Here is a 72,089-nt window from a genome sequence, read left to right as displayed (position 1 = left end):
CCATTGCAAACCGGAAACGGCCGCTTACCTATGTGAGTTTACTAGATGTGTAATCATGCCTCGTTGGAGTCCCGTGCCGGCATCTGAAACAAGAGGCGCAGAATGTCGCCATTAGTTATACTCGGCTTGCAATACCCACGGAGTTTGCGGAGATCTTGCAAGAGTGTATTGACCGCTTACCGAGAGTTCTCCACTTATACAGCGTTCCGCGGCTCCGTTAGTCTGTCAGTGATGCTTCAACAATGCACTGGTTCGTATTCCGGCTGATTTCTCCCGGGTCATGAAATCCTATTGACTCATGGGAATTGTAGTTTAGTGTGCCGATGGTTCAGAGCGAGATGGGATATGGAGTTCCGTGATGAAAAGCTGATTAGCTAACTTTCCTTGTCAGTTTCTCTATGATAGGCCACCATCATTGGTTCGGCAAAAGGCACGCATGGTGGAGAAAAGCCTTTTAAACTTCTGTGGTCTAGTCGGACGGGTGTTAACGTGACATAAGAGGAGGGCCTCAAATAGGGGCAACATCATGCTATAATTTACACGGTCTATATCAATGGTCTAAAGATCTCTGCTATCTCATTAAGACCATTGGTTGTCGTATTGAATTTCATAATGAGTAATGCTTCACGCTGACTCAAGTGAACCTCCAAATCCCCCCCACGGGGGTCTCTCTCAATTTTAGACAGCACTGTCCACTTGAAATCTCCCTCGCTGTGTGTTTTTGTCACCCAATGGCTGACTAGTGGAGCATTTTCCACTCGTCGTCGAATCCTCGACTTGTGCTGGGTGATGCGCTGCCGCACTTCCTGGGTAGTCTTTCCGATGTAAAGCTTTGGACATGGGCAGGTTACTGCATAGACAACATTCCTATTTTTACAGTTTGTGAACGCATTATGCTTCCAATGGGTGTTGTTAAACATAAAGACATCTCCTTCAATAGTTTGCTCACAACATGTACATGTCCCGCATTTGTGATGCCCTACAATTGCTGGTAGGTCTAGCATACTTCTCAGAGTCGGGATCTGCTGTTTCGGTAAAGCCGCTCTAACGATATAGTTGGCTACACTCTTCTCTTTTTTATTCGCAAAAAGAGGAGGAATGGAAAATTCCTCATGGAGATCTTTGATCAAATGCCAATTGGTGAGGATCAGTTTTCGAAGTTGGTGTGTGTTAGGGCAAAACGTGGTAACACAAACTGGTCTATTGGCCATTTTCTTTGTTTTTTGCTGCAACAATGTTTCCCTTGGTGTCCACCATGCTCTCTTGAGGGAATGTTTAAGTAACTTTTTTGGATATCCCCTCTCCATTAAGCGATCTTTCAGTTTGTTCGTGTGTGCAAAGTATTCCTCTTTGTTTGAACAGTTCCTGCGAATTCGCAGGAACTGGCCATACGGCAGATTCTGTCTCAGACTTCGAGGATGGTTGCTGGTATAATGGAGCGCCTTGTTCCTATCAGTTGGTTTCCTGAAAAGTGTGGTCTCTAAATGCCCATCCGATGCCTCCACTTTCACATCCAAAATTGTGTTTGATTCATTTGATGCCGAACAACTAAACTTAATATCATTAGACCGTCCATTAAGCCATCCTACAAACTCATCCAGTAGTTGTTGTGTGCCCGACCAAATTAGAAAGATGTCATCAATGTATCGCATGTAGCTAGAAATGTTTGCCGAGTACGGGTTGTTATTATATATGAAATTATTTTCATATAGGCCCATGAATAACACCGCTAATTCTGGGGCGAAGGGACACCCCATCGCCACTCCTTTAGTTTGGAAGAAGAACTGTGAGTCAAATGTGAAATAGTTCTTAGATAATGAAAATTTGGCAAGCGCCAGGATAAATTCCATGGGGACTTGGGCCGGTTGTTCTCTTTTACCCAAGAACCACGCTAAGGTCTCTAATGCTTGTTCCTGGGGTATTTGAGTATAAAGCGATACCACGTCCAGTGTGACCATCAGTTTTCTTGTGTTGTCAAACCGGACGGGTGCTATTCTGTTTAAGAAGGCAGTGGTGTCTTTGAGGTGGGCCGGAATTTCTCCAATGAAAGGTTTCAGGAAGAAGTCAATATATTGAGCCACTGGCTCAATAAGTGAATCACAACCCGACACTATTGGTCGGCCAGGGGGGTCCAGTTCGCTTTTATGTAATTTAGGCAGGACGTAGAAAACCGGTGTTCTAGGGTTCTTATTCTGTAGAAAAACTCGTTCTTTTGGTCCAACGAAACCTTGTGTGAACCCTTCTTCGATGATTTGGAATAGTTGGTTTTGTAATTCCTTTGTCGGATCCTTGGAAATTTTTCTATAACAATCTACGTCCTCCAACTGGCGTAACACCTCTTTCTTGTATTTGTTCACGTCCCAAATCACAACTGCACCCCCTTTGTCCGCCTGTTTGACTACCACCGATCTGTCATTTTTAAGGTCCATTAAAGCGTCTTTCTCTTGTTTGGCTAAGTTGTACTTAACGTAGCCTCTTTTACCTTCCATTGCCTGTATCCCAGATAGAATGGTTCTTTCAAAGGTACTTATTTCCTTAAGGATTTTGGGGCCCGTTGGACAGAAAGAGGATTTCCTCCTCAGTCCTGTTATCTCTGTTGTGGCAATTCCAGTGGAGTCTGCAAAGAACGTTTTAAGACGAATTTTGCGGCAGAACTCCATTGTTTCCAACTTCATTTTCACAAAGTCTGTTGGTCTAGATGGAACAAAACTTAGTCCTTTCTCTAGTATTGACATTTCGGCTTCTGTTAGAATTTTTTCAGACAGGTTGAATACCGGCGAGGGAACTAGCTCCTGTAGTACTGTCGGCGCGTCCTCATTTCCCATGGTTGGGAGTATCGTAACCGTCCTCTGTTTCGCCGTTGGCCTCGGGCTAAAAAATGTACCCCTTGGTTTGATATTTGCTGATCCTGATTTTGTTGATTTAACCTTGGATTTTGGTTTGCCCTGGTGTTGGCGTCCGTTTCCTCACCCGAGGACGATGATGTTTCCGAAAAGGTGATGAATTTATTTCGCGACCGGCCTCGGTAATTCTGAAGATAATTTCTCAAGTCGTTTTTGGTATAGAAATCTTTGTTTAAATAAGGATAAGTAGATTCCAATGAAAAATTCTTTTTGTCCACCTCAAACTTATTGCTTTTTTGAATGACTGTATAGTCTTTAAACTCCGATATCTCCTTTTCAACCTTTTCCAATAAAGCTTTTGCGTCAGTTAGAAGTGGATTATTTTTGATTTCTGCCTCCAAGTCCGCAATCTCTTGTAATTGTATAAGTGACAGCCTATGTGCTGTCTCAATAGTTAGCACCATTAAATCCCTGCTGCACTTCGTCTCAATGCAGCTGTATCCCTTCTTATATACCGGGTCATCAATGAACACGGCCGGGATGTTACGTATCTGTAGTCCCGATGGAATTGTCCCTTCCCTTAAATGTTGTAGCAAGAAGTGCCCATGAAGGTCCGTCCTGATTTGTTTTTTACGTAGTCTAGTCAGCTTGTCCAATTCATTCTGAGTTTTCGCAGTGACACTTAAGGTGGCTGATGCAAAGACTGGTGGTTCTCGCATTAAATTCTGAATATGTTCCTCACTATATGCGAAGGCATCTTTTTCTGCCATCTCACACTTACACTGGGGATAACAATGACTAAAACATACAATGACGTGTTAGACAAATAACAACAGGACAAACAATTTCACGCAATAGTCCAACACATGCACAACCCATGTATTTAACAACGGAAGTTGCTCAAAACTCTTGGTCCCTTTTCAACCACTCGAACAACCTCGCGGGCCTCTGCCCGCTCCCAAAGCTATAAAACAAAGCTGGGTCCTGGCTCAAAAAAAATCAGCTGGACTGAGCCCAATTAACAGAAAACAGCAAAACAAACTGTCCAAGCTGAGGATCACTGAAAACAATCCCTTTTATATCTCCTATCATGAGAGATAAAACGTGAAAGGAGGGCTTTATGAATTGCCTTTTATTCAGAAGAACATTTATTGTTTATTTCTCATTTGTGCGCTCAACAATTATTCATTGCGCATTTACATTTTACAAAATACATCATACTATATACACAAATACATTAAACAACAGAAAACAATAATCTTGATCCCCTATATGGAGGTTTCAAACTACATTCATTCATCAAACATTCTTTGCCAATTCATTCATACACACAATCAACAAACACTGGACAAAGCGGTCCTAATGACACCTCTCCTTTTTAGTGAAATGACTTCCAACTCTATATATGTCATAACATTTTCTCTTTTGTTACACAATGAAAGTCCATAAGAACGTTTTTACTTAGAGCCTATCAAATGGGTGCAAAAAAGGACCGGTCTGGTCGACGCGTTTCGAACCTCTATCTTTTTGAGGTTCTCTTCAGGACCAACCCATTTCTGTAACAAAAAAACAAACCCTCTTTAGATGATTGGAACCTACTCAGGACCTCTAGAAAGCCACCAACGACTGAGCATACCCACCTTAGAGAAGTACGTCAATGTGGAACCTTAACTATCCGTAAATCATCCAGCTTAACCTGGGGCTGTAAAACAAATAATTCCCAATCACATCATCCTCCTTTCTGCCAAAAACATTTAAATGACATACATAAAAACTACATAAAGTGTCCATTTGGCTCACCCTTCGAAGTGAATCTGTTGCCTTAATGGGACAGCCTGAGTCCTATAAAAGATTGTAGAATTGCGTCAGCCGGAGTATAAATGGGTCCCCAAAATCTAACTCTTTTAATGAATATAATGTAATATTGGCTTACCCATTTAAGAGACGGCTGTCTCCTAAGCCGGCTCCCTCGGTGGACAAACCTCTTTTCTTCCTAAGGACGAAAGGAACACTTTTAGGTTTCCTCTTATGGCCGGACGGGACTAAGGGTAAATGAAGCCATTGCAAACCGGAAACGGCCGCTTACCTATGTGAGTTTACTAGATGTGTAATCATGCCTCGTTGGAGTCCCGTGCCGGCATTCTTCTCCCGGAAGAAATCAGCCGGAATACGAACCAATGCATTGTTGAAGCATCACTGACAGACCAACGGAGCCGCGGAACGCTGTATAAGTGGAGAACTCTCGGTAAGCGGTCAATACACTCTTGCAACATCTCCGCAAACTCCGTGGGTATTGCAAGCCGAGTATAACTAATGGCGACATTCTGCGCCTCTTGTTTCAGATGCCGGCACGGGACTCCAACGAGGCATGATTACACATCTAGTAAAAGTGTTCCTTTCGTCCTTAGGAAGAAAAGAGGTTTGTCCACCGAGGGAGCCAGCTTAGGAGACAGCCGTCTCTTAAATGGGTAAGCCAATATTACATTATATTCATTAAAAGAGTTAGATTTTGGGGACCCATTTATACTCCGGCTGACGCAATTCTACAATCTTTTATAGGACTCAGGCTGTCCCATTAAGGCAACAGATTCACTTCGAAGGGTGAGCCAAATGGACACATTATGTAGTTTTTATGTATGTCATTTAAATGTTTTTGGCAGAAAGGAGGATGATGTGATTGGGAATTATTTGTTTTACAGCCCCAGGTTAAGCTGGATGATTTACGGATAGTTAAGGTTCCACATTGACGTACTTCTCTAAGGTGGGTATGCTCAGTCGTTGGTGGCTTTCTAGAGGTCCTGAGTAGGTTCCAATCATCTAAAGAGGGTTTGTTTTTTTGTTACAGAAATGGGTTGGTCCTGAAGAGAACCTCAAAAAGATAGAGGTTCGAAACGCGTCGACCAGACCGGTCCTTTTTTGCACCCATTTGATAGGCTCTAAGTAAAAACGTTCTTATGGACTTTCATTGTGTAACAAAAGAGAAAATGTTATGACATATATAGAGTTTGGAAGTCATTTCACTAAAAAGGAGAGGTGTCATTAGGACCGCTTTGTCCAGTGTTTGTTGATTGTGTGTATGAATGAATTGGCCAAGAATGTTTGATGAATGAATGTAGTTTGAAACCTCCATATAGGGGATCAAGATTATTGTTTTCTGTTGTTTAATGTATTTGTGTATATATTATGATGTATTTTGTAAAATGTAAATGCGCAATGAATAATTGTTGAGCGCACAAATGAGAAATAAACAATAAATGTTCTTCTGAATAAAAGGCAATTCATAAAGCCCTCCTTTCACGTTTTATCTCTCATGATAGGAGATATAAAAGGGATTGTTTTCAGTGATCCTCAGCTTGGACAGTTTGTTTTGCTGTTTTCTGTTAATTGGGCTCAGTCCAGCTGATTTTTTTTGAGCCAGGACCTAGTTTTGTTTTATAGCTTTGGGAGCGGGCAGAGGCCCGCGAGGTTGTTCGAGTGGTTGAAAAGGGACCACGAGTTTTGAGCGACTTCCGTTGTTAAATACATGGGTTGTGCATGTGTTGGACTATTGCGTGAAATTGTTTGTCCTGTTGTTATTTGTCTAACACGTCATTGTATGTTTTAGTCATTGTTATCCCCAGTGTAAGTGTGCGATGGCAGAAAAAGATGCCTTCGCATATAGTGAGGAACATATTCAGAATTTAATGCGAGAACCACCAGTCTTTGCATCAGCCACCTTAAGTGTCACTGCGAAAACTCAGAATGAATCGGACAAGCTGACTAGACTACGTAAAAAACAAATCAGGACGGACCTTCATGGGCACTTCTTGCTACAACATTTAAGGGAAGGGACAATTCCATCGGGACTACAGATACGTAACATCCCGGCCGTGTTCATTTATGACCCGGTATATAAGAAGGGATACAGCTGCATTGAGACGAAGTGCAGCAGGGATTTAATGGTGCTAACTATTGAGACAGCACATAGGCTGTCACTTATACAATTACAAGAGATTGCGGACTTGGAGGCAGAAATCAAAAATAATCCACTTCTAACTGACGCAAAAGCTTTATTGGAAAAGGTTGAAAAGGAGATATCGGAGTTTAAAGACTATACAGTCATTCAAAAAAGCAATAAGTTTGAGGTGGACAAAAATAATTTTTCATTGGAATCTACTTATCCTTATATAAACAAAGATTTCTATACCAAAAACGACTTGAGAAATTATCTTCAGAATTACCGAGGCCGGTCGCGAAATAAATTCATCACCTTTTCGGAAACATCATCGTCCTCGGGTGAGGAAACGGACGCCAACACCAGGGCAAACCAAAATCCAAGGTTAAATCAACAAAATCAGGATCAGCAAATATCAAACCAAGGGGTACATTTTTTAGCCCGAGGCCAACGGCGAAACAGAGGACGGTTACGATACTCCCAACCATGGGAAATGAGGACGCGCCGACAGTACTACAGGAGCTAGTTCCCTCGCCGGTATTCAACCTGTCTGAAAAAATTCTAACAGAAGCCGAAATGTCAATACTAGAGAAAGGACTAAGTTTTGTTCCATCTAGACCAACAGACTTTGTGAAAATGAAGTTGGAAACAATGGAGTTCTGCCGCAAAATTCGTCTTAAAACGTTCTTTGCGGACTCCACTGGAATTGCCACAACAGAGATAACAGGACTGAGGAGGAAATCCTCTTTCTGTCCAACGGGCCCCAAAATCCCTAAGGAAATAAGTACCTTTGAAAGAACCATTCTATCTGGGATACAGGCAATGGAAGGTAAAAGAGGCTACGTTAAGTACAACTTAGCCAAACAAGAGAAAGACGCTTTAATGGACCTTAAAAATGACAGATCGGTGGTAGTCAAACAGGCGGACAAAGGGGGTGCAGTTGTGATTTGGGACGTGAACAAATACAAGAAAGAGGTGTTACGCCAGTTGGAGGACGTAGATTGTTATAGAAAAATTTCCAAGGATCCGACAAAGGAATTACAAAACCAACTATTCCAAATCATCGAAGAAGGGTTCACACAAGGTGTCGTTGGACCAAAAGAACGAGTTTTTCTACAGAATAAGAACCCTAGAACACCGGTTTTCTACGTCCTGCCTAAATTACATAAAAGCGAACTGGACCCCCCTGGCCGACCAATAGTGTCGGGTTGTGAGTCACTTATTGAGCCAGTGGCTCAATATATTGACTTCTTCCTGAAACCTTTCATTGGAGAAATTCCGGCCCACCTCAAAGACACCACTGCCTTCTTAAACAGAATAGCACCCGTCCGGTTTGACAACACAAGACAACTGATGGTCACACTGGACGTGGTATCGCTTTATACTCAAATACCCCAGGAACAAGCATTAGAGACCTTAGCGTGGTTCTTGGGTAAAAGAGAACAACCGGCCCAAGTCCCCATGGAATTTATCCTGGCGCTTGCCAAATTTTCATTATCTAAGAACTATTTCACATTTGACTCACAGTTCTTCTTCCAAACTAAAGGAGTGGCGATGGGGTGTCCCTTCGCCCCAGAATTAGCGGTATTATTCATGGGCCTATATGAAAATAATTTCATATATAATAACAACCCGTACTCTGCAAACATTTCTAGCTACATGCGATACATTGATGACATCTTTCTAATTTGGTCGGGCACACAACAACTACTGGATGAGTTTGTAGGATGGCTTAATGGACGGTCTAATGATATTAAGTTTAGTTGTTCGGCATCAAATGAATCAATCACATTTTTGGATGTGAAAGTGGAGGCATCGGATGGGCATTTAGAGACCACACTTTTCAGGAAACCAACTGATAGGAACATGGCGCTCCATTATACCAGCAACCATCCTCGAAGTCTGAGACAGAATCTGCCGTATGGCCAGTTCCTGCGAATTCGCAGGAACTGTTCAAACAAAGAGGAATACTTTGCACACGCGAACAAACTGAAAGATCGCTTAAGGGAGAGGGGATATCCAAAAAAGTTACTTAAACATTCCCTCAAGAGAGCATGGTGGACACCAAGGGAAACATTGTTGGAGCAAAAAACAAAGAAAATGGCCAATAGACCAGTTTGTGTTACCACGTTTTGCCCTAACACACACCAACTTCGAAAACTGATCCTCACCAATTGGCATTTGATCAAAGATCTCCATGAGGAATTTTCCATTCCTCCTCTTTTTGCGTATAAAAAAGAGAAGAGTGTAGCCAACTATATCGTTAGAGCGGCTTTACCGAAACAGCAGATCCCGACTCTGAGAAGTATGCTAGACCTACCACCAATTGTAGGGCATCACAAATGCGGGACATGTACATGTTGTGAGCAAACTATTGAAGGAGATGTCTTTATGTTTAACAACACCCATTGGAAGCATAATGCGTTCACAAACTGTAAAACTAGGAATGTTGTCTATGCAGTAACCTGCCCATGTCCAAAGCTTTACATCGGAAAGACTACCCAGGAAGTGCGGCAGCGCATCACCCAGCACAAGTCGAGGATTCGACGACGAGTGGAAAATGCTCCACTAGTCAGCCATTGGGTGACAAAAACACACAGCGAGGGAGATTTCAAGTGGACAGTGCTGTCTAAAATTGAGAGAGACCCCCGTGGGGGGGATTTGGAGGTTCACTTGAGTCAGCGTGAAGCATTACTCATTATGAAATTCAATAGAACAACCAATGGTCTTAATGAGATAGCAGAGATCTTTAGACCATTGATATAGACCGTGTAAATTATAGCATGATGTTGCCCCTATTTGAGGCCCTCCTCTTATGTCACGTTAACACCCGTCCGACTAGACCACAGAAGTTTAAAAGGCTTTTCTCCACCATGCGTGCCTTTTGCCGAACCAATGATGGTGGCCTATCATAGAGAAACTGACAAGGAAAGTTAGCTAATCAGCTTTTCATCACGGAACTCCATATCCCATCTCGCTCTGAACCATCGGCACACTAAACTACAATTCCCATGAGTCAATAGGATTTCATGACCCGGGAGAAATCAGCCGGAATACGAACCAGTGCATTGTTGAAGCATCACTGACAGACTAACGGAGCCGCGGAACGCTGTATAAGTGGAGAACTCTCGGTAAGCGGTCAATACACTCTTGCAACATCTCCACAAACTCCGTGGGTATTGCAAGCCGAGTATAACTAATGGCGACATTCTGCGCCTCTTGTTTCAGATGCCAGCACGGGACTCCAACGAGGCATGATTACACATCTAGTAAACTCACATAGGTAAGCGGCCGTTTCCGGTTTGCAATGGCTTCATTTACCCTTAGTCCGGTCCGGCCATAAGAGGAAACCTAAAAGTGTTCCTTTCGTCCTTAGGAAGAAAAGAGGTTTGTCCACCGAGGGAGCCGGCTTAGGAGACAGCCGTCTCTTAAATGGGTAAGCCAATATTACATTATATTCATTAAAAGAGTTAGATTTTGGGGACCCATTTATACTCCGGCTGACGCAATTCTACCATCTTTTATAGGATGCAGGCTGTCCCATTAAGGCAACAGATTCACTTCGAAGGGTGAGCCAAATGGACACTTTATGTAGTTTTTATGTATGTCATTTAAATGTTTTTGGCAGAAAGGAGGATGATGTGATTGGGAATTATTTGTTTTACAGCCCCAGGTTAAGCTGGATGATTTACGGATAGTTAAGGTTCCACATTGACGTACTTCTCTAAAGTGGGTATGCTCAGTCGTTGGTGGCTTTCTAGAGGTCCTGAGTAGGTTCCAATCATCTAAAGAGGGTTTGTTTTTTTGTTACAGAAATGGGTTGGTCCTGAAGAGAACCTCAAAAAGATAGAGGTTCGAAACGCGTCGACCAGACCGGTCCTTTTTTGCACCCATTTGATAGGCTCTAAGTAAAAACGTTCTTATGGACTTTCATTGTGTAACAAAAGAGAAAATGTTATGACATATATAGAGTTTGGAAGTCATTTCACTAAAAAGGAGAGGTGTCATTAGGACCGCTTTGTCCAGTGTTTGTTGATTGTGTGTATGAATGAATTGGCCAAGAATGTTTGATGAATGAATGTAGTTTGAAACCTCCATATAGGGGATCAAGATTATTGTTTTCTGTTGTTTAATGTATTTGTGTATATATTATGATGTATTTTGTAAAATGTAAATGCGCAATGAATAATTGTTGAGCGCACAAATGAGAAATAAACAATAAATGTTCTTCTGAATAAAAGGCAATTCATAAAGCCCTCCTTTCACGTTTTAACTCTCATGATAGGAGATATAAAAGGGATTGTTTTCAGTGATCCTCAGCTTGGACAGTTTGTTTTGCTGTTTTCTGTTAATTGGGCTCAGTCCAGCTGATTTTTTTTGAGCCAGGACCCAGTTTTGTTTTATAACCTGCTTGCGTACACATCATCACACTTTTTTTCTTTTCACGCTGATGCTGCTCCACATTGGCAAATAAGCATTACCTTTTTTTAATTGCTGGTGCGGGACAGCATGGCAAAAAATATTAGGAAATCCAGTAGATTTGTAATGATTATAAAAGATGAGCTGGATTAACTTTGTTAAGGCTTGAAGTAATGTACAATGCAGCAAACATGCTTTATTTGCTTGTTGCAGTGGGCTTGAGTGTGAGAGTCAAACCTATTGACTTCTCAATGCCCTTTTCTATTACACCCTCCTGTAAACCAGGAATTTAGAAGGTCATGGAACGGTCAAACGTGTTGAAAAGTGAAGGCTTATGTTATAGACCATAGGCGTCTAGGGCGTCTTAAAATGTGAAGAGATTAAACATGAACTCACAAAATGCAAAGGGGCAGATTTATGTTAGACTTGCACCACTCTTACGCCGCCGTTGCGTCACTTTTGTGATGCAGCGGCGGTGTAAACCCTGCGCCACGTTGCGCCCTATTTACATCGTGACGCATCTATGGAGATGCGTCACGGTGTAAAGCCCTGCGCCACATTAAACCTGCGTCAGGTTTGATGTATGCAGGGTGGGCGTTCCAGCGGAAAAAGCCTCAGAAAAGTGACGCAGTGAAATCTACAAGATTTCACTCAGTCACTTTTCCGACGCTGCTGCGTCAAAACCTTGCGCCTGCTTGAAGCAGGCGTAAGGCATGACGCAGTATGTTAGGTATGGGCAGCCCCTAAACATTGCTGGAGTTGCGTCGTGCTTGCGACACGACTCCAGCAATGCGCTGCCCTTACGCCATCAGATGCGTCACGCATCTGTTTATCCTTGCGCCACGATGCGCTGCATTGTAAATTCGGCGCATCTGTGGTGGCGCAACGGTAAACTTGCGTGACGCATCTTTCCTGGCGCATCCCTGCTGATTTGCAGGGATGCGCCAGGAAACATAAATCTGCCCCTAAGTTTTTATCAAACCACTTTAAAAAGCTATGCAAGGAGGCAATACATTGCTTTGCATTCCCTGTTTTCCTGCCATTATCACGGAACTGTTTAAAGTCCCGAGCTAAATGTTAATGCATGCACCCCTTTGAGGACACGCGTTTTTGTGTTTCGCTTAACTTAACATTTAGTGGTCTCAAATTAGTAGAAAAGATAAAATAAATCGAGAATTTCATCCTCTCGAGTTCAGAGGGGAGTTACTAACTTTAGACCCGCGCCCCCTCAGCTCTGCATTTGAAATGTCGGCCGGGTTGCCAAGGACTTGTTCTTTTGTGTGGCGAAGACAAGTTTCAGCTGCGCGAGGAAAGCAGCATGCTAGAAAGAAACTCTTAGAGGACAGAGGAAGAGCTTTGTTCCCAGCAGAAGGTCATCCTTCTGAACAGCACATCCACTTACCAGTTTCTACGTATTTGCATCACAATGAAAGGTGCCATTCTCTTACGGGAAAAAACAGCCGCTGTTAGAATCCATACAAAGAAAACATAAACGTGTTGGGTGTTCAAAAGATTTTAGCCTACACTTTCCACGCAGAGTGTGGAAACCGGTTCCAGTACGGCTCTGAATGTGCATTGGAATGGCTGGCGACGTTGAAGGTAATTTTCTTTTGAGCGTTGTGTCCCTGAGAAGGACAATTGTCTCGCGCTTGTTTCCCTCAAAGTTACTTAAGATTTTAGGCCCTATTCACAAAGGTTATTTCAGTTGTAAGTCTACATCCAGAATAATATTTATTTACTCCTGTCCTGAATCGACGAAGAGTTTTGTGGTGGATGTTAAGGCATCAACCATCTCGAGCTTCTACAGCACGAGTGATGAGAAATGTGCAGAAGTAAATCCCACTCAAGGGTGGAAAGTGAGATTTCAAAGGCTTGGTTTGCCGTGCCATGGTTTGCCTTCATTTGGGATCTCCCACAAAGATGGTTGGAGATTTACTGGAGTGACCCCCTTCCAAGATGGAAAGGGATGCGATCATCCATAAACTTGCTGGTGATGTTGGGGTGGGGCTGTCCTGATAAGAGGAAAAAAGTTTTCCCCTTCAACAAAAAAAATGTCCATTCCAACAGGAGAAGCAACGTTCTCCACAATGGAGAGAGAATACGGCCTTTTTTGGAAATGTCACTTGGCATACCTAGAAGGACACCTGAAAATCTGCAGCTGGACCTTTGAGCCCTCATAAATCACAAAGACGTATTTGGGTACGTAAGTAACGTAGGGGCATATTAGCAAGCCTCAGTGATAATCATCGTTGAACGCGCTTAGCGCGTTTTGTACTAACGCCAGCTGTCGCAGGAAATTATCGCCAGGCTAGCGCTGTTTCAACAACGCTTAGCGCTTTGGCGATAATATTTCCAGCGACAGCCGGCGATATGGGGCGACATCGCTGGAAAACCAGCAATAATCCAGCAGAATTGGAGATGAGCTTGCTGATAGGGCCCTGTGGCCTCAACCCTAGAATCCACCTCCAATAGTACACATAGTGTAGTCAAGAAAATACCAGACGTTAGGATCTAGCGTTAAGGGGCATTAGCGCAACTATTATCGGCGCTTTGCAGCTCTGGGGCATCCTTGTAAATATCGCGATGCTGTGTCAGCGATGTTTTACATGGATTCTATGTGAGGAATGCTTACTTTGCATCTGATTAGCGATGCAAGGCGAGGTGTTCGGAAAACGGCAGCTAACATGCGCTAATGCATGTTAGCGCCGCCTTGATGATTGTGCGATATTAGAATCGACGCTTTTTCGGCGCTATGTGCAGAGAAAGCGGCGATATGTGTCTTGATGATATGCCCTGTAGTGCTCTTGTACTGCTTTTTCATGTGTTTTTACATGCCTTTGTGAATTAACCCTCAAATTGTTTAAATAGGTATACAATGGGAATGTGAAGGGAATATTGGTATACACCCAATACACACAGAAAGAGGTGTGTCCTGTCTAAACTTTTACTATTAGGGAGTTCGACGTTTTGGTGCCAAACCACAAAGTCATGTAAGAGTATTCCTGTAGTTTTAATTCCAGTATTCATTAATGCTTCTGTATATTGGTTCCTTTCTATTTAGAAAAAAAAGTGTTCACACTCAGGGGCAGATGCAAATCTCGGCCCATACTTTTACGAGATTTTCTAGAATAGGACCGGAAGTGGTCTAATTATGTAACGTTCTGCGGTTCCTTTATAAATCCATCGGGCAAGTTGCAAAAGACGTTCTTAAAGTCTGAGCCCGTAAATGGTGCCCCAAACACACACCCAGGCTCAAAATTCAAAATTAATTTAGGGGCATATTAACAAGCCAGGCGATAAAATTATGGGCTTGATAATATGCTCTATGGAATTCCAATTGAAGCCCATGTTAGAAGTCCTTCACATTTAACATGGGCTTCAATTGGAATTCCATAGAGCATATTATCAAGCTCATTATCGCTGTTTTAGTGGCAGTTTTCTGCCGCTAAAGCGGTGATAATTTTATCGCCTGGCTTGATAATATGCCCCAATTAAGGGGTATAGCAACAAGCAGGCGATAAAAAATTATCGCCCTGCTTTTGTGGCCGTTTTCGGACGAAAAGCGGCGATAATTTTATCTCCTAATCAGCAAGGTCACGCTAACAGGTGAAACCTTGTTTTAGTGTCAGGATTCCTAACGCCCAGCTTTACATCTCTAATGAGATGCAAAGTGGGCGTTCCTGACCTGGCATGACAGGAGAAATGTCGCTAAGCGACATTTCTCCTATCAGCAAGCCTAACGCTATGAAGCATAGCGTCAGGAAAAGTAGCGATAACCCCTGTTATCGCTACTTTCCTTACACCTGCTTCAGGACTGACTTAGCCATGATATCCTATGGAAGGTGGATATCATAGCTAAGTTTGTGAGTCCCTATCAACTAGCTAACGTGAGATTATCGCTGAGTTTCCAGCGATAATCTCACGTTAGCCAGTTAGCGCTAGGATTTTTATCGCTGATGAGATAAGCGTTGCTAATAGCACGCTATCTCAGCGATAAAAATCGGCGCTAGCCGGCGATAATTATCCGAGCACTAAGTGCGCTCAGCGATAATTATCACCGGTTGTTGTTGATATGCCCCTTAGTTTCCCCGCTACCAGATATTCATCTGACATTTTGTACCCAGACTTTTCTTGTGTCACCACAAATGAATTTTGTTTAGCAAGGTTCGGGGAATGCTTTCAGCTCACGTGTCTCCAAAACCCAATAATACCCCTTTTGCGAGCGCACAACGCAGTATACTCACTAATGTGAAATTATCGCTTGCCTTTATTACTCTAATGCAAGTCTGCAATGGTTTCCAAATGACTTCTCGAAATCGGCGGAGTCGGCGTCCTGATGAGGCTGCCTGGCATTCTGTACTGGAAAAGCATTCATTAGTCACAAATGACAGAAATTGTACCGCGCAGTAGAATGATATGTTCAGTGTTTATCCGAATCTGCGTTTCCTTGGCATCCTTACATGTGGCAGGCAGCGGAGGAGGGAGGTAGTGAAATATTTGTCTGAGGTCTAGACACAGCTTCCTCATTAAAAAGAGATGTATAGAACAATCTCATCCTATTTTTAACTTCGACGGATGGGCGCTTTAAGCCAGAGCAAAATCATTTGAGAACAAAAAAGAACCCGAGAAAGGCCACTTCATAGATAAAAGTGAGTAACATGAGGCCAATAGTAGTACCTCACATTTCATCGGTGGTTCGGTAGAATGTGCTGCTTCATTGGTCGTGTACACAATATGATGGTGTGAGTCAGGGCTTTAAGTGGGATGAAAAAACTGGGGGGCTCTCAAAGGGGCGTGGCCAATGCAATTAAGGGTGTGGCCTAAAACACAGAAGCTAACAATTTGTGCTTAGCATAGTGTGCTGCCCGACAGGCATTTTGCTGTTTCTGTCATTGCATCCAGATATATGATACAACAAGTAACATTACACCTACAAGAAATCAGGGCTATTGGCTTTGTCAATGGTTGTTAGTTGCATATGATAAATAAGCAGCAACTATGGTTGGAATATAATATTGAAAAAGCTTCCATTTAAAGCCCTGGTGACAACACGACAATGTTGCTGCTCCTGAGTTTCAAAAAGAGAAGGGAAATCCAGAGAGAGAATGACTCTCTTTAAAGGATTCCCCTTCCCCTACAACGCTCGACTGGCTTGACGTCATGCCGCAACTTATCCACTAGCGAGAAGTGAGCAGTGTGAACACGCTCACATCGATGCGCCTGCTGTCACTGCAAGCCGGACACAGGGCACAAAACAGAACCCGATAGAGACCCATTTCGAGGCCTCCTTCAAACAACTGCCGGTGCTCAGCACTGGTGAGACCCGTCCCGCTTAAAGCCCTGGTGTGAGTGATGGTGTGTAAGTTATTCCTACTGCCTGTCCTTTCTCAATCCTCTCAGTAGCTTGCAGATGCCTGTCAAGGGGTGAATTTCAGAAGCAATAGCAGTGGCGGCTGGTAGGAAAGGGAGGTGGAGGAGGGGGGTAGGTGGATAGGTTGGTGGGGAAGAAAATACAAAATAAAGAGAACTCTTACCTGCTGGTCGCGTTGACAGCCTCTGCCTCTCTGTTGCAGGAAGTACCTGGGCCAATCACAACACTGCAATGCAGCGTTGTGATTGGTCTAAGCACCGTGGTTCAGCGCTCAGACGGTGGCAGGGAGCCTGTGCATGTTCCCCACCCAGGCTGTAATGCAGCCTGGGTGGAAAACATGCAAAGTACACATGCCTGTTTGCCGGGCCAAGCCGGCCAGCTAAACAGTCATGCACACATAGAGTGTGCTTAACACTCCGACCCCTCGCCTCTGCTCTGGCCAGCCCCGCCCCTCCCTGCACCTAGCAGATGAAAAATAAATTGATAATAATGTTCCATTATTATCATTTTATTTTTCCTCTTCACTGCTCTTAAAGCGGTGGGGTGACTCTTCTCTGCCTTAGCAGAGGAGATGCCCCTGAGCAATAGTGTGAATTGCACAAGTTACATGGCAGGTAAAAGCAGGAGGACGTTTTAGTTTTGGGCAGGTTCCTTTTTCCCAGGACCCTAACACTGAGTTTGAGGCAGGACAGTAAGGCATTGGGGAGAGGAGCTTTCTAGTCAAGCTCTTTCTTCTTACTATCAAACCTTCAACCAGAAAAATAGAACAGGGCACATAGGAGGCACGGTCTGCACAGGGGTAGAAAAAGAATAAGAACTACTTGTGCAGCCCACTGTCTGCATGCTGACATCTGCCCCAAGAGGAAGCAGTGCTGCAGCAACAAATGATGGACGGATGCTGAGCGAATCAGACATACACCCTCAGTCAAGAGATCGTGGGTCCTTTACTCGCTGTGCCACTGACTTCAAGTTAGCCTGGCTGATGAGGGGTGATACCCCAAAAATGGTCCCAGGATGCTTGTTTTCAGTTCAGGAAGAACCCGGCTTAGCAGTTCAGGCTAGGCTGTTCCCATGAGGAGCAGGGTCAAGCAGGGGTAGCTGGTGACATTTGAAGGTAGTGAGGCGTGGATGTCTAAGTTGAGTGCCCGGTGATGGGAGGGGGCGGACTGCAAGGAGGGTGCGGGGAAACTGCAAGCCCCGCACAGCCGAGGTGTGTGACCGAGAAAGGCAGAAAGCGGCATTACAGTAAATAGCCATCCGAGGCAGCAGAGCTGGCTACACAAGTAACCCGAACCCGGGGAACACACAGAAATAAGCAGCGCTGACAAGAATGGCAATGAATACAGCTACACCTAAATCCTACGGGAGCCATCTCAATGGTGCCAGACGTGTGCCACCCACAGACCGACCACCCACAGCCGGGAGCTTCATCAACAGTTCATTCATTCATGACAAAACCGAGTAGGACTCGAGGATGAATGAACAGAACTACCGCGTGTACCTGAGTCGGTGCACTGAACAGCACCGAGGCGTCCTCGCTTTATGTGCGGAAGGCGACTGGGGTAAGGGTCACACCGGTCTCATGTTACCCATTATGCACTTTAACCGTGGCCCCTAGGTCATCCCCCTCCCCCGACACAGAAGAAGCGCACATCCGGGTGAAGTCATGAATTAGAGAGTTACACAAGTCCAAAGGGAGCGAACAAATTAAGATTCCGAGTTAGAAGAAATTATGAGAAGTGAAACACAGCCAGGCCCGGGGTATGGTAGCTGGACACAAAGTGGATGGGCTCCACCTGAGCATGTCGGAGACACCAAAATGGAATTTATTGCACTTGCCTGTTATCGCACGGTCGCACCCCAGCCTGTGAGTAGTCTGCAGTGCTGTTCTGTGACTGCAACCGGTGCCGGTGTCTGTCCCGAGCAATGCACAGACAGCAGCACATGGAGTGCAGGCAGCGCACCTGCTGCGTGTCGATCAGTTCTGGTGGTGCCGGAGTCAGAACTGCGCTGCGGCCGGAGGGCTCTTCCGCAGCCCACTCCCTCAGCTCCCATTGTCCAATCAGGAGGCCTGGGACTAGCGAGAAGGCAAGGGGAGTGCTCCGGTTGTTGCCACCCACTGCTCTGTCTTGAGGGGGGCTGGCCCTGCCCTTTGCCATTCATTTCAGTGGCACGCTGCTGAAGTGGCCTGGGCTGCAGCTTAGGCACCCCATTTTAAACAAGCCATTTTCCGCTTTCTTTGGCCATTCCCTTCAGGATGACATCACTCTTTCCGCATGTGCTTCGAGGGCGAGCAATAGTCCTCGCCCCTGCCAGCACATGCACAGGAGGTCTCTGACCTGTGACCTCGTACCCCTTCTAGAAAACATTAAACAAAAAATTTCACACGGGGTAGTGACGTGAGCACTTCCACTTCATTTGAGGCTGCTGCATTGCGTGTGGTGTCTCTCTTGTCTCCTCCCCAATCATCGTCCCGAGGGTAATGGGGCAAGGCCCCTTTCGCCCCTATGCACCAGTCACTACTGGGGTCAAGACTGATTTGCACATGGCTGGGTCCAAACTGGGGTGGTTTAGTGAGCAAAAAAATGATGGGTTTAACCCAGATCTCGTGATGGGGGAATGTTTGATTCATTCAGCATTCCGTCCATCGTTTGTTGCAGCAGCAGCAAGAGGACGCTGTTAGACCTGGCACCATTGGCGTGGGTCTCCCTTCCATTTTTGCTGTTGCCTCATGTTTTTTTGCTGGTGTTAGATGCTTTGGGCACTGTGCCACTACTGTCCAGTGCCACAGTGCAAGTGCTCCCTACTGTAAATGAATGTATTGATTAGTGATTCCATGATTGACTGATTTGGTTTACTTGTCAGACCCTAGTATAGTGCACTGAGTGTGCCCAGAGCTTGTAAATCCAAATGCTGCTGGTGGGCTTGCAGCACTGGTTGTGCCACCCACAGAAGCAGCCTTGTAAAATGTGTCTAAGGTCTGCCATTGCAGAGCCTGTGTGCAGTCTGGTACTGTCATGCTGACTGGGCAAGTACACCCACTTGCCAGTCCCTAAACCTTCCCTTTTCTTCATATCATACACCCCTATGGTAAGCCCAAGGGCAGGGTGCATTGTAAGTATAAGGTAGGACATGCCCTGATGTGTGGGGCATGTCCTAATAGTGAATTACAGCAATTTTCGTTTTTCACTGTTGCAAGGCTACCTGTTCGCCAGGGAGACTGACTGACTGACAGAGAGACTGACTGACTCAGAGAGAGAGAGAGAGACGGACTGAGAGAGACCGAGAGAGACTGACAGAGAGACTGACTGACTGAGAGAGAGAGACTGACAGAGAGAGAGAGACTGACAGAGAGAGAGATACTGACTGACAGAAAGAGAGACTGACTGACTGAGAGAGAGAGAGACTGTGATGGAATCGGGGGCAAAGTGTGTATGAAGCTATGCAATGCCTCTTAAGATTTCTGTTGTCTACTAATAACAATGTATTATCAAAATGTGCTCTTTGTAGTTACATCTGCATTTGAAATACAGCATTGTCGCATTGTTTAATGTTTTTAAACGGGACTACATTTTTTTACTCTAGCCCCGCCCCCCACTGACCCTGCCCCCACTGACCCCACACCTATCGTGCGGCCCTCGGCCACAAGCCACACTGTAATTTTGGCCATGACAGAAAGTTTGTGGGTGCCCATGAGATAGCACATCAAAAGAAAGAGTTAGCTATCCCCATACATGCCCCAGTCTCCTCATTTTTAATGAAGCAAAGCGTTTCGTTTATTCAAGGTACATGGGCATAATGAAGCAAAGCGTTTCGTTTATTCCAGGTACATGGGCATATAATGATGAGCCTAGATTATGATCACAGTGTTTGAGCATGTGAGATTGCACTTTGGCAAATTATGGCTGGCCATGTACATATGAGGCTGTGTGTGACAATATACTGATTTACCCAACCATATGATGGTTGTAGTTTGGCATATGAAGCTGCACCTGACATAGGGTAGTTGTAGTTTGGCATATGACACTATAACTAGCACACAGCACTTTTACTATGATAAGCAGCTGCAAATGCCTTTGGCATGGGAGGCTGCACCTGTGTTATAGCCCACTACATTGAAGGATCACTATATATATGGCATTTCATGTAACCACTTAAGAGAAGTCTAGAGAAATGACGTTTCCATGTGATACCGTATTGAAGAAAGACCTCATATTTACCTATGCTTGCTAGTTTTGATGGTGGGAGCAATGTTCATTGTGCAGTATTTTGATTGTGGTGGTATTAGTAATAGTGATATTGGTGGTGCTATGGATACTGGTGATGATAGTTGTGGCGTATTTGTATGGGTAACAGTATTCTTTGTAGTGGTGTTGATATTAGTGTTAGTAGGGGTGATGGTGGTATTGGTGTTAGTATTGGTAGTGTTTGTGCTCTAAGTGGGGTATATTAGTACTGGTTTTATTGGTGGCAGTATTGTTGGTGTTTGTATATTTGTAGGTATTGGTGGTGCCTGAAGGTGATAGTATTGGTGGTGTTGGTGGTACTGGTGTAGGTGAAATTATGTTCTCGCTGGTGGTACTGGTGGCCATTTTGGTGATGGCTTTTATGCTGGCATTAGTAGTGGCGCATCGTTATTTGTGTAGATGGTATTAATGATGAAATTAGTGGTGGTAGTTGTATTGGTGTTGTGGTGGTATTGATGTGGATTGTATTCATTTTATTGGTGGTGGTATTGATTCTATTATTGGTGGTGATATTAGTCGCGGCAGTGTTGATGTTTGTGGTATTGGTGGTACTGATAGTTTTGATATGGGGTTTGTATAGATTGTATTGAGGTGATATTGGTGGTGGTGGTATTAGTGATGTGAAGTATTGGTGGTGTGGTCTTGGTGATTGCAGCATTAGTGGTGGTGGTATTGTATGTGGTCTGTAGTGATGATCTTGGTGATGGTGTGTGTTGAACTTGGCTCTCTCTGCAGGCTGTCTTAATCCTCTTGCTTTCTGAACCCATTTTCGTTGGCTTTTAGGACTCTGTGCACTTTACCACTGCTAACCAGTGCTAATCTGCTTTTGCGTCCTTCTTTAAACATGGTAACATTGGCTTATGCTCAATTGTTCATTTTAATTTACTTCTAAGCCCTTAGTAAAGTTGTACTTATTGCACCCAGGGCCTGTAAATTATTTGCTACTAGCAGGCTGGCAGCACTTATGGAAACTCACAAACTCATGTTTCCCTGCTGTGAGGTCTGCCTCTCCCATATTAATAAGTAGTAACTTTTGATTGTGAACAGATAGGAAAGCCATGTTTGTTTTCTGAGGAATTGTAATGTATTGCCTTCTTTAATGTAAAGTTGGATTTTAAGTCACAATTCTGAATTCTGAAATTCCCATTGATAGACCGTTGCCATTTTCTTGACCTAACAATTTGGTGCCCGTAGCTTTTTCCTGGGTCACATGACTAGGTGTAGCTGGCAGTTGCCCATTGTGTATTCCTCCCAGACAGTATCACAATAGAGGGTCTGGGTGTTGGTAGGAAGGGGCATCTCTGGCAGAATGGGGCAGAGCTGTCACCTACCACACTTGCACTTTAAAGGCAATGGCTCATCTGACACACAAATGGCTTCACACTGCCTATTGTGCTCCCTGACAAACTGTGATCAGAGCAGGGGGGCAGGAAATTCCAGACACCTCTGTAGAGGGAAGCTCAAGAAGCTTCTCCCACTTCAAAGTGGGCACCATGTATAAAAATGGGACCCTCAGACATACTCATTAATACACTTCTGGAAGTGTGGAAGACTCAGAAGGAGGACTGCTGTGCTGCTCTGCTGCAAGAAGGTCTGCCCTGATGCCCTTCTACTCTGATGCCCTGCTGACTGAATGAGAAGGACCAAACCTGCACATTGATCCCAGAACCACCAGAGTGACTCCAAATGTTAGTTTGCTGGCATCTTGTTCAGAGCCTCGGAGACAGAAAATGCTCCAACCATCTTGAACCCTGCACCTGGACTCCGTTTGCTGTGAGCGCCACCCCCCCCCCCCAAGTGGTGCCCCTGCAGTCCAGAATGGTTTGAAGTGGGACTAAAAGTGCTCTGCAAGCCCAGCTGTGGTCTCATCAAAACTGATGCAGCACTCCACAAACTTGATGCAGCTCTTCACAGCTTCTCATCAGAACCGAAGAAGCGCAACACAGCCTCAATGCAAGCCTACATCACAGCCCTCACATCTCCTCAGAACCACTGCTGCACGACACAGCCTCACTGCAAATCTGCAAGGCACCCCTGCATCTCACTCAACCACCACTGTGAGATGCATCCTCAATGGAAGCCCGCATTGTAGCCCTAGCAGATCTGCAGAACTACAGCTGAATGATACAGACTCTGCACAAGTCTGCATGCAGCCCTTGCAGCTCGCCCGAACCACCACTGTATGATGCATCTAGATGCAAGCCTGCATCACAGCCCTGGCAGCTCATCTGACCCCCACTGTGTAACACATCTGCAGCGCAGACCTCATATTGCTTCCCTGGACTGCTGATTCAAGGAGCAATGCTCCACAGCCGGGATTTAGGGCTTTAGAGATTTAGGGAGTTAGAGCTTGTAAGAAGCTCTGATTTATTTGTGCAAAATTGCTGCTAGTGAAGGGAAACGTGAAAAAATATAGAATTGTTTGGGGGAATGTCGTACTGTTGCTGCTAATTTTGTTTTTAGGAGGACTTTTAAATCAAGTTGTTTTAGGAAATCTTTTTAAAAAAATACCTTTTTAATCATACGGGGCGATTTCCCTGCTGCTAATCCTAGTTTGTACTGTATTTGGGGTGTGTTAACTCGTTTGGACATTACTTCTATAAGGTAGGCAAGCCATCCCTGTTGGCCATTTTGGATTTTCCACACGCTGACGGAGGTCAGCGCTCCACTCGTTGTACACCGCCTGCATTTAAAAGTCATGGCCCGGACGTGCAGCGGACACGCGCAGCGGGCGCGCCAATGTCGCGACAAAGGCAAGACCGTCTGCGACCGTCCGAGACCGACCGGGACCAGGGGCCACGAATTATGCCCAAAATGTTACTCCCCACACGCATTTAATACAATACTCTCCCAAACAACTGCTAAGCTTACACGGTAAGACCGGCACTGATTGTAACTTACTCTGTCCCTTAGAGGTTAACACCTCCTGCATATGCTGCAATTACCGTTTTAGTACTAGTTTCTCAAATATTTGTAACAGTCCCATTATAGATGGCTCCAGTTACCAGCAAAATATGGATATCCCTGAAGTAAAAATGAAACATATAATTTTTGGAATATTATTTGTCGCTCCCTCCCTAAACACAAGGAGGATATTTTTAATTTGTTGAGCAGCGAAGACCCTGATGCAATTTTTTTAACAGAAACATGGCTAAATACAAGCTCAGGACTGGATGTGGCTATTGCCCTACCTAATAATTATGCCATAGTTAGAAAAGATAGAATTTCTAGGAAAGGAGGAGGAATTGTAATAATTTTAAAAAGAGATAATTCATGTAAATTTGAGGACTTTCCTCTTGTTGATTGTGAAGCTGCACTTTTAAAACGTACTCTTACTGCTCAGTTCACCCTATCTGGGGTACTGATTTACCGACCCCCAGGACCGCAAAGGTCTATCTTTCTCCGTATGGGGTGCCGCAAGGTTCAATTCTAAGTCCTCTTCTCTTCAACATCTATGTACAACCTTTGGCAGTGATTGCAGAAGAAGCGGGGCTTTTGCTCTTTTCTTATGCCGATGATACTCAGATTATTTTTTCCTTATCGGCGGAAAAGATATCTGGTTCTTCTACCCTGCAATTGGGCTTGTGCAATATTGCATCTTGGATGCAATCTAATTTGCTCAAGCTCAATGGGGAAAAAACGGAAGTCCTTATTCTTGGAAAAAATACAGATCTTTGGGGCCCACAACATTGGCCTGATGAAATGGGGCCTCTACCCTTGCCCTCTACTCAGGTCCTTAATCTGGGTTTAATCATTGACAATAAACTGTCAATGAAACAACATGCAGTAATAACTACAGCCACCTGTTTTACCATCCTCAAATGGTTAAAGAAAATCTTTTGGATGCTCCCTGCTGCTACCCAAAAGACTGTAGTCCAGGCACTTGTAACATCTCAACTGGATTATGGAAACATCCTCTTTGTGGGTGCTAACAGGGATGTGTTTTGTAAGCTTCAGGTAGTGCAGAATTCTGCAGCGAGATTACTCTGCAGAATTCCAAGAATGTCTTCTGCCTCTAATGCCTTGAGAGATCTGCACTGGCTCAGGTTGGAAAATCGAACAAAATTCAAAGCCCTAAGCTATATGTTTAAAATCAAGAAAGGCACTGCACCTAAATACCTGCAAAACTTGGTACGCCCCTATCAACCCTCTCGTTTGTTACGTTCTTCTACTCAAGAAAAATTTGAGATTCCTAGGCTCAAACTTATAAGAATGGGTGGTCGTTCTTTCTCCTACCTCGGTGCACTTTTGTGGAACTCTCTTCCTTCTTTGATGCGCAAAGAAACACTGTAGTCTAATTTTCGTAGACAACTAAAAACTTGGCTGTTCAATCAATGATTCTCAATCAGTGATTTTTACCTTTTCAGAGTCTCCTTCGAGGTTTGTGCTGGGAAACCCTTTTTGGGTAGCTGTGCGCATTATAAAAATAAATTAACATAACATAACATTTAAGGTGAATTTCTCAGCTCAACTAACTTGGCCCCTGTATCTGGCTCGCAGTCTATCATGGTCAACCTGAACTTGTGACTTCGTTCCAGTCCAGCGCAACTAGATAACCACTGTTGGATATCTCTGGTTCAACTAACTGGATTTTTGTCACTTTGGTGTCAAATAATTTATAAAAGTTGACTCTATTTTCCTAAACCGGTGTTGGCATTTTCTTGTGTTGACTTTTCAATTTAATGCTGTTTGTGTGCTGCATAAATACTTCGCCCATTGCCTCTACGTTAATCCTGACTGCCTTTGTGCCAAGGTACTAGAGGCTTAAACACAGGTTAATTTAGTGACTTTAGTAGTTCACCCCGAGGGGGATTATGGCTCTTACTTGAAGAAGGCCCACACCTCCTTCAAGCCACAACTCAATTTCACACAGTGTGATATTGGGGGTGGATCGTATTGGTGGTATGGTACATGAAAAGCAATTAGGAGTCCATGTCAGTGTGAGGCTCATACTGATGTCTTAACAAAAATATTAATAAATGCCCATTGAAATATATAAAAGATTGTTTTCTGTATACATTGCATGTATGAAATAAAGAAAGGAGGGTGACAAAATGTGTGATGTTTGAGTGTATGTAATAGATGTGAAACAGTCCCTCCTATATTGCAATGCACGCATTCCACAGGAAGTGGAATGATGCACCAAATACCATGACAGAGAAGTAGTCCTCTGAGGTGATTCATGATGTTCTTGACAATGACACACACCAATGGGTTAAAGGCTGATTCAATTAAGATGATGGATGAAGGGTGCTAATCTAAAGCCAATCTATGTAAATTGTAAGCAATGGGTCATGCAGACAGGAACACTGTCCACCCAGACTGAAAAAGGTTATTGAAATTATGTTATTAAATTCTAACTCTTTTACTTAAATTAATGGAGGGTTTGAGTTGATATTAATAATTTTATCTAATGAAAATATAAAAAAAGAAATCAATGTATATTGATTAGCAGTTCAGGTTCTGCTTGCTATCAGTATGCTTAACATTAACAATTAATTAAATTTATTAAAATATAATTTCAAGCTATGGTTAGTATTAGGATTAAGCTAAGGATAGTTATTACATTTTGTTTCAATAATAATTCAAATGAATTAAGATTTTGGGTTAGGGTTAGTATTAGGGTTAGGTGAAGGATAATTATTGAATTGAATTTAAATTAAACTCATTAAGGGTTAGAGTTATTATTGAGGTTAGGTGAAAGGAAGTTATTTACTCAATCCTAATTTGTAGTAAATTAATGCATAGAAAAGGTTAGGGTTAACATAAGGCTTATAATAATGTAAGTACTTTACATTTAATGTAACTTCATATGTTTTAAGGATAGTAATTCTTTAACAGTTATAATTATGATTTCAAATAATCTATTTAAATATGGAAAATTACATTAAGTATTCAAACTTTTTATTTTTAAACAGTGTCATCAGGAAGCAGTGGTTTGCTATAAAACCATTTAAAACATCATAGTTGGGTAATTGATGTTAAAGTACTGGCATCTATGCAGTTGTACCTTAGGTAGACCTTGAGGAAGTAATATGCACCATGCTACAATGCAAAATATTATCTGGCATTAAATGCAGTTTGTCATTGGATTGAGTTATTTATCATATAATTAAGTATATAGTGGCAGCACTCGGTACTTGAGGCTATACCTAGGCATATGAGACAGTACCTAGTACACATTGGTGGTATTTGTCCTATAAGGCTAGCCCTGGAATATTGTGTCTTGTACACAAAGTGATGTACCTCTGTGTGCTAGGATACCTCACTAGTACCTTTCAGCCTAAACAATCTACCATGAGCATGTGTAAATTCATGCAGAAACCTTCTAGCCTCTAAACCTTACTGTTACAAGAGATGCAGTGCCAACACTCTTAGGGCCCGACTCCGAGTTTGGCGGGGCGGGAGCGGGACCGCCACATGGCCACCCCGCTTCAACATCACCAAACGTGTGCACACCTCCTGCCAGATTACGACTTTTGCAGTCACTGGCAGGTGGATCTTTGGCAGTCTCACTGAGGTACCTATACAATAGTCACCGCAATGGAAACGTCAAAGAGAGTACCTGCATGGCATGGACTGGTGCAGTCCATGCTGTTTCAGGTATTGGGGTGCATGCACACAGGGCGGCACAACATGTACCACTCTGCAGCATGCACCCCATGGCTCTAAAACAACAGGGGGTCCTGTAGGGCCTCTTTTGTTTCCCCTCTGCCACAGTTTACATGGCGTAGGAACCGTCATGAAAACCATGGTGGAGAGGAAACTTGTAATACCTTTGGCAGGACCGCGGCAGTCCTGCCAAGCATAATGCGGCCTCAAAACTGCCACACCACCGCCAGGAGCGTCCAATCCCTGGCGGTTGCAGCTGTGCAATGGAGGTCAGACCGCCCAAGTTGTAATAGGGCAGTTGGACCACCGGTGCGGCGGTGCCCACACCACCACAGGGGCTACTGCGGTCCATGGGACCGCCGTAGTCATACTAAGGCCCCTAACGTGTGACATACTACTCTATGGAATAACCTTCCTACACACTTTAGATTTGTAAAACACTATCTGAAATTCATAAGAGGGCACGGTGTCTGTTCAGATGCCTACAACATCACTCCACTAAACGTTTCCAGACCAGTCAACATCTTTCTTGATTCATCAAATGCTAAACCATCGCACCAAAAAGGGCAGGTAGGAGTTTTGCCATTACACTCGATCTTATCAGCTTTCTGTTCCATCCACGAATACCACACATGTTTCTGCAATCTCTTTGTCCTATAACTCAAAGTGCTCTGAGGTGACTACCAGCTGCTTGGCGCATTACAAATTGAATAAATAAATGCATAAGTGAATAAAAGCATAAATATTAGTGTTGTATCTTGCTATGTGTAGATGGAAAGAGCTACTAAGTCTGTACCCTACTGGTCCACAGGAACACCTGATGGCTGTAACAAGTCTTTTCATGGCTATATTAGGGATATGATAGCTATATTCTTCTCTGTACCCAGCATATGACTACAGTTTCTGAACATGGGATGTAGTTTGGCCTATTACACAGTAGCAAGCATATGAAACTTCGAGACATTTGAAGATGTAACTGTATATATGAGGATGCACACGGGCATATGATACCTGTAAATGTACATAGAATGCTTTAGCATGCATAATAAGGCAGCACCCAGGGATATGAGGTTGCACATGACATAATAGCTGTACCTGTTAATGATTAATGTGCCTGGCGTAGGATAACTGCATCTTTCAATCTGAAAATGTACATGGTGTATGATGGCTGTAAACTAAATATAAGACGGTCTACGATTAACCTCTTTCAATGTAAAAAATTCATTACAACTCAAAATAGACAAAAATGTAAAATAGGTTAGTGGAGCATGCTAAATAACCCCCTAATTGTTCCTTTTTTTTAAATTACACTTACTCACGTAAAATAAAGAGCAACAATTTTCAAAAAATAGCATAAACCCGGAAAGTATTTAAGATAGTGACCAAAATCCACCTTCTTTTAAAAAAAAATATCTTTATTGTTTTGTAAGCTGTACAGTTTGACTTCCAGCAATTGAAACATACAGTTGCAACATGTATCAACAGTCTTTATCTCTTTTCTTACATATATGATGTACTACACATATGTTTCCGCAGCAGGTAGGAAGGCATGTCAGCTCGTATATGGGACAATTGTCTGGTCACATCACATACATAATATTACATTGTTCGCTGTGTAGACGCGTTACATAGTAAACATTATGTCTAATCCTGCTCAGCGTAGGTGCATCTGACATATTGTACATTCGATAAAGGAAAGGGGGAAATAAAACATGGGGGAGGTGGGAACAGAACTTGGAAAAGAGCTGGAGCAGCTCCATGCAGCTGCTAGTATGTGTGCACGTGTGTACCGTTTAATGTGCCCCTGTTTATTGCCATGATGGTTGGTGGCTGGAGCACGTACGTTCCAGGGTGTCAATTCACAGTTTGAGAAAAACCATCTTCTTTTAATGTTTGCTTAAAGTTGTTATTAGAGTGTTGGTATATGAAATAGCTTCAGGATGCGTTCTGATAGTGAAGTGGGTGGGATCGGAGGGGTGGGACGTGCCTATACTTTTTGGGTTTATGAAATACCGTTCCCCTACTTTTTGCAAAAAGTCGACCGACATGGGATGGTTAATTCCGACAGTTTAAATACTTCAGCTGAAGTGTCCTTCAGTGAGTCTACTGTGCTGTGAAACTGAAGGCGGGTAGACAGCTAAACAAGCCATTCTTCCAGGATGCCTGCTTGCCTGAAAGAAATGCAAAAACGCTCGATGAGTTAATCTGAAAACGCAAAGGATGGTTTGGAGTCCGTACTGGCTTTCATGGATCTAATCACTCAGGGGCATATTATCAAGACAGGCGATAAAATTATCGCCGCTTTAGCGGCAGAAAACCGCTGCTAAAACGGCGATAATGGGCTTGATATATGCTCTATGGAATTCCAATTGAAGCCCATGTTAGACGTCCTTCACATCTAACATGGGCTTCAATTGGAATTCCATAGAGCCTATTATCAAGCCCATTATCGCCGTTTTAGCGGCAGTTTTCTGCCGCTAAAGCGGCGATAATTTTATCGCCTGTCTTGATAAAATGCCCCCTAATGCTTTGTGATGACAAAGATGTATTCTTTTTGAGTGGTAGCGCAAAGAGTTAACAACTTAGCTGAAAAGTGCATGCTTTAAATTGTAATTGTATTTATATAGCGCTTACTACCCCAGGAGGTGTTGAAGAGACAGTAATGTAAAGAAATTGCATTACGTACACTCCTAGTATTACTAAAATCTGTATTTTGCTACCATTTTTATCTTAAACCAAATGTTTGTGCATTTTGTAGAAGTCTATCTCATACTGTGTGTAGTGCTTGTTTAAAATAATGACATATATTCACAGAGCTTTCTGTCACAGGCTGTTACCTCATCGTGCTAAAAATACACAAGTCTGTATTCTCCACTGCAGCAACTAAAATGTAATTCTGTGGCTCACTGGTTACACACAGACAGTGCATTAACTAATAGAGGTTTCATATTGTACTATAGTGCATTTCCCAATGAGTAATAGCTTTTTGTATTATTTTTTTATTTAAGCTGCACTTTATTTTATATGTAGCTGCCCGACGGTGAAAAAGGCGAAAAATCAAAAAACCTTACAGAATATTGAATTTTTTTTATGCACACCTTTGACCCCCCCCACGCTCACTGACCCCCCCCCCCCCCACTGCATGCAGCATCACAGTTCCCATACTTTTTTCTACATAGCCAAGAATCAGCCATGTTTTTAGCTGTTTGCAGAACATATGGCAATTGCCCTGATGGTGCAGAGGCTAGGTTTGAGTATTGCAAAGTTTTGTCACATAGACTCCACATTACCAGCCACCTCCTTGCCTTTTTCTGAACAGCTGGATCCTTGCAAATGCTCATGTCAGACCATAAGAGAATACCCATTCTGGAATATATTGCTGATATAATTTTTCCAAAATGTTTGTGCCAAGCCATACTTATGAACGTTTTGAAGAAACATTGGTTCACTAGGATGTAAATATTTAGGACACAGTGAAAGAGTCTTCTATGATATGAAAACAGCAAAACGAAACAACTTATTTTTACCAAGACACATAATCAACAGCCCGAACAGATTAAACAACTCTTGCAAATTAGTTATTTATTGCATCTGATGCTTTGCTATAAGTGACAAAAAAGGTGCAGTGCCATGTGCTAGACGAATCAAAACAAAGTTCATCACTCTTGAAAAGACATATGACTCCTGACTATACAACTATTTCACTGGAGTCTATATAAGTCTGGTTTCGACGACGTTTCGAACTTTATAATTGTGAGGTCATCATCAGGATGGGAGCAAGAGCACCCAGTATCTGGTAAAAAGGAATTATTCAAGAGAGCCAATCCAACACTGAATGGGGAACATATTCAGGGATGACGGTACACCCTATGGGGGAATTATGGTTTCTGCCAGATAAATCACAGCCATTTATAGAAATATTATCTTAGGGCAGAAGGCGGTATAAGAACTACAATCAAATACTGAAGAGTTTTCTTTAAAAGTAATTTAGAATCTGGACTAATACAAAGCCTTTTCGAGAGGAAGGATTGATACTGTTTCCTGGTATATGACTAAAAAAGAGAAAAGTACATATCTTCAGCTAGAGAAAAAGATTGTGAACAAAAAAAATATTCAAAAACAGACTCGAAGAGAATGAGAGACTCGTATTAGTACATACATTACAGGGGTTTCAAAGATATTTCAAAATCAGTTTGAAAGAAAAAGTATGTAAAGAACTAGGAGGCCAGTAGAGATTGACACTTTGACTACGTCACTAAGCGTGGCAGGTTTTTGGCACGAAAACATGATTTAATCTTATGTCTGATGATTACACCAGATTGGACCTATGGTTTACTCAGGCTTAACAGTTCAGGTTTAAATAGCCAAACAACAAAATCAGATGGGCAGAAGGCAGGAAAGGGCATTGTGGAGGTGCCTAGATTAGTGTTCATTAATTAGAGCTGTTCTAAGCACATCTGATGTGATATAAGGAGAAAAAAAAATACATAGGTGTTAGAAGGGCGCCCTCCGGGAGCCTGATGGTGTCGGACTGACCACCCCGAGGGCCACCGTTCCGTAGGCGAGTAGCCGAGCGCCGCTGAGAAGCCTCCTGGGCGAAGTCCTTCTCCTATGATCGTATCAGCCAAGCAGCCCCACCACCACAAAGGGACACAGCCAGGGTATTTATTCTTATAAGATTTTATCGGTTATCAGGGCAGGTTTCTGTGGCAATATTTACAGGTGGATCGAGGGATCCAAGAGAGTCTCAAAGTCTGGTTGGGATGGGGTAGCGGGACAGTCTCAGTCTTAGCCTGGTACTGGACACCCTGCGCCTAGCTCTCAATCCTCGAGCCGGGGGGTTCCGGGAGCCGGGACGTCGTCCGCACGGTTCGGGCGATTGCTGCGGTGAGGTCGAGCCGCAACGAGGTCAGCAGGGCTCCCTGGGTTGCTGCTGCGAGGTCGAGCCGCGATGAGGTCAGCAGGGCTCCGATGGTTTACTTCTGCGAGGTCGAGCCGCGACGAGGTCAGCAGGGCTCCGATGTTCCGTGAGTGTCTTCTTCTCAGCAAAGGGGGGAGCCGCGACGCAGTCAGCAGGGCTCAGAGGTCTAAGTTCCAAGTAATGAGTCTTTCTCCGTAGGGTCAGCCGCGATCCGATCAGCAGGGCTCTTGACTCCAGGATACAACTGCTGTCCTGGTTTGAGGCGGCCCCAGATATAGGTCTGGACCCCTTTGATGTCCGGACCCTTGCGCCTGGGGGGCGGAGGGGCCGGGATGGGAGAGGCCAGACACCCAGCGGGAGAGGCGCCAGCGCCCAGGAAGGCCGGAGGGCGATCGAAACCAGGCGTTGGGGACCGGTTGGGGGTCCCATCGAAACTCCCCTCCTCCGGGATCGGTGGAGTGGCCACTTGGTGCCCCCTGGCTGAATCTTGGTGCCTCGATGTCGGGGCTTCGCTGGGGCCGAGGCCGGGGCGAGCCGTGTCGCGTAGGCTGGTGCGGGTAGCAAGGTACAATCCGGAGGGACCCCGAAGGGTGGGGGCTGCCCCGTCGGGTCGGGTAGGAGGGTTCGAGACCACGCCACGAGGCCGGGTCCAACAATAGGCTTCTCATGACTGTGATGAAACCTATCCAAGAGTTTGAGTATTTCAAGCCTAAAATACATTGGGACCTATTCCCAAGCTGCACTTTGTAGTACATTTAGTAGTACTAAAATAATACAACTCACATTCTACTCGTACTACAGAATACTATTCACAAACCCACATGCAACCCCACTTGCAGAGGTCTCCGCCTCTCCTGTCTTTTCTGTGTGCCAATCACTCTCCCACCTTGGAGATCTCCGCAAACATAGGCATACATAATTGTAGTAAATGTGTGAGGAGTGGAAGAGAGTGGCCGAACAACTGTGAATATTTAGGACTAAACGGCAAAGGTTTCTAGAGCGGTAAATGAAGAGGGGCTAAAGGAGAGTCAGGCAGTGATTTAGTCCACAGCATGCACTCACCCACAAAAGAATATTCACAAACTATACTTCTGTAGTTACTTCAGCCAAAAAGGACTTTGGCACAGACCACGAGTAAATCTAGCAACACACTGGTACTGCAACACCATCCCATAGAAATTAATAGAGGTAGGGATTTGAAGAAGACTTCGCAGCAAATAATGTTAAAATAAATTACTTTATTTCTAATGTTTAGGAAAATATATACAAATTTAATTTAATGGTAAAAAATACATGTAAGTAAAAATAAGTAGTATTTGATTTTAAATTATTGTAATAATCTTCATTATTTTAAAAATACATTTGAATTATTAAAAAGAAAGATTAAATAGAGTTAAATTAATTCCATACACAACTTTTAATAACTTTAATACATAATAAATCATTTTTTTTTACCATTAGGTCGGTTTTTCATAAATCTTGAAACATATTTTGAATACAAATTCATATATTTAAATTGTTTAAATACTTAATTCAAAATTAAGATAATAGTGTTGTGGCCTTTTTTCTATTTTGCTCTACATTTGAAACAAATATAATACATTTGTTTACATTCATTTTTAAATATAAAACTATGTTTACTATTTTTCTTAAAGTTTAATAATCTTTTGAACCTTTTCCTATACTTTACCATAAAGGGTTCTCAGCTCTGATAGTGGATATCTCTGCTTATGTGAGAAAGGTTACGAGTAGCACCTTAACACTCATAAATTCTGCATCATTCCCTGGTTTTGTTGGGTGGAGACATGTAAGTCTACACTTTGCACTACATTTATACTTGTAAATGGTGAATAGCCCAAAGTATTACATTTACTTCAAAGTGTAAGAGTAAACTTACACATGCAGCTTTACTCATGTGTAAGCTTACCTTTCTGAATATTCCTCATAGTTTTTCACCATATAAGGCACTTTAACCTTATTGTTAGTCAGTTTTGCAAAACTCTGTTTCGCAAACAGGATCAATCTGGTTCTCCCAGCTCTGTCAGGTTTTGAGGTCAACATTGTCAAATGTCACAGAATATCCTGCATGCTGATTTACATCATTGCTATCTGTTACCTCTTTTAGTTCCTCAATCAGTGGCAGTTAGACTAACTCAGTCACATGTACTGGACAGAAGCCACCCTGTAAATAATCAAAAATATGTTTTTTCTAACTACCTAGTTGAGATGTTGCTGCTAATTCCAGAAGCTTGGCCTGATAGGGTAATTCAAGATAGGCTGAAAGTTGCTTAAGCGAGACTACTTCAGCACAGTGGGCAATGTGGCCATGTTGATTTTTGGAGGACCAAAGACCGAGCACAAGGTTTCTTTAAAGAATTCCGACAGGTCACTGTCTCCAGAATTTGCTTGAGAATTTTCCCATGGCTCATATTGTTTTGGGCACCAATGCCATGTCCAGACTTAAGCAGAACAATGATATCCTAAATAGCGAAGTTCAAGTTCAAAAACTTTATCAGGACACAGGAAGCATCCATAAAAGCAGCGTGGACCATAAATATTAAAAACATAATAAAAGCAAACAATGAAAAAAAAAATTGCAGCAATAAAAACAAATACAATGAGATAATATTAGCAGCAGGGTTAAGGAGACATAGTTCTACGAGCTCGTACAGAAGATCCTAGAAAGGTCCTAATGTGCAGACTTGCTTCGTCGTCAGGCAGTTGCAGCAGAAATCTAAAAAAAAAAAAAGAATTGTTATAACATTAGACAATGTAGGCCAGCTTTTAGATTTCTGCTTCAAGTAAGAAACAAAAAGAAAAAAAGATATCCTCAATAGTTTAAAATAAATAGGAAACCTTGCACACTTTTACCTACTGATACAGACTTAGTTCAATCTACTAATTGGGTTCCAAGCAGTCTTGTTTAATTTGTTCCTGCATATGTAATTCAGTTCACCAGTGACTATGTTTTTTCATCTTATCATGCATTTCCAGAAAGGAGGGAACTAATGCATCTGTACCTCTTACCTCACTAATAATTCCTAAACTACATATGTAGAGATGTTTTGAATTAAGCTGATTTTGTTGGTATGAAGTTATCTCTTCTCAAGAGCTTAGCACATAATTTATTTGCTACACATAGAGTATAAACTACTCCGCTATCGCACGGGTCCCACCAGTGTTTGGTATTACAGTGAAGCCACTTTTAAGCCAACAAATCTGTTTTGCAACAGTTACCCTTTCACGGATTATAAATCAATTTCATGTTTAGTGTGATAAAAAAGCCACCAAAGGTGGGAGTCGGAGGAACATGATTTTTGTAGGAACTGACATCACAGCTAAACTTGTAAAAACCTGTGAAAGATCTTAATCCAATACTTAGGGTCTGATTTAGATCTTGATGGGACTGGTCCCACTGTTGCTTTTTTGGTGGTCTTACCCCCCACCGGCTTGGCAGTCTGCCCGCCCTATTTAGATGTTGGCGATTCCATATATGAAAGACCGCCGCAGTCCTGTGGACTCTGCCAGGATTCCTGGACCGCATTGATTTGTGGTAGAGGCTGAAACAGCTGGCTGTGGGAATCCAGGCAAGATTCCCGCTGAGCTGATTATGATGTTCCTGCCCGCCGGCCCAACTGTGGTGGAAAGACCTCCTAATTGGAGGTGGCATTTACTTCTTCTACGCCTTCATCCAGGTCCCCCCTTTGCTGCAACAACACCACCACGATGCCAAACTAGTCAGTTGTCGCTTGTATCGAAGTTAAACCACTCGTACATTATTCCTATGTATCATTTGGGGGTCATTCAATGGTGTGTAAATGTTGTTCGAGCAGCATGTAAAAAGTGACATGAAGGGATATTACACATTGCCTACATATACATGGCATTCTAACATGACACATGCTTTTTTAGACCCATGAATAAGTTGCACTTATCTGTCTTCACTGAACCAGGACCTCACTCTGCCGAGAAACTCCCATTCGCAGACCACCAGCCCAGCAGGAACATCTAAATCAGCTCAGCGCAATCGCACCGGCGTGACGGCGACTGAGTACTGTCAGTCAGAAGCAAAGACCGCCGCCGTGACGGCCTTCATCCCATTGTCGCAACATCTAAATATGTTGGGTGGACCGCTGTCAACTCGACTGAGTACTTGGGACCGCTGCGGGACAGCAGTAAGACCACCAAGATCTAAATCAGGCCCTTAGAGTTGCTGCCATTAACAATTTACCTATAGGGCAACACATTGCTAATGGAGATGTATCTTGAAATATTTCTTAAAAGGACAGAATGGCTCCACAAACACTAATTTAGAGAGGCATTCTTCATCTGGAGGCTGATCTTCATCCTGGACGAATGTCCAGTGTGGGTCTTATGTAGATTTTTGCGACTTGCCTAGATCTAGATATTCCTAATATCCCCATACTATTATTAAAGGTCATGGTTCAAAATGTGTGGTGTGGCTTGTTCATGTTTTTTATTTAGACATGGGCAAATTATAAACTACAAAGATAAGTTTTGTGAAATTCACAAATTTCATCTTATGTGAAATATGCTACATTTCTTCAAATTTCAATTTTGCAGTACTGCATATATTTCACTTGTAGAAGGCTCAGTCACACAGAAAATGACTTACTTGTATACCGCTTCTGATCAAACCAGCTTCCTGCAGTATCTGATGGGATTTGACATATGAGGTAAGTCATGGTGTGAAAAAAGCAATAGAAACAATGGACGGTAAGGGAATATAATTCTAATTACTAACTGGTGGAGTCACATCTCACCAGCAAACCATAAAAGTTGCAGTAGTGTAGAAGGTCGACAAGTGCTTTTTAACTTAATTAATTAATTAATTTAAAAGTTAGGATATATTTATATAAATAGTATTTGTGTATAAAACAAATAACAAAATCTTTGAAATATTATTCCTTTCTTTAGTTGAGTAGACATAAGATTAGCTGTAACAGGCATTACTGACTTGCATCTAGATTATATCAATTCTGTCTACCTTGGTTTTAGATGAGCTTGTTAACTGGATTAAACTTTTCAATACAAACTGTGACGCTGGACTAAACTGGACTACCTATTGTTCCTAGCTATGTTCATGAAAGTCGAGAAAGGCTGGCTTTTCTACATTGTGTTTTTAATCTTGAGATATTATATTACACTCAACTTTATTGCCAAAAAGCCACTTGATGTGCTTAATTAAATGATAATCAGCAAACCATATTCACCTAACTGCAATCAGTCTTTAGCTTAGGATGCAACTCATAGATAGCTACTTTAAAAACACTTGATGACACCCCCTGTATTTTCGACAATGGGGATTTCTACCTTCTCATCTTCCTTGACATATCAAATTCCTTTGCCACAGTGAAGCACACCACTCTCCTGAAAATCTTCAAACATAGCGTCTGTCTGAATGGCGCAGTCTTAAATTAGTTCTTCTCATACTTTCAGTTCAACTCGGCAGTATGATAGCAAAAGGAATCACAAAGTCCCCTTCTTTTCCCTACACTCTTAAACTTCTACATGAAACCTACTGACTCCAGTCATAGTCACTCTGGCATCTCATATCACTTCTCTGCTGAAAGGATTCAGCTTTATCTGAACATCTCTTCCACTAAAGATGAGGAATCATAGCTTACATTCTTGAAGATGTTCAAGGCTAGATATTACATCACCACTTTAAGGTAAATCTGCTTGAAACAGAATTCCTCTTGATCTCTCCACCAACATGCTGTGTACCAAACCAAACATGACTCAACTAATTTTTAATATTAAACTGCAACTCCTCCAGTGTGAATTGTGATAACATTCTGGGGCTTATTCTTGATACAGACCCTTCACCACTATTGACATATGGTCACAGTTCCAAAGAAATTCTCCACGGAATAAAACGTTTCATCCTTAATCTTAATTTACAACAGATAGCCTAGGGCCCCATCCTGTCATGATTGGTCTACAGCAGCTCTTTTCTTATAGGAACTGCTAAACGTCTACCAGCGCCCCTCAAAACAGCTTCCCATGCTACTGTAGGGATAGCTACTTTTGTGAGGAAGGGGAACTGTATCTCACCAAATAGAATTTCTCTGAGGTGCGTAGCATCAAGCATAAGGGTGCGTTTTTGGGAAATGCTAACTATGTTGCCTAGAAACTGTTCATCTCACACGCTCAACACTAGCTTGTAAAGATGGACACCCTTCTTGAATAACATCTTTAAGGAGGAAAACATTATGAAGCACTCCTTCTCAGGAAGTGCCACTAAAGAACAAAAGTCCATCCCATCAATCATTAGGGCAACCCATTTTTTTGAAACTTTTGAAAAAGATATGTAAAAAATGTTGTCAGGGCTACTTCATATATGAAAAGTCTTAGTGTAATCGGGTAGTGTGAGGACTCTTTTGAGAAGTTGGCCTGATATATGCTGTCCACTAGTTATAGTGGGCACCTTGTATCAGTCCAAACAACCCCTTATGGTGATAGGTTGAAGACAACCTTTATTGAAAGCTATCCTAGTGGTAGCTATGGAGAGCAGCCTTCAGGCTTAGTCTTGAAGGAATGTAAAGCAGCTTGTTTTACCAGTCTATAATCTCTTGAATGACCAAATGAAAGGATAACCACACCAGGTATATATTTAAAATATATGTATTTAAGATAAAACACACCCCTCTAGTCTCTTTATGAGGCTGGAGTTCAAAGTACTTAAGTTACAAGTCAGTATTCAACAGTAAAAGCACAAATACACGTTTGGGCCCTAGGGGCGTACCAAACCATATACCAATAAAGTGGTATAAGAACCACGACTGAGCTAGACACAAGGCCTAGAGCCTGTAGAATTGCTTGGACCACAAGGAACCACTCAAGGTAGTGACACAGGGGACCCACAGGGGACCCGTGCAGTGTGAGAACACAGCCGCGAATCGCAGTTAACTTCTATGGGGAATGTCACGGTTGGAAATTAAGAGTTTAAGGACACTTAGAGGATGACTACGAGCGAACCCTTTTGGACTTAGAGGTGTCTAGGGCCAACACCCATGGGAGCACTGGAGTGCTCGAGTTACCTCACCCAGGGAAGCCGGGTGCATAGGTGTCTTTTGGTGTCGGGTCGTGTCGCTGTTTTCAATGGAAGCTGGCAAAGTGCTGCTTCCGTGAAGAGGAGAAGTGTCCAAAGGGATCCAAGCCTGGATCAAGGATGGAAGGAACCTGAAAGCAGAGGGGACAGATTCTGGGTCACTTACCAGTGACCAGGGGCACGCTAGTCCAATGCCCACAGGTGTCGGGTGCTTCAGGTGAGTTGATGGGTGTCTTGATTCTTCAGCCACGAGGTCCAGGAGGTGTTGACGACAACTAGGAGCTGGATTCAAGCTGTATTACAAAGTTTGTCGAGTGCTGCGGTGTCGGCGACCAGATTGGACCCAACAAGCCTTGGCAACGGCAATTCACGTGGAAATAGAAGAAGGACGTTGGTGCAGACCAGCAAGGTCTGGGGGACTCACCCAGTGAGGGTAAGTTGGGGCATGTCAAGAGCAACCAGAAAAGCCCAATCAGAAGAGGAGTCACCTTTGTGGGGACCCACTAGCCAATGGGCTAGCGATCGCGAAGGAGCCTTGAGCAGTCGCACTTGAAACTAGCCCACGGGTCACTCGTGGAGTGGAGGCCAGAGATCTTTGGTGCAGGAGGTGCTCAAGGCTGGGACTACTCGGAACCCAAAGCAAAACTTTGAGGAAGACCAGGAAGATGATGGATCAGCAAAAGATCACGGTGTCCAGGGGTAACAGTTCCACGTCACCTAAGATAGCCACGGGCCTCAGCGTTGCTGTGGACTCAGGGTTGCCTCGGGGAAGTCTGGAAATCCACCTCTGGTGATGCAAAGATGTCAGAGTCCGGCAGGAGCTTCAGAGTTGCAGACCGGACAGTTGCTTCTTTGGTGCCTGCCAAGCAGGGGAGTCACTCCTTGACCCCAAGGAAGATTTCTTCAGTCTTCTAGCGGAAATAGAAAGTCGAAGGTCCAGGTTATATGTTGCAGAGTTTCGTCCAGAGTAATCTAAAGTCTCAGGGACTGTGTTCCCATACTTATACTAATTTTGGGGGTAGAACATACTCAAGAGACCCACCTATGGGAGGGTTTGGAAAGAGGGGTGGTTACACCCATTTCCTTTGTCCAGTTTCACACCAGAGCAGGGGCAGGTAGCCCCTGCAACCGGTTTGAACTGGACTTTGCACAGGGACAACAAGTGTTCCCCCAGTGCAGGATTTCAAAGCACCAGAGAGTGCTCCCGCCCAGCCCCAATACACATCTGCCTGTCTGGGGAGGTGGTTACACCTCCCTGGAACAGGAAACCTATTGTCCAGGCCTCCCCTGCCGGAGTTTCGGTCAGCAGCAGGAGGCTAGCCCGTGTCTGTGGCAGTGGCATCAACACTCCGTCCATCATTTCCTTTGGTTTTTGATCCATTTTGTGATGCCAGGGCTTTAGAAAGTCTTTACCGGTTAGACCAGTGTGAACATGTCTCTCCCTCTAGAAAGGTGGAATGCTACCCCCGCCGCCAGAACTGGCAGTGGGGGGTAGTATTCCAAAGTGTTTGACACCAAACACGACATGTTTCTGTGCAGCCAGTCCAAAGTTAGCATTTACCTCGAGGTTATAATGCACTTAAGAGTATATGGTCAGGCAGCACCAAAAACAGCATCAAAGGAGGTACTCTGAATGCTGCAGAGGGGCTCTGCTCATGCAGGGGCACCCTCTCACATAAAAACCAAGCACTCTGCCTTCAGGATTGTTAAGGCCTGCCATAGGAGTGACTTATAGGTTTTATATGTGTGTGCAGTGGTAGTGATATAGGTAGCCTATACCACAGTAAGCGATGCATGCAGCACCTTACCCAGGCTGCAGTAGCAGACCTGTGGTGTCATTTTGGAGTGCTTCCCAGGGGTGGCATAATACATGCTTCAGCCCCTGGTAGGCCTCTGAGGTACCTATGCCCTAGGTACATAGTATACCATATACTAGGGACTTATAAGGCACTCCAGAATCCAATTAGGAATGTACCTAATGTACATGGAAACCATTTTAGAGAGCAAGCAGCTAGGCTGGGGTCCTGATTAGCAGGGCCACAGCCAGACTAAGGTATAAAAAAAGTGACACACCAGCAAAATGTGGGGGTACCCATGTGAAGCAGATCCTACTCTCCTACACTCTTCTTCAGCACAATTGGCACTGTTTGGACTTCTGAAAATAATGTTTACTTGTAATATTCTTTGTACAGAGCGACAGATAGATCTATTGTCATAATGATGAAATATAACTCGATACCACTCACACAATGCAAGTGTTTTTAATGTATTTTACATTATGACATTTCTTACAGAACTGTTCTATTGTGAGAGATCTGGCACATCAAACTGCTGATAAGTAAGTAAATAAAGGCACAAGCCTACATGTCAGATCAGTGAAATACTTTTGGTTTACTAGAAAACCTAATTTTCCATGATATTAATTTTAATTAAATGTAGTTCAATGAACCTAAAATTGAACACACTGGGCTGGAATTGTATTCAGGCATCCAAAAGTCTATTTTGTTACAAAAAAAATAAAATGAATCAGGACATTAGGGCTTGTAACCCCTTCAAGATTCTGAATATGATAATAAAATAAAATAAAATTAGTGACAGCAACAAAGCTTACACACACACATTGGGCATAGGCTTGGTCTGGTATTTGCATCCAATGATTGGATCAAGGCGCTATCCTCGTTTTGAGTGTCTAAGACTATTCATTCTCAAATTTAATTGACATGTAATTAAGTGTTCGAGGTTGGATTAGAAACACAACAATGTGCTCACTTCCCACAGTGACTGAAAAAAACGTAATATTGATGCTTTTCCCCTTTTTTCGACCAACTCAGCTCCCACCATTAAAACTTCCATCGCAGTAGATCCTATGCTTATCAGTTGGAAAATACATTTACATTGCAAACATTAACATCGCATTAGATGTGCATGTGTGTTTATGTGTATATAGCTATATCTATATATCTATATCTAAATATATATAGTATGTGAATATAATATATGTATGTAATATATATATATATAGTATGTGAATATAATATATGTATATGTATTATATATACGTGCGCTGATGAATTGCGCTTATACTCACATCAGCCTATTCAGTTAATGAGTTTTCTCTTTCCTTGGAATTTGTATTATACACAAAAATTGTAAATATCTTGTTTACAGAATTGTTTTAATTCCGATGATAAGGACAGATTGAGTGTATTAACATGAAATGCTTGTAGGACCGTTTTTTCTGAGTTCCCTAGCAGTCCTGGTAAACTTGGAACTACGAGTCTGTTGTTACTTTTTATGGTTTAGTAGTTCTATACGCACTACGCATGCACCGAGCACTTTAAATGGTGGAAAACTTTATGTGAAATGTTGGTGAACAAGCTTGCGGGACAAGCGAAACGCATCCAACGTTTTTAGCTGACTTAATAAAGAGAAAATTTTGAGCACAAGACACCGCGTCGGCTTTCCTACTTTTGGAGGAAGTTTTGCTGAATATTATCGGACCGTGCTTGGGAGGTCCGTTCGTCGACGCGCCCTCTGGTTTGGAGGCGGTAGGCATACCTGAGCAAACGGAGGAGCAGTTTGTTAGCCACCGCCCCCCCGTCTGAGGATCCGGGATTGCGTGCTCGCTTCCCGAGGACAAACGAGCAACATGCAGTTTTCTCCGAGGCAGTAGCAATATTTTCCGAGTCGGAGGACCCGAGGAACCTGACTACTTCGTGGTGGTAAACGGATGCTGAATTCAGACGGGAAGGGGGAAAGCCATTGAGTAAAGGAGTATTCTCGTTCATTGGGAACAGAGGACTTTGGCGGCTCTTTGTGTTAGGATTTATCCTTGTTAAAGTATTTCATTTATAATGTCAGCTACAGAATTGAAGGAGAGGGAGGAAGCGGCTCTTTCTATATTTGATGATAATGCACCCTCCGCTCGGAAAGGGTCTGCACCGGTGAACACTACGAAAGTCACGGATGTAGTAGCAAGATTGAAAAGACTGGAAAAACTAAAACGTTCGGAACTTTCCAAATGGTGGGAATCTAAGTCACTTCAGCGTTGTCTAGAAGTTAAAAGGATCCCCAGGGGTCTTAGGATTTTGGTGGCACCAACGTACGAAGACCCCAATCCTAATATGCTGAGAGAATGGGCGGAAAGTAATCAAGATGCCTCAAGCAGAATGTTGCATATTCTTGTCAAGTATGCTGATATAGATCGTGCCAAAATACTAGAAGAAATTGAGCAAATTCTGCTAATCCTTGACAAAGAACCTGACCAGGATGCGATTTCGAAGTTCAAAGCGGACATGAAAGAGCGTCTGTCCAAGCTGGAAGTCACGATCAAAGATAGAAAAGCACAAAAGTTCCGGCGCGACAAGATTGATTACGAACGTGGACAAATCTATACGTTTGCCAAAAAGTCCGATAACATGCGCAAACAAAGGCTCAATGTTGCTAGTGGTAGATCACATGACCAGCAATCTGATCTTAGCAGTCTACAAAGCTCTGAACTGGATACTGATCTGGAGGAAGGTTCGAGCACCGGATTATTGGTCCAATCAGTCATTGACGAATTCGATTTTTTACGCGAGGAGAGACGATTCAACCTGTGACCCCGCCCCCCAACAAACGCCAGGCCTCCAAGAGGAAGAGGCAGAGGCAGCGGCGGCGCAAAGGGGCAAAGCAATGCAACCAACAACGGCAAAAAGCCAACGAAATTCAACAAGTAGAACAGAATAATGCTGCTACTGTCATTAACCTTACAGATATGATGCTATCGGACAAAGAGCAGGATATTCTCAGATTGGGCTTATTTTATTGTCCTAAAGCCAACATTGACTATGTACAAACCAGAGTTGACATTTTCAAATTTACCAGATCACTTAAGTTGAAAAAATGGCGGATTTAAACGACGACCTGAGCCGAGATGTTCAAGCTAGCCAGGAAGCGCCCAATATTCTACAACAAGCACTGCATTTAGATGGGAATGAGAGTTTGAACATAGAACAGAGGGCACCGACTAAGTTTAAGTTGAATTCTAAATTCACGCCATTGACTAGCAAAGACTCTGTGGATGTGTTCAATGAACTTGTGGTTAATGATGTGAAAAAGCTATGCAGCACATTAAAAGCTAAGAATCAAACATACACCCAGCGTGATAAAGATTATTATGCGCTAGTCAAAAAATTGTCGAATAACGATGCATGTATTGTTCGTGACGCTGACAAAGGGGGAAACGTGGTGTTGTGGGGCAGGGAGCAATACCTTAAAGAGGCATACAAACAGCTAAATAATAAATCTAATTATGTAAGAGTCAGTAAGGAAGCAATGACTGCAAGTCATGAGAAGTACAACAATTCGTTATTAGACTGGTATAGGCATGGTCTGATCAGTAATGATGAAATGTTGTTTTTGAAGATCAATATTCCAGTGACACCTGTTTTTTATTTAAAACCGAAAGTACATAAGAGCCTTGAGAATCCCCCGGGCCGGCCTAATATTTCGGCCATCTCCAGTGCACTGGAGAACACTTCGAAATATGTTGATTCTTTTTTAAATCCCTTGGTTAGAAAACTCCCATCTTTTATACAAGATACGGGTGATTTTTTACGGAAGATCTATGATATACCTTGGGAGTTGGATTACGTATTGATGACCATTGATGCAACAACTCTGTATACGAGTATTAGACATGTCGATGGTCTTAATGCTGTCAAACATTATCTGGGTGTTAGGCCGTTACAGCTATGGCACCACACCCAGATGTTATTAACAATGACCAAAACTTGTCTTGACAACAATTATTTTTTATTCAATGGAGAATTGTTTCACCAAGTGTGCGGGACTGCGATGGGCACCTGCTTCGCCCCCAGCTATGCGAATTTGCATATGGGCTGGTGGGAGGAGCAGGTGGTCCAAGCTCGGTTCCCTAAGGAGTGGCAGGACAATGTAGTGTTTTGGAGCCGGTATATTGATGACCTCTTTGTTGTATGGAAGGGCACTCAAGAAAGTGCACGTGATTTTGTTAATGGATTGCAGGACAATGATCTTAACTTGAAATTGACCTATGAACTCAGTACAGTCAGTGTCAATTTTTTGGACGTGACTGTTTACACTGTAGGTGATAAATTGGAAACGAAACTCTACCGCAAGGCCACAGATGGGAATACTCTATTACATGCGACCAGCTTCCATCCTAACAACTTAGTGAGGAGTATTCCTAATGGTGAATGCCTTAGAGCTATGAGAAATTGTAGCAATAATGAAGATCTTAGCGCAGAACTAGCATGTCTGAAGGCTCGATTTGCAGCCAGAGGCTATCCCAGAGAATGGGTGGATACAGCGATTTGGAAGGCCCGTAAAAAATCGAGAGAAGAAATTCTATTTAGTCGTCAGAATAGACTTGAGATGCCAGAAAGTGACAGTGAAAGCAGTTGTAGACTGATCACTAGTTTCAATACACAAGATGGCAGTCTACGAAAAATCTTGAAAAAACATTGGCATATCATTGTGAACGATCCCATTCTTAAAAAATCTGTGGGTCGTAGGCCATTGATAACCTTTAGAAAGGCCAAGTCACTTAAGCAATCTCTGGTCAGTAATATGCTTCCGATGACGAAAGGAAAAATCACTCAAAGTTGGCTTAGCAGAAAAGAGGGTTTTATTAAGTGTGCTAAGTGCAAGGCATGTGTCCATGGTAAAAATACCTCTAGCTTTGTGGGAGGCCTTTCACCAGATGTGATCAAAATTAAGGGTTATTACTCCTGCAAATCGGATTTTGCTGTGTACGTACTCCGGTGCCCGTGTGGCTTACGGTATGTTGGGAGTACAATACTCCCCGTACACAAGCGTGTCCTACAGCATTTGAGGGCCATCAAAAATGGGGATAAAACCTACCCCGTGGCAAGACACTTTGATCAATTCCATGACAGAAATACCAAAGGACTTGAGTACTATGTAATCGATGCAGTCCCAGTCAGTGAGAGAGGTGGGGATCGAGTCAAAAAATTGAGGAGACTAGAATCCAATTACATTATTGGGCTCAATACTAAAATCCCGGAAGGTCTTAATATGGAAGAAGACTTTCATACACACCTTTAGAGTTATAGCGGTTTTACTCCCTCTCCTTGTATCAATAATTTTCAGAATGTTTTAGTAATTGTAATTTCTTTAAAGTTTTGTGGTATTATTATCATTTGCACACACTATAGTTAAACAGACTTGGTTAAAGAAGTAGACTGCAATAAATGAATTTGGGGCTCAAAACTTTGCTATTTGCCCACTTGGGCTTAATTGCGTATGAATATGGGTTGAGAGTATTACTTTTGTAACTATTACAGAAATTCTGTGCACGGAGTATTGGCCCACTAGGGCATAACCTGCGCTGATGAATAGCGCTTATACTCACATCAGCCTATTCAGTTAATGAGTTTTCTCTTTCCTTGGAATTTGTATTATACACAAAAATTGTAAATATCTTGTTTACAGAATTGTTTTAATTCCAATGATAAGGACAGATTGAGTGTATTAACATGAAATGCTTGTAGGACCATTTTTTCTGAGTTCCCTAGCAGTCCTGGTAAACTTGGAACTACGAGTCTGTTGTTACTTTTTATGGTTTAGTAGTTCTATACGCACTACGCATGCACCGAGCACTTTAAATGGTGGAAAACTTTATGTGAAATGTTGGTGAACAAGCTTGCGGGACAAGCGAAACGCATCCAACGTTTTTAGCTGACTTAATAAAGTGAAAATTTTGAGCACAAGACACGGCGTCGGCTTTCCTACTTTTGGAGGAAGTTTTGCTGAATGTATTATTATATATATATATATATATATATATATATATATATATATATATATATATATATATATATATATATATTCACTGAAAATACCATAGGTTTCAGGGGCGTTATAGTTAGCTGGGCATTTCCCTCGTACAAAACCCTAGAAATTCCCCCGTTATAGTTAGTTCAGCTAACTATAACTCGCGCCCCCGCAATGCACTGCTGATGACGTCACATATTACATCACTCATGACATGGTCAGTGACATCACTGATGACATCACTGATGACATCTGAAATGACATCACTGATGACGTCATCCATGTGATAAATTAGTGCATCTTCTCACACCCTTTGATATACTCAATCAAAATTCAGACGTCCATTCTCAAAACCATAGATACTCCAATACCAATAACTACATACCCACTCATTGACTCTTTCTAAGGTTTTTTAAATGCCAATTCCTAACTATAACGCCCCTGAAACCTAATGTTTTTTCAGTGAATTTCAAAGGTTTTTTAAATGCTAATTCCTAACTATGTCAGGCCTGAAACCTATGGTTTTTTCAGTGAATTTCAAAGGTTTTGTAAATGACAATTTTGAATGTATTAATTGTTATACTGATTTCTTTTATACTGATTTACTATATTTTTTAAACTATTTATTTTTAGATATATATTTTTTAATTACATTATAATTACATTATAAATTACAATACAAAATATACTTTCTCAGAATGAATAACTTTAGTTTAAATACTTGACAAATAGGCAACAGACTTTTAAGTACAGTAGTTACAGTTGTTGCAATGGGCAACACAATTTCAAACACAAAGCAACATTGAGCTCAATGTGAATTTCTAGTGAAATGCAATTAGTTACTTTATGGATTACTTTTCTAACCACAGGACTGGATCCTAGATTCAGTCCTTGGACATCTCCTGTAAACAGTTGAGTAAAAGCGCTTTGGTTACAGTAGTTATTTTTAAGGAATATTATTGTATTTTAAATGTTGACACTTAGAAATTTTTTCATATAGAATCACCAATGTGATCCTATGGCAGAAAATTCACTTAGCAGGTAAGTAGTGTTATCATTACTTTTTCTTACTCAGTGGTGGATCCTGGATCCAGCACTGGCCAACCTCCTGTAAACAGTTGAAAGAATGTGTTTAAGTCATGCAGAAGATTTTTTAGGAATATTTTTAGTTTGTGAAAATAGACACTTAGAAACTTTTCTGGTGAAAACCACACAATGGATTCCTATGGAAGGAAATACAAGTTACTGGTAAGTACACTTAGAATTACTCTTCCGGGTCAGTGCTGGGCTAAAAGATGCAGCCCTGGGTTCTCTCCTGATAACAGGTGAGGAAATCGGAATTCGTAGTTCGGCTGATTTTAGAGGAATATTTGTACGTTTCAAAAATGGACACTGAAAATTTTCTGTTGAAAACCACACAATGGATTCCTATGGAAGGAAATACAAGTTACTAGTAAGTACGCTTAGAATTACTTTTCAGGGTCTGTGCTGGGCTAAAAGATGCCGGTTTCAATTGGATTTATTTCGATATGATGAATATCTTAAAAAGCAGTACATAGACTAATAAGCAATAAAACAATAAAAGGAGCCAATGCATAGGAAAATAAACATACATTTCATACTACAAGTGGCACCAATAAATTAGATAAGAGCAGTTAAAAATACAGATTAAACAAGATACAAAAGCCTAGTTGATCTAATACGCCAAGCCCATCCTAGGAACTTTGCTAAGCCACAAGCAAAGAGGGGCCGTGGGTCGTTTTTCAATATACGTAAGGCCTCCTTGTAATGTCTTATTCCAAGTTCTCTACAGAGTGGCTTTAACCATCTACTGCGGGGGTCTGCATAAGCCGGGCATTCGAACAACAAATGGGGAACTGACTCTGTCCTATTTTCACAGAATGGGCAAGAAGAAATTGTTTGGGCCGGAACCTTCCACCTAGAGGTCAGTTCCCCAACGGGAAGTAGACCTACCCTGAATTGGAAATAAGGAGCCCTGTCCCTGCGGTTTGTAATGACATCCAAGTATGGTTCTCAAAAAGACAGGTCCTTTACCAAAAGGAAATCCAAGGTGGTCCTGCACAAATTGGCATTACTACTTCTACCATCGGCTACCCATCTCCAATATATCTTCTTCAGGACAGACTTTGGGGGGGGCAGTTCTATTGTTCCAAGCGTCGCCAAGGCCAAGATTGACGAGAAGACGCTTGACTTCCCTCAACCAACAGATCTTGGGCCAGCCTGGCAACCCCATCACATCAGTTAAGCCATCCGCGTAGCTAGACATTTCTGGAACTCTCCAGATTTGCGCCCATAAGAGGAGAGGACGGAGTCTAGCCTGGTCACTAAGTGACCGAGTACCCATATCTAAAAGCAGTGGAAGGGTTGGGGTACTATAGGGGAGCCCCTTTAGATCTTTATGGAATTTACTTTCTGAACGGGATAACTGATCCACATTATGTACCCCCCAGAGTTCGGCCCCATAAAGTGCTGCACTAACACCCCTTGCCCTATAGATATCTAGAATAGGCGCAATGGGTTTGAGGGTTGAGGCACGTTGTTCCTTAAGAAGGGCACCCACCACCCTCTTGTGGGTCAGCAGCATCTTTTGGTGGTGACATTTCCAACTCATAGAGTCGCAGAGACGAATGCCAAGGTAATCGAACTCCGTAACCCTCTCGAGGGAAACAGAATCTAAGGTCGGTGGTTTAGCTATCTTTTTCGGAGGGTTTAGGACCAGGTACTTGGTTTTCCCTGTATTAATAATTAACCCCCTTGCATCACAAAAGGATTTAAAGCTAGTTAGCAGACTCTGCATGCCTACCGGGGTTTTAGAGATCAGGAGGGTATCATCTGCAAATAGGAGGGTAGGTATTCTTCTGCCAGCCAGGGATGGTGCGTCTGCAGGATGTTGCAGCAGGTGCTCCACCACTCCATTGACATACAATGAAAACAGAGTGGGAGCTAAAACACATCCCTGGCGTACCCCTCTATTTACAGGTATTCGTGCTGTTTTTTGCCCCTGATTACCCCACCTGATCTGTGCAAAATTATCAGCATGCAGTTTTATCAGCATGCTTAGTAAATATGGAGGGATACCCTGTTCATCGAGCACACTCCAGAGTTGGCTGCGTGGGACCAGGTCAAAGGCAGTCCGCAGGTCTATGAAAGCGAGATACAGACTGCCTTTGCCCAGTACAACCACTTTCCAATACAGCATCATAAGCCGGAAGGATTGCTCTATCGTCCCCATACCCGATCTAAAACCGGCCTGGAAGTCAGAAAGAATACCCTTATCCTCAACCCACTGCAATACCCTGCCCAAGACCACTTTTCCCGCCACCTTCTGCGAAGAGTCTAAAAGGCTTATGGGGCGGTAATTGGCTGGGTCGTTCCGGCTCCCTTTTTTAAAAATTGGGACGACCTCAGCACCCTTCCATGAGACCGGGACAGTTGCCCCATCAAAACTAGCATTCAGTAGGGCAGCAATAAGTTTTCCCCACTCCTCCGGATTAATGCGTAGCAAGTCCCCTGGTATGCCATCCGGGCCTGCTGCTTTGTTGGGTACAAGACATTTAATCGCCCCCACCACTTCCTTGGCTGTGAACAGGAGCTCATCATTAAGCTCGCAGGACACTAAGGGATGCTGTTCTGGCAAACTTACCCCCTTACCCGGGACCATTGTATAGAGCTGGGAGAAATGGTCTAACCACGCGCCCTCCGGTATGTTACATGTTATCATTGTATCCACAGGTTTATCCCTAGCTCTTAATAGGTCCCAGAAACCCTTTGAGTCATTCCTTAGGCTTGCTACCTTCAGGTCGTACCAAAACTGGTTCTCCCATTCTACCTTTGCCTTAAATATAACCCTCCTGTAATTGCCCCTTGCAACACTTATCAGGGCTCCATTCTTGGATTTCACTGCCTTTATTAATTCCCTTTTGGCATCGCGACAAGCAGGTGAAAACCACCCAGCATTGCCCTTCGTGCCACCTCTTTTGTTATCCCTTTTTCCCGCATTATGGACTAAGAACAGTTCACCTAGTGCATTCGTAGTTTGGGCAAACAGTGTGGGTACCTCCTGCGCACTGATAGAGGGGGAATCTAAACGAGGTACGATATTAGCCATTATAGATTTTACCTCCATGATCTTTCCCTCATTACCAACAATATTCTTCCATTTCAGGCGCCTACCACAATTAGAGGGACACACTTCATGTGTTGTTCTCCACACGTGGGGGATTGGGGGTAGGGAACATCCCATCCACAGAGGGGACAAAGACAGAGACAGAGGGTTGTGGTCACTGTCAATGGACGGCAGGACCACCATATCCACCAGGTGAGCCCACAAACGATAGTTCAGCAGAATATAGTCAATCCGTGAGGAATGCCCTACTCTGTTGAACGTATGGGCCCCCATTTGATCTGAATTAGATCTGCCATTTGTTGCTCTAAGGCCATGCTCCAGGCAGAGGGCATTAAGGTCGATGGCACTTTGGGTCCATCTTCTAATTGGCGTGATTTGCAACGGTGGGATACCTCTCCTTACATCATCATCTCTGGTGCCTAGAACATCGTCCACGGCAAGGGGTTCAAATGTACAGTTGAAGTCCCCCGCTAGCATGACGAGGGAATCAGCGCTACAATTTCTGAGTTCCTCGTCAATGCCAGTTAAGGGCAGAGTGGACGAGCCGCCCCGTGTTCCTCTGACATAAATATTAAGGATTTCAAGCACTCTCCCTCCACATGGCCCTCTCACTGTTAGCCTCTGAAGGTCAGGTGACTTAGTAGCTATGCGTTTAATGGAGTACCACAAGGAGATGCTTACCCAGATTAATAACCCTCCCGAGGGGCGCCCCTTCCCTCCACTCGGTCGTATGGCAGGGACAAAATAGGTGGTATAACCCATCTTATGTAGAGGTTCCAAGCACCAGGTTTCCTGGAACAGGCAAATCCCAAACGATTCTATAAATACATTCCAATCTGGTATGCTTACGTTCCGTGCAAGGCCCGCTATATTCCAGCTAGCTACCTTCAGGGACACACTGCCAGCCCCTCCCCACCCCATTGCTGATTCACTTACAGGGGGGGCATTAGCGGTGACAGTAGCCACCTCAATGATAGGCAACGTCACAGCATCCGTAATTAAAATGTCCCCCTCGATCGACTCCCTACTGAGCAGAGACGGCGCAAGTGCTTCGGGGCAAGCCACCGGTGAGTGCCCCCTAGAGATAGTTGGTGGAAAAAGGGTGCTAGTGGGTGACCTCACCAACTCCTCTCCAAATATTAGACTATTAATTGATGTCTCCCCAGATGCCTCGTGATGCATCTCCCGTGTTGGGCAGATTGCATGTCAATAGCCTTGCCAAAAGCGACCATGCGGCTGGCAAGGGGTATTACTGAATAGGGTAAATTGGGAGAGACTTCCACGAGTCTGTCTGCCGTCCCAGTCCTCCCACATAGGGGTTCCGGCTGGCCTCACTGGCAAATTTGGGGGATTAAAGTAACTAAGGTCGCGGATGCCAATTGGTCCCCCGCTACCTGTTAGGTTATGCTCCCTCACAGGTCCACTGCATACATAGCTAGCAACCCTTGGATTCTCAAAGTTTACTATGATGCAATCCCCACTTATATTTTTTTTCGTAGTGCCAATCCAGCCAACTCTCCTTACGTGAATGATCCGTCCCTCCCAAAGTTTGGGCAAGGGTCTAATTTCTTTAAGCCAAAATAGGGTCTTGTTGTACAGTTCAGCAAATGTCTCATGCTTGCCCGGGCTAAGCACAGGCACCCCAGTCAGCACAGCTGGCAGTCAGGGGGGAGATTAACATTGTGGGCCCTCCCGCCCTTAAGACCCTCACCTGTCTGCTGTACGTGGGCCTTTGCAGGTTTAGCTAGTTTAGGTGTTAAAGTCTCAGATGTACTAGGGGCTACTGGAATGGCGGCTGGGGTGATAGAATTTGCTTTACCAGGGATTCCAGAAGCTGTGGTGCATGCCGTCTTTTTATCTGAGAAGTTATTAGCGGCCTTAGAGGGCTTTAATTTCTCTACAGGCTTAATTACTGACGGCCCAGGTTTCCTCGCTATCCCTGCAGCCATAACGGTAGGGTGCGAATTACGATCAGTCACCTCGGGTACAACTGGTATAATGCCTGCTGTGGTAGCTGTGCCTTGTTGAACTATAGGGGTCTCCCTACTATCAGTTCCCCCCCCTGGCCCATCCTCCCTAATTCTTAGCTGCAATTTAATAAATGATTTTAGGGAGAAAAAATTGTCTAGGGTTGCCTGCTCCATTTTATCCACCCGCTCTGATAGCCCCCTGATTTTATCTAACACCGGGAGGAGTAAAGATGTCATCATTTTCTCCATGTTTACAATTAGGAGAGAATCTGGGGGTAGAGGCGCTGCAAGGCCACCAGTCTGTTCTTTATAGACACTAGCCACTGGCCCTCCAGTTGTCCCCTCCCCCTTCTCTCCCTGTAGCGGGCTAGGATCCCGCCCCACTGCCTTGTGTAAACCACCCATCCTGACGCCAACCCACCTGGGTCTCTTGTGGTCTTTAACCAGTCTGCCTTTCCGTGGGGTGGACAATCTTTTCCTTTTAGTGGGGACTGGATGTATTTCCGCCTGCACCACAAGGGCCGATGGGGGGGGCGACATCGGGTGAATAGAAGGATTAGCCAGAGGCAACATGGAAATGGCTGCCTCACTAGCCATTAAATCTGAGGCCACAATATTTTCAGCATGGAGTGCCGTGGCCGTCAAAATTTTCAGCCCGTCTATACTGGCTCTTAGGGCGGCCACACGTGGATGGTCCAGGGGAGAAGGGGCAGGGACAGGTGGGTCCAGTGTTCGCTCTGGGGAGGGCACCAAGGCTATCGAGCCCAACGATGACCGTCTATAACCAGAGGGACCTCGAGATAGCCGCCGCTCAGCCATGGCGATTTCTTTGTCAATAACATTGGCCACACGGGTAATAAACTGGTCCATGGTGCCAACCATACCCCCCCATCCCCCTCCCCACCCCCCACGCCCCTTCTCAGGCTTTTGCCTGAGCGGGTTGACATCGCTAAGACAGAACCAGCCTAGATGTAGAAACAAAACCCCTAGCAATGACCTAAGACAGCTAAGGACAACTAATATTATGAGCTACCTGATGACAACAGTCACGATTTCAGGGGAGTGGCCCAGTCCTGCCACGTGCAGCCCCGGACGGCCGTGGCACTTTGCCCAGGCTCCCGCACAGCGGGGATCGAGATCACTAAAATATTGCGTATTACAGGCTGTGGGCGTGGCCCGAGGCAGCGCGGACCGGGGGTACTGTCCAAGGCAGGGACTCCTGGGAGAGCGAGTCTCTGCTATTGCGCCGTTCCCTCTGGCCGCCTCCGACACCACAGGGTGGCCCCACAAAGCTCAAAGTACCAGGGCTGTGAGCAACTCCTGCTCCCAACAGCCTTCCAAAAGCAGGGACGGGCGACGCAGCACCCGGAGAGCGGGTGCTGCCTCAACGTACCAAATGATTGCAGATGCAAGAGGGGGGGCCCAGCCCAGCCTCCCCCGGCCTCAGACGGCCGCAGACGGCCGTGCCATTGTCCCGGGCTTCGCCCGGGATCGTCCCCGCGCGCGTTCCGCGATGCGCGTAGCTGTTAGTCAATTTATTCCACCTGTCATGGGCGGGACAAGGAGGCCGCTACGGGCCCTGATGACTTCTGGGCGGTGTAGTCTGCCTGCCTCTTGGCCTCGGTCCCCCCCCTGCTGCGAGCGTTTCCCGCGAAGCGGGAAACGCGAGTTTTGGCAGTGGCAGTGGTGACAGCAGTAACGAAAGTTCACAGGGCGCAGGGTGCCAATAAAAGAACAAAGCAGGAGCGTGGTTCTCCCAAACAGTCGGCAAACAGTCCTTACAGGAATGAAGATCAAGGGCTAAAAGATGCAGCACTGGGTCCTCTTCTGATTACAGGTGAGTAAATCGGAATTCGTAGTTCGGCTGATTTTAGAGGAATATTTCTACGTTTCAAAAATGGACACAGAAAATTTTCTGGTGAAAACCACACAATGGATTCCTCTGGAAGGAAATACAAGTTACTGGTAAGTACGCTTAGAATTACTTTTCAGGGTCTGTGCTGGGCTAAAAGATTCAGCCCTGGGTTCTCTCCTGATAACAGATGAGTAAATCAGAATTCGTAGTTCGGCTGATTTTTGAGGAATATTTGTATGTTTCAAAAATGGACACTTTGAAAATTTTCTGGTGAAAACCACACAATGGATTCCTATAGAAGGAAATACAAGTTACTGGTAAGTACGCTTAGAATTACTTTTCAGGGTCAGTGCTGGGCTAAAAGATGCAGCACTGGGTTCTCTCCTGATTGCAGGTGAGTAAATCGGAATTCGTAGTTCGGCTGATTTTAGAGTAATATTTGTACGTTTCAAAAATGGACACTGAAAATTTTCTGCTGAAAACCACACAATGGATTCCTATGGAAGGAAATACAAGTTACTGGTAAGTACACTTAGAATTACTTTTCAGGGTCAGTGCTGGGCGAAAAGATGCAGCCCTGGGTTCTCTCCTGATAACAGGTGAGTAATTCGGAATTCGTAGTTCGGCTGATTTTAGAGGAATATTTGTACAATGGTAAAGGAAGGGGGCGGGGCCTGAGGTGACGTGTGCAAACACGCCCTGTGGCGCGTTTTAAATTGGGGAATTAATTCCTTACCAATCCTGAGGTCCCCTGGGGGCCAACTAGCCCACCAGGTACCTCCAGTATGCGCCAGAGAGCTGCGTTGCAGAGCGGTCTTCAGAGGCCACGCCCCTTTTTACAACACTCTGCAACGCAGCTCCGTGGCGCTTCCTGGAGGTACCTGGTGGGCTAGTTGGCCCCTAGGGGACCTCTGGATTGAAGAGGAATTAATTCCCTAAATTAAAATGCGCCACAGGGCGTGTTTGCACACATATCACATCAGGCCCCGCCCCCTACCTTCACCACTGTGCAAACGCGCCCTGTGGCATGTTTTAAGTTGGGGGATTAAGTCCCCTTGAATCCTGAGGTCCCCTGGCGTCCAACTTACCCACCAGGTACCTCCAGTATGCTCCAGGGAGCTGCATTGCAGAGAGGTGTTCAGAGGCCACGCCCCTTTTTACAACACTCTGCAACGCATCTCCGTGGCACTTACTGGAGGTACCTGGTGGGCTAGATGACCCCTAGGGGACTTCTCGCTTGAAGAGGAATGAATTGCCCAACTTAAAATGCGCCACAGGGCGTGTTTGCACAGTATCACCTCAGGCCCCGCCCCCAACCTTCACCTCTGTGCAAACTCGCCCCGTGGGGCGTTTTAAGCTGGGGGATTAAGTCCCCTTGAATCCTGAGGTCCCCTGGCGGCCAACTAGGCCACCAGGTACCTCCAGTAAGCGCCACGGAGCTGCGTTGCAGAGAGGTGTAAAAAGGGGTGTGGCCTCATTTCACCTCTCTGCAACGCAGCCCCCTGGCGCATACTGGAGGTTCCTGGTGGGCTAGTTGGCCCCCAGGGACCCCCAGAATTCAAGGGGAATTAGTCCCCCCTCAGCAAACGTGCCAGGGGGCGCGTTTGCCGAGTGGTGTAAGGAAGGGGCGTGGCCTCCGTCACGATCCCGATCTTTTCTGCCGGCATTGCTTTTCGTCATGGGGAGCAGCTAACATGCTGCTCCCCATGTGGAAAAGCAATCAGCTTTTCTTCATTGAAGCGAGAGCAGGTTTCCCTGCTCTCGCTTCAATGAAGCAAAGCAGTTTGCAATGACAGGGTGGGAGCCGCGAGGCTCCCGCCCTGTCATTGCAAAGAGCAGTGTCCCGGGGGTGGGCACCCCGGGACACTGCAGGAGCCGGCCCTGGGGGGTGGCGGTCCCCAGGGCCATCATTGGCGCGGCCCCCCTCCCACACGGACAAGTTGCCCCAGGGGGTGGCGGTCCCCGGGGCTGGAGGGGCCTGAGAGCCCCCCATCGCAAATACTTTCAAGCCCCGGGGGGTATCGATCCCCAGGGCTGGGGGGGCTGCAAGCACCCCCACCCATTTTCTATAAGCCCTGGGGGGTGGTGGTCCCCGGGGCTGGGGGGGCCATGAGCCCCCCCATATAGTATCTCAAAACCCCGGGGGTGGTGGTCCTGGGGCAGTGTGGGGGGGGATTGGGACCCCCCACACTTTTTTATGTCTGCCACCGGTATTTGGCCCCCCCGGGGGCCAATTACCAAAGAAGCGCGGGAGCCCCGTGCTTCTTTTTTTAAAATTTTCGGCCGAAATTCGCGCTGGGTGCGCGAATCTCGCCGATTTTTTTTAAAAAAAAATACTTTTTGGGGCCCTGGGGGTCCTTGTGGGACCCCCTGAGCAGGCCTAGGGGGTCAGGGTGTTTCTACCCTGCCCCCTTGTCGCGTTTTGCGCCTTTGTTTTTGTGCTTTAGATGGCTGCCAACACTTCCTGATTCAGAGTGTTGGCAGTCAATTAGCATTCAGCTCGTGCTCGGGAGGGTTCGGGGAGGGTGCGGGGAGGATCCGCGGATCCTCCCCGACCATAGATATCACTAACTTTTAACTCTAATTTTCTCAGGAACTACTGAACGGATTTACACCATTTAAGCAAAAGGCACGAGTCTGAACTGAGGACTACCTCCTTGCCAAATTTGGTGTAATTCCGTTCAGCAGTTCGGGCTGTAGCTGCGACAACAGGTCCTATGGGAAATTGCGTGGGGAAAATGCGTTTTTGGGACCCCCCTTTTTTCTCTGCCCCCGCTTGACGAATCACCACGAAACTTTCAGGGTAGGAGCGGAGCGGAGCTGGCCAAAAGTTTGGAAAATTTCGCGAAGATTCATCAACCGGCGCCAAAGATATTCCCAATAGAATGTTGCGGATTTCCTATGGAAAATAGGTCCTAACTATAACTATCTACTGGCGACTGCCAGTAGATATTATATATATATATATATATATATATATATATATATATATATATATATATATATATCTATATCTATATCTATATTCACTTAAAAAACCATAGGTTTCACACAAGTTATAGTTAGCTGTACATTTCACTCGTAAAAAACCAATGAAATTCCACGTTATAGTTAGATCAGGTAACTATAACTCGCGCGCCCGCAATCCACTGCTCATGACGTCACATATTACATCACTCATGACATGGTCAGTGGCATCACTCATGAGATCACTGATGACATCATCCTTTAGTTAGAGTGGCGGTCGCGCAAGTTATAGTTACCTGATCTAACTATAACGTGGAATTTCATTGGTTTTTTACGAGTGAAAGGTTTTTTAAATGCAATTCCTAACTATACCGTGTGTGAAACCTATGGTTTTTTCAGTGAATTTGTACGTTTTTTTAAATGCTAAGTTATGTATTTATTTTTAATTTTGCGCGGACGGTGCGCTTCGCGCACCGTGCGCGCGCTGTGGGCACTCGCTGCGCTTCGCGCACCGAGCGCCCACGTTGCGCATTTCGTACCGTGCACGCCTCGCCATTTTTTACAAAATATCAATTGTTTTTTTCTCCCTTGGGGGTCCTTAGATTTATATATTAAATGTGATTGTTAATTCTTTTTTTTTTTTTTTTTTTACCGTACGCGTACGGTAAGCTTACCGTACGCGCACTCCGCGATTTTTTTTTAAAATTATTAAATTTATTTTTCATACTTTTTGGTCCTTCGTGAACCCCCTGACGAACGCTAGGGGGTCTGCAACTCTCTTCGTTGCCCCCTTTTCATGTTATCAACCTTTGTTTTTCAGTGCGAGAGACAGATAATGGCGGCCGATACTTTCTGATTTTGACCGATTCGAATGTTTACAGTCATGTAACCACCAATCAGAATTGAGCTCGCGCACGGCACCGTACGCGTACGGTAAGCTTACCGTAAGCGCACGGAGCGCGCTTACAGATATATATATTGATTTAAATGCTATTTTCTCAGGACCTACTGAACAGATTTACACCAGACCTGCAAAAGGCACATCCCTGACCTGAGGACTACCTCTCTGCCCAATTTCAAGTAATTCTGTTCAGCCGTTCGGGCTGTAGCTCGGACTAAAGGTCCTAAGGGAAAAACGCGTTTTGGGACCCCCCTTTTTTCTCAGCCCCCGCTTGACGAATCCCCCCGAGACTTTCAGGGTAGGAGCGGAGCGTAGCACCCCATTAGTTTTGAAAAATTCGCGAGGATTCGTCAACCGGCGCCAAAGTTATTCCAAATAGAATGTTGCGGATTTCCTATGGAAACACGGTCCTAACTATAACTATCTACTGGCGACCGCCAGTAGATAATATATATATATATATATATATATAGTTATCCCACGCAATGAATTCAATGAAGAAAAGATTCTCAAGGCGCATTGGTAAGGGGGTAACAGTTCTTTATTTGGCAGCACACAGACGTGTTTCGACCACAGCCGTAGTCTTGATCACATGACTCCCAGCCGGGATCATGGAGTTTCAAAGGGGCACATTTTAACATCAGACTCGACGTGTGAGGATAGTTATAGAAAACAGTATACAACATCTTCCCTCTACAACTCACAAATCATTAATTCAATACAGAGTATACTTAATAATTGCTACATTATTGCGGTTGCTCACAAGAAAACATTCTTAGCATCTAATACAATTCTGTTTGTCTTTGCAGCCGACCTAATAAAGTAAAATACCTCACATAGGCAACTTTATTGGTTACGGGACTCAAGGACAAAGTGACAACACAGTTGTTACACTGAGTTTTACGTGAGCTGAGTGGCAATGACATGCCTTCCAAAACCTATTGTGTAATTTAATTTGATGGAGTGAATAATTTAACACAAGAGCAAATTCTCAACAAATTAGGGTATGGTACCCATAAGTACATGACAAACTTTATAAGATTTATAGAAACTCATGGATGCGAACTAGGTGAAAACATTCCTTACAGAGACATCAAGGTATAGTACCCGTATACAATCAATAGGCCTTAATTAATAAAGTCAAAATGCCCACAGTGGATTGGATTACTAGGGGCGATAAGTGTTCGCTGGAACAACACTGCGCCTCGGTGCTCATAGTTTTAATTCAGGTGAATTAGTGGGATCCCGGATCCATGTCAGTGAATTCCTAAAAAATAATAATAAGAGAATGTAAATTGTTGCGACCACTTAAATATACGTCATACACCAATTTAAAAAGATTTTCAAAACAAGACTTAGCCTATAAAGGAAATGCCCTGGAAACATAGGTAGAAGGCTTGAAATTAAAGTGATAACAATAGGAGGGGATAAGAGAGGGAAGGGGTAAATGGAGGGAATGGCATACAAAACAATAATCATAGTATGTCAACACAGGGTGCAAGTTACAGATGAGAATGTATTTCCTCGTCATAGTTCAGGCCATCAGGAAATTTAGTTCCAGACTGAAAAATAAATCGGGATTCCAATTTGCGTAAGGACTCAATCCCGTTATCCCCTCTCTGGTGTACCAAGACTGTATCAAGACCGAAGAACTTGGCCTTGGCCCAGTCTCCTGCATGTTTCTCAGCAAAATGTTCAGCAGTATTGTCGCTGAAGTCTTTGTTTGTAATCACTCTCCAATGCTCCAGTATACGTTTTTTTACCGGGAATGTGGTAGAGCCTACATACCATAAGTTGCAGGGACAGGTTATCACATATACTATGTAATCCGTACTAAAAAGATGATCCAACGTATACCCACTCTCTCACGTGTAACTTCAGTCACATTTTCACTGTTCCTACAGGCTTTGCACTTCCCACATTTGCGGAATTCTTTTGCCTGTTTCAGCCAACTGGTATCTTTTCCAGCTAGATGACTTTTGACTAAAAGATCACTTAGGGATGCATTTCTTTGATACCCACTTTCTTTCTTAAAAAGGGGTCTTGTCTCAGTTTCCCGAATCTGTTCTTTAATATTTTGCGCAACTACCCCTTCTGATTGCTGAATCTTGTAATGAACCGTTTAGGTTCCTGTTTCTCATCTTTGGGGACTTTGGGGCTACGTGGTTGAAACAATACCTCCTCTCTACTCTGATTTCCACTCGGGTTTCAGCTTGTTTTAATGCTCTATGGGGTTAGCCTCTGGCTTTGAAGCGTTCAACCATCCCGTATTTGGTGCGTTGATAGCTCTCTACCTTGCTGCAATTACGTTTTGCCCTCAAGAACTCGCTATAAGGTATCCCCCAATGGAAACATTGGGGATGGCAACTCGAAGCATGTATAATCGAGTTGCCTGCTGTTTCCTTCCTATAAAGTTCAGTTTGAATCATCCCATCTTCCAATATTTTTCAAATCCAGAAATTCAACACATTTCTTACTATGATGCATGGTAAATTTAAGATTTAAGGCATTTTCATTCACAGATTTGACAAATAATTTCAACTAATTTTCTTCACCCTATTAGATGTTTCTATGAGGCACATTACAAGGCATCAATTACATTGATATTACAATGTATCAATTACATTGCTAACATTTACATCGCAAATACGCAAACATTAACATCACATTAGATGTGTGTGTGTGTATGTGCATATAGCTATATCTATATAGCTATACCTATATCTATATCTATAGTATGTGAATATAATATATATGTATGTGTATGTAATATACACATGTATGTGTGTGTGTGTATATATATATATATATTCACTGAAAAAACCATAGGTTTCACACATGTTATAGTTAGCGGAAATTTTACTGATAAAAAACCAGTGAAATTCCCCCGTTATAGTTAGCGCAGGCAACTATAACTCACGCGACCGCAATCCTCTGCTGATGCTAATACTGTATTTAGACACTTATTTGCCCATGTCTTCTTCCATACATTTTTAGCTATACATATATTACAAATATTTTTTTTTCATAAAGACACATATGTCATCAGCAGAAGATTGCAGTCGCGTGAGTTATAGTTGCCTGCGCTAACTATAACGGGGGAATTTCACTGGTTTTTTATCAGTAAAATTTCCGCTAACTATAACATGTGTGAAACCTATGGTTTTTTCAGTGAATTTGCAAGGTTTTTTAAATGCTAATTCCTAACTATAACGTGTGTGAAACCTATGGTTTTTTCAGTGAATTAGTACGGTTTTTTAAATGCTAAGTTTTTTTCCCTTATAATAAGCCCTGTAAAGCACAGGGGGTGGGGTAAGTGTGGATAGTGTTTTTTGCCCTTAACAAAAGCCCTGTACATTTGGTGGCTTTCGGCCACCAAAAGCACAGGGGGTGGGGTAAGTGTGGATAGTGTTTTTTTTATTTTTATTTTTTTACCGTACGCTTACCGTAAGCGTACGGTAAGCGTACCCCGCGAAATTGCCGAAAAAAAAATAAAACCGTTTTTGCACTTGGGGGATGTTTGGGGACTCCCTCAACATGACTATGTGGGAGGGAGTTGTCAAAACAGCCCCTTTACATGTTTTTTGGCTTGATATTTTAAAAATCACTCTCAGTGCGAGAGACAAAATGGCGGCCGCCGCTTCCTGGTTTCGGCCGATTCGAATGTTTACTAAGATCTAAGAGCCAATCAGAATCGCGCTCGCGCACGCCACCGTACGCTTACCGTAAGCGTACGGTAAGCGTACCGTAAGCTGGCTCAGATATATATATTGATTTAAAGGCTATTTTCTCAGAATCTACTGAACAGATTTACACCAAACCTACAAAAGGCACTTCCTTGACCTAGGGACTACCTCTCTGCCAAATTTTGAGTAATTCTGTTCAGCCGTTCGGGCTGTAGCTCGTTCTAAAGGTCCTATGGAAAAATGCATGGGAAAAACGCGTTTTGGGACCCCCCTTTTATCTCAGCCCCCGCTTGACGGATCCCCCCGAGACTTTCAGGGTAGGAGCGGAGCGTAGCGCCCCACCTATTTTGAGAAATTTGCGAGGATTCGTCGACCGGCGCCAAAGTTATTCAAAATAGAATGTTGAGGTTTTCCTATGGAAACGTGGTCCTAACTATAACTACCTACTGGCTATCGCCAGTAGGTAATATATATATATATATATATATATATATATATATATATATATATATATATATTCATCGCTGCCAATGTTGACAACATTCTATGTAGGCATTCTGTTGCTGTGTTCACACTAAGGGCCCGATTATGATCTTGTCCGGAAAGCATTCCGACCGACTCAGTTCTGGAATGATTTCCGAATGACTAGGATCCGGGGAGTCTGAACGAGCAATTTTGATGTATCCGGATGCTTTCGGATATGATTCAGTTGGACTCCCATTGACTTCAATGGGAACCTGTGTTCCAAACAAGAACACAGGCTCCCATTGATAAAAGGGGTGGCTGGAAAACCTTGCACCCTGTGGCGGGCACCCCATGGTGCCAGCTACACTGTGCATATATGGGCAGGGGGACCCATGGGTACCCCCACAGATCTGATTCGGAGGTCCCCGGATGAAGGGGGGCCTGCTACAGATCTCCAAAGTCAAATTCCAACAGCCGATTTGTTTCAGAACAACCGATTCGGAAAGGCTGTCCGAATCTGACATCCTAATTGCTCAGCTGGAAACGCGCTCCGTAGACCACTACGATTCGGCTCTGAATGACTCGGTTAGTTCCAATGCCTTTCGGAACCGAGTCGGACAGTTTGAACGCTTCCCACCCATCATAATAGATCGTTGGGAAACGTGCCCGGGTTGGTCCGAAAGGCGGGTTCCGAATCGGTTTCGGACGAATCGAATGCCTTTTGGAGCCTTTCCAGACAACATCGTAATCGGCCCCTAAGTAAGCATTATACAGATATTTTATGAAACAGCACTACTATCCACTGTATTGTATTATAAATACAGTGATAATCTTTAATACATTATTATCAAAGAGCATAACATTTTTTATCCTGATCCAAAACTGAGCAATATTCTTTTTGAAAATATTTTATTTTAGAATTCTATTTCATAATTAAATTGTAATAAATGCATTATATATTAATTTATTACACACCCTTTTACCCCTCTATCACTATTATTAATCATTCAAAAAACAAATGATTTAAAAAATATATATAGCTAACATTATTTAAGTTATTGTAAGCTGTTAAAAAGAATTCTATTTATAAAATAAAATATAACTAATGTATTTCATTTAAAATACTACTATCCACGCTTTGCCCCATATCAATTTAATTACCTCTTATTTAAGTTCATGAAATTCAAAAAAATATGCATTTAATTACCAGTTCTACTGTAAATGTAAGTCTATGTAAATGAAAAGCATTGTAAAAAATGCAATGTATATATATGTACGTAAATGAAGCATTGTGAAGGACATACCAACATATTCATGTTAATAGCATTTATATGTAAAACATATAGAAAAATCTTAAACCCCAGTAGCAGCCAGCACAGGAAAGAGCATTGAGTCGGCGGGGGCGGGCTGGGGTTGGGGTCAGGGAAGTCAACAGATTACAGGATAAGCAACATTATATATAAAAAAAACACTTACCTTGCACTCGCCGCAGTAAGTTCTTTAATATTTTTTGCATTTAATGTTACTTATCTGTCTACTTCCCGGACCCCCACCCTGTCCCGCCCCCACCTCGGCCGACCACTCTTACCTGTGCCGGCCACTACTGTTAAACCCATAAACAAGAAGAAAAAATAATAATTAGCATTGCAAGTCATGAGCAACAAAGTTTAGGCAGTTTAGTGTCAAGTAACTCAAGGTGAAACAGTGAATATATCATTAAAAAACGGTGAAAAGGTTAAATATACACAAGGGACCAAGAGTTCTATGGATACATGGATTTAAAATTAATTCAAAATGAACAGTTGGCAGGGTATGCCCAGACATGGGTCCCTTGCTCACTTTGTCACTGGATTCAAGCTAGTCTGGCTGATGAGGGCTGTTAGCCCGAAACCGGTCCCAGGATGCTTGTTTCCGGTCCAGGGAAGACATGGCTTGGCAGATCGGGCTGGACTGTTCCCATGAGGCACAGGGTCAAGACTGATTTGCATATAGCTATGTCTGAACTGGGGTGGCAAAGTGAGCTAAAGAACAATGATGGATTCAACCCAGATCTGTGACTGTGGGCGAGTGTCTGAAAAGTTTCAGCGCTCCGTCCATCATCTCCTTATGTTTGCTTTGTTCGCCCTAAGTTGGCAGGGTATGCTCGGACGTGGGTCCCTTGCTCACTTTGCCACTGGATTCAGGCTACCCTGGCTGATGAGGGCTGTTAGCCTGAAACCGGTCCCAGGGACTTACCTGGCAGGGGAGACACCACGATCACCAGCCTGCAGTACCTCTAGTCGCCACTGGAGGTCACTGTTCTGCAAAAGAGCTACTTGGTGCTTTTATGCACACAAATGGACTTTTAAGTGCTACTGCTGGAGGTTTGCCTGCTGAGGACACCTGCCTTCTGGACCTGCCTTCCTGCCTGCTGAGGACCACTGCCTGCTGGGGACTCCTGCCTGCTGAAGTCACCCACTGCCTGCTGAGGTCTGCCTTCTGGGGCTGCCTGACCTGCTGGAGCTGCCTGACTTGCTGGGGCTGCTTTGACTGCTGGAGCTGGCTGCCTGCTGTGGGCTGCCTTCCTGCCTGCTGTGGACTGCCTGAAGGTGCTGCATGCCAGCTGGGGATCCCTTGCCAGCCTGAAGGAGACCCCTGCCAGCCCTCGCTGGGACAAACACCCTGCTGGAGCTGAGGGTCTGCCTGCGTCCTCCAGCCACGTGAAGGGGACCCTGTCTACTGGCCTGAAGATTACCTGCCTGCTACCAGCTCCCTGAGGAATCCTTCATCTTCTTCTTCTTCTGGGCACAGCACAGCAGAGCAGCAGGATGAGCAGACCTCTGAATCCATGGTTCCACAACACCGTAAAGCTGCAGAGGAAGGTGGAGTCAGACGGCTCCACACCGCACCTGAGCAGGAAGATATTCACTGAGCTGCTGGTAACCAAGATGTGGTTCACAGCAGCAGAAATCTGGTGCATCATGTTGGATACACCCAAAGGCACCTACCAGCTTACGTTTATGTCTGAACAAATCTGCTGGAGGTATTGGCAGATGTGCTGGTCACGACGGGAGGAGAAACCTTTCTCTGACTTCTGCTGCAGGTTAAGAGAATGACCGTGCATGTCTACAACCCACACGTCAATATCCAAGACCTGACAACCCTCCTACGCCACCACTGCACAATGACAAAACAACCCTCCCGCAACCTGGACAGTGACGGCATCTGGGATGGTAAATGAACTGTGATGGTGAAACTGAAAGAGAACCCCTCGGCCCCAGATTGAATCCACCACCCCCTTCCAGCTTCTCCCTAGGACGTGACTCAGGATAGCTGTACTACCCTGAGCAGCCCAAAACTATGCAACAGGTGCAGCAAACTAGGTCACACCAGCAAGGACTGCACGGCGCAAGTATGCAGGAACTGCAAACAAGAAGGCCACACGGCAAAGACCTGCAAAGAGAAAACCCCATGCAACCTCTGTGGGGGTGTAGGCCACCTCTTTAAGGACTGCCCAAAAAGAGCCAAACCCTATGCCCAAGCTGTCAAACCTCCGTGGAGAGACCAACCGGAGGAGGCGGATGAGACCGCCATCGAGGATCAAGAGCAAGACCTGCCCGTCACCCTGGAGGAGGTAGACCTCAAGCCCAGCCAAGAGTGTGGAGCAGCCATCGTGCAACAGCTAGCAACAGCTGCCGAGCAGGAAGGCCCAGCACCGGAGACCCAACAGGAGGCTGAACCAGCCCTGTAAGTAGCCTTGTCAACTGTATTGGTAACCAATTGCTTCGACTTGATAATTAGTCTATAAGTATTAAGTTTACTCTTAAAAACTAATTAATGATGGCTATTTTATTATTTTCCGTAAATGTCAGAAGTATTAGAGACAGGCTCATATGTGCTAGTGCTTTGAGTTTTCTTGCCAGCCAGGAGTGTGATGTGTACATGATTCAGGAATGCTCCATCCCCTTTGCAACATCATGCACACACCTAGAACAGCAGTGGACCCTAGGGCCGTCCTTTTGGTCTGGGGGAACAGCAGTAGGTCTGTAGGAGTGGCTACCTTAGTCAGAGGAAGGCGTTTCACAATTAACAAGCTACCGAACTGGAGGGCGGCAGGGCTCTTGTTGTCGGCGGTTCGTGGGCAGGAGAGCCAGTTAAACTTATCAATGTGTACGCCCCTTCTGACGTAGGCGAGCGACGGGAGCTGTGTCACTGCCTCAGGCCACAGCTGGTCACCTCAAGAACAATTTTGATGGGTGGGGACTTCAACTGTATTCTAGAAGCAGGTGGTAGATGCGGGGCCAAGGCTGGGGAAGGATGGATGGATGATGCTGCAAAACAACTGGTGGAGATGGGGGGTGAGGCCTCCCTGACAGATGTGATTGGGTCCATGGGGGAGAACACCAGGAACTTCACCTGGAGTCGCCCTGATGGTTCCTTGTGCTCCAGGATAGACTTCATCTTTACCTCTCCATCAGTGAAGCCAGACAACATTCCATGGTGACAGTGCATTTCTCTGACCACAGAGCTATCCACTTCCAAGGGGAACTGACGGGCAAGTTCCTGACAGGTCCAGGCACTTGGAAACTGAATAGCTCTCTGCTGGGGAAGGAGGGGGTGAAGGAAGAGCTGAGGGAGACATACACTCAGTGGCAGGCCATGAAAGACACATTCGAGTCCTCAGGGGAATGGTGGGAATGGGTCAAAGGCAGGGTGCAGGATATTTTCAAGAATGTGGGCAGACAGGTTGCAAGGGAGAGAAAGAGGGAGTTCAGTAGACTACAGCAAGAGCTGCAAGAACTGCACGACCTCCAACTCCGGGGATGGGATGTCATGAGCCCTCTGGAAGAAGTCAAGAAAGTGCTGAGCGAACACTTTCATGACAAATCCAGGAGGATCATTTTCCATTCCAAGGTGCAGAACTTGGAGAAGGGGGAGAAATGCAACTCCTTCTTCTTTAAGAAAATCCACTCTGCGCACACCCCTCTGGTTCAACTACGCAATAAGGAGGGAACCCGCTGTGACACAGGGGAGAATATTACGAAGGTTGTGACAGACTTCTATGGGGACCTCTACTCAGAGAAGAGGTCAGAGGGAGATCAAGCAGAAAAGTTTCATTATGGTATCCCAAGAACTGTTTCCCCAACAGTGAGAGAAGCCCTTAATACCCCCTCACTTTGGAGCAGCTGCACCTTGCAGTTAAATCCTTCAAGTCAGGAAGGACACCAGGTAGTGACAGTCTCCCAGTCGAATTCTACACCTCACTGTGGGACCTAGTGGGACCAGATCTCCTGCAGGTGTATGAGGAGATGGAGAGGGAGGGAATCATGCCCCACACTCTGAGGGAAGGAATGATTGCTCTCTTGTATAAACATAAGGGGGAGAGATATGACCTAAAGAACTGGCGCCCCATCTCTCTCCTGAATGTAGACTACAAGATCCTGGCAAAGACACTAGTAAATAGACTGAAGGGCGCATTGGAGAGTTAATTCACCCAGACCAAACCTGCGGGGTCCCAGGGCGCAGGGGCGCGGATAGCCTGGCACTGATGAGGGACACGATCTAGTACATCACGGACCTCAAGGTCCGGGCTGCCCAGGTCTGTCTAGATTAGGAGAAGGCATTCAATTGCGTCTCCCATGAGTTCATGGAGAGGGTACTGCACGGGTTTGGGCTGGGGGAGCCTTTCTGCGGTTACGTTAAAGTAATGTATAAAGACATCTTCAGTTCAGTCATTGTAAATGGTTGTAAAACAGACCCTTTTCCTATCAGGTCTGGGGTAAGACAGGGCTGCCCGCTCTCGCCACCTCTGTTTGCTTGGGTTATAGAGCTACTCGCTGAGTACATCAGGAAGAACCCAAACATCAGGGGGATCCCGACACCTGGCGATGCAAAGAAAGAGGTCAAGTGTTCACTGTACATGGACTACGTCATCCTCTTCTGTGCGGATGGGAAATCGGTCCAATCCCTGCTGGAGGCGTGCACGGACTTTGGCAAGGCATCAGGGGTGAAAATCAACGTGGACAAGTCATAGGCGAAACTCTTCGGGCAATGGGACCTCTGCAATGAGCCTCTCTCCTTCCCCATTGATGCAGGACTGATGAAGATCCTCGGTGTCTGGTTTGGAGGACCTGGGGAAGCAGCGAAGAGCTGGAATGAACGCCTGGCCAAGGTGAGGCAAAAATTGGGCCTCTGGAGCCTGAAAAACCTGAGCATTAAAGGGAAGGCTCTGGTGCTCAAGAACAACGCACTGCTTGTGCTGCAGTATGTGACACCGGCCTGGCCGCTCCTGGCCAACGTAGCACGGGCCATCAACAGCATGGTGTTCCACTTTGTCTGGCACTCAAAGATTGACAGGGTGAAAATATCAACAACTAAACACAATGCTAGCGGTAGCCCTCTAGAGCAGCACCGGATTTAAGATCACTCAATATAACTTTTGGTGATATGGTCCAATCACCCCAAGTGTGCAAATTTGGTAAACACCCGCCAGCACAATGTCGTTCCAGTGACTGGAAAATACATGTAAAAAACAAAACCAAATGCACCACTCAAGCAATGTAAATGAAATCAAGTCCGAATTCTTGGGTTGTTTTACGTTTCCTCAATGGATTCTTCTTTTATTTTACAGTAACTTATACAATTAAAAGCAACAATTTTCCAAAACAGCCAGAACAGCCGACGCGTTTCGTCCACCAAAGGACTTCTTCAGGGCAAAAAATAGCTGTAGAGTGAAAAATGTCTTTACGTCCTATTCATCGTTTTACGGTTCCCTCACAATTACAGGTATCCAGAGTGTCAAGTTTAGAGATACGTGCTTTTCGTGTCTGATAAGTAACTACAGAATTGAAATAGCCAAATATTATATTGAAGAACCCACATCCGGTTGTTGCCAAAGTCAAGACGATCTATTTCAAAGATTGTTTCAAAAGGTAAGGCAGCTGTAATGTGGTAAAGATACCAGAATCCGTATCGCCGTAGTACGGCTGCCTGATAGGACGGGTGGATTTTTGACCCCTTCTCGGAGATACGGATTCTGGTATCTTTACCACATTACAGCTGCCTTACCTTTTGAAACAATCTTTGAAATAGATCGTCTTGACTTTGGCAACAACCGGATGTGGGTTCTTCAATTTAATATTTGGCTATTTCAATTCTGTAGTTACTTATCAGACACGAAAAGCACGTATCTCTAAACTTGACACTCTGGATACCTGTAATTGTGAGGGAACCGTAAAACGATGAATAGGACGTAAAGACAATTTTCACTCTACAGCTATTTTTGCCCTGAAGAAGTCCTTTGGTGGACGAAACGCGTCGGCTGTTCTGGCTGTTTTGGAAAATTGTTGCTTTTAATTGTATAAGTTACTGTAAAATAAAAGAAGAATCCTTTGAGGAAACGTAAAACAACCCAAGAATTCGGACTTGATTTCATTTACATTGCTTGAGTGGTGCATTTGGTTTTGTTTTTTACAGGGTGAAAATATCAGTCATGCACAAGGAGCACCGCAAAGTGGGGAAGGCAGTCCCCGACATCTCAACGATCCTCAGGGCCTTCTTTGTGTGTTGCTGTGTCCGAATAACCCTGTCAAATGTGGACAAGGACCACTCCGCCTACAAGGTCTTCCGCTTTTTCCTCCTCCTCCCGGTGTGGAGACTGCTGGGATGGGATAAGTGGGAGAACGCTGTGACTTTCAACTGGGACCTCCCATGGTACTACAGGGAGGTGAAAAAGTGTGTGGGGGATTTCGGCTGAACTGTGTTACTCCTAGCCTCTGGAAACCCAAGACAATCCACAAACTGATCAGGACCAGGGACACCACTGAACCAGTGAGCAACCTGCCACCAGCGACGGCAACGCATGTGTGGGGAAATGTATCCTTCCCAACTCTGACCAACAGACACAAGGACATTGCATGGATGACCGTGAAGGGGGGCCTGCCAGTGAGGTCTTTCATGCACTGCAGAGGCCTGTGCCCGCACAGGAACTGCCCAAGGGAATACCCTGCAGAGAAATCTGCCCACCATCTTTTCTGGGCCTGCCCCTTTGCCCAGAGACTACGGGCTGCTTTACGACAAGAACTGGTAGCCCTCATCCCCTACAAGAACATTACGGACCAGTCCATGCTGTATGGGCTGTTTCCAGGGACACACACAGAGGAAGCTATCCAGCGGTTCTGGAGACTCCTCTGCTGTATCAAGGACATTATCCTCTATGCCAGGACCCACCTGGTGACCAATGGAGAGGTGGTAAACAGAGAAGGGTGCTGCAGGATGGTGCTCAGCCTGCTTAGAGACTATGCAGTCATGGACAAGAAGGAAAGTGAGGAAGAGGAAGAACTGTAACAAAACCCTCCTTCCACACTGTACTCTTTAAAGTGGCGGCCCATTAAAACTGTAAATGAAATCTGCAAACATTTCTGAATCCCAAACTGATGGAACGTAAATGTTAAAATACATTGATTGAAAAGTTATAGTGGACTACCCTCCCTAAGGGGTAAGGTACCACTTCCCTATAAACTATGTATCGCAACTTTTAAGCACTTAATAAAACTTTTTGCCCCCCAGAAAAAATTTAAATGGTCCCAGGATGCTTGTTTCCGGTCCAGGGAAGACATGGCTTGGTAGTTCGGGCTGGACTGTTCCCATGAGGCACAGGATCAAGACTGATTTTACATATAGCTGTGTCTGAACTGGGGTGGCAAAGTGAGCTAAAGAACGATGATAGGGTGTCTGAAAAGTTTCAGAGCTCTGTCCATCATCTCCTTGTGTTTGCTTTAAAATTAATTCTCCAAATTTTTAAGAATCTGTAAGTTTTTTTATATATTAATAAATATTTTGTCCTCAAATATCGGCAATGGGACAAGATCATAAATAGG

Source organism: Triturus cristatus, chromosome 8 (genome assembly GCF_964204655.1).
Source record: "Triturus cristatus chromosome 8, aTriCri1.1, whole genome shotgun sequence".
Classification (NCBI taxonomy): Eukaryota; Metazoa; Chordata; class Amphibia; order Caudata; family Salamandridae; genus Triturus; species Triturus cristatus.
The sequence above is the reverse complement of the archived record's forward strand: the minus strand, read 5'-3'. Positions refer to the sequence as shown.